We start from the raw sequence: 66,577 nt of genomic DNA, 5'->3' as shown, positions 1-66,577 counted from the left end.
TGGCCCTGGCCATACGAGACCCTACTGAAAGGGGATGAGATGTGTAGGTCAGCATTTTGAAGATTGTAGCAGGGCAAAAAAGGAATCTGAGAGAGGAGGTTGAGGCTGTGGTTTTAGTCCAGGCACAAGAGATGTCAATGACTGGACCAGGATGGGTGGCAGAGCTGTGGAGCTTTGAGGTAGGGACCTGGACATGTTGGGCAACAGGTGCTGTCTGGTTTTGGAGGCGAAGGAGGAACCCTGGGTTTCCGTTAAACTTTCATGTCTGGCTTGATTTGAACCAAGTTCCATTTCTAAAAAACGGTTCGCAAAGCTCCTTGGTGATCGTCGGGGTTCCCACTCTGTCTGGCCTTCCACCAGTGACCATGCCTGAGAGGTCAGTTCCCCTGCCAGCTCAGACTTAAGACCTGGGGACTCCAGGTCTCACTCACCTCCCTCATCTCACCCCAGATTGATGAGATGCCCGAGGCCGCAGTGAAATCAACCGCCAACAAATACCAAGTCTTTTTTTTCGGGACCCACGAGACGTGAGTGAGGGGTCAGCTGGGTGTGGGGGGAGATACCACGGGGGGGGGCCACTTTGGGGAGAGAGAGAGGTGGCGACAGTGCCCCCTCTGCACCGGGCTGTTGCAGCTCAGGGGCAGCGAGGGGCTCGAGAGCACAGTCTCCCATCTCTTACCAGGGCATTCCTGGGCCCCAAAGACCTCTTCCCTTACGAGGAGTCCAAGGAGAAGTTTGGCAAGCCCAACAAGAGGAAAGGGTTCAGCGAGGGGCTGTGGGAGATCGAGAACAACCCTACTGTCAAGGCTTCTGGCTACCAGGTGAGCTGCTATCTGCCCCAAAGACCCTGGAAAGAGGTGTGGCTGCGGTCCCCGGGAGCCAGCCGCAGGTGGTCCTCAGAACACCAGGACTTGGTGTAGGCGCTCATGGGGTGGTGGGTGGGGCTTCCTCAGGGTTTGGGGTCTTGGGGTGTCGTGCTGGTGATCTGGATCACTATCTGACAGCCACCTAGTGGGGGGTGGGTGTGTCAAGAACAGGATGAAGCGGTAAGTGGGGACAGGCCTTTGGTTGGGCCCAGCGTGAGGACAGGACATGGCCTTACTCTTTCCACGAAGGCTTCCAGGAGGAGGTGCTCGTGAGCCGGGCAGGACAAGGCGGGAGGGTGGGGGGCGGGGGTTGGCGGGGAAAGGGTCCCAGCTCCCTATGGGAGAAGTTGACCCGAGGTTTTGCCTCCTGCTCCAGCCCTCCCCCCTCCTGCACAGAGCCCTGCCTGCCCGGCCAGTGGGTTTACCCCGGGGCTAATCCGACAGAGGTGGGTCTCAAATCACTTGTGAGACTGGGCACCTGGGTGGGGGTGGGGGTGAGGTGGGAGAAGGAAGGAGTGAGTGGCTGAGGGGGTGGTCTGGGGAAGGGGCCCGGCCTGGCCGCTGCTGGTGCCACTCAGCAGCCTCTGCTGTCTCTGCCGCAGAAAAAGAGCTGCTCGGAAGAGCCGGAGCCCGAACCCGAGGCCGCAGAGGGCGATGGCGACAAGAAGGGGAACGCGGAGGGCAGCAGTGACGAGGAGGGCAAGCTGGTCATCGACGAGCCGACCAAGGAGAAGAACGAGAAGGGGGCGCTGAAGAGGAGAGCAGGGGACTTGCTGGAGGTAACTGGGCCCCAGGATCCCTGGAGCATGCTCAGGGGGCACCCCCACAGCATCAGGACCCTGCCTCAGGAGTCCCCAGGCTGAGAGGGACATCCAGCCCCTAGCTGAGAAGACGGGATACGGGACTGTGGGTGGCAGCCCAGGAAGGAGCCCCTGAGGAGGAGAGGAGGGGACACAGGTGCGTAGCTGGTGGCCTCTCTCCAGTGTCAGCCCTCCTCTCTGCCCATCCTGCCTAGGACTCCCCTAAACGTCCCAAGGAGGCCGAAGAACCCGAAGGGGAGGAGAAGGAGGCAGCTGCCTTGGAGAGCGAGAGGCCCCTCCCTGGGGAGGTGGAGAAGAATAGCACCCCCTCTGAGCCTGGCTCTGGCCGGGGGCCTCCAGAGGAAGAGGAGGAGGAGGAGGAGGAGGAGGAAGAGGAGGAGGAAGAAACTGCCAAGGTAGATGCAGAGGCCCCGGGCGCCAGAGATCATGAGAGGTGAGTGAGCCCTTTGGCCCCTGGACTGGGAGGGCCCGGCCACCTGCAGAGAAGGAGAAGGGCCTGCAGTGGTCAGCCTCCCACCCGGGAGGCAGGCGGGCTGGGTTCTCCCAGGAGACCCGCACTGGCTGGGGCGAGGCCAGGCAGAGGCCACACCATTAACCCTTCTCCCCTCCAACCCTCCCCCGCAGCCTGTAGCCACCAATGTTTCAAGAGGAGCCCCTGCCCCGTTCCTGCTGCTGTCTGGGTGCTACTGGGGAAACTGGCCATGGCCTGCAAACTGGGAACCCTTTTCCCACCCAACCCATTCTCCTTCTCCATTCACTGTCCCCACTTTAAGTCCAGCCCCCAGAGGTTGACCTGGCCCTCACCTCCAGGTACCCCCACTATCTTGAGGCAGGGCCATGTCTTCTGCTCCCTAGGATGAAATAAGGCCATTGTGTCCCTTCCTGCTTGGAGCTGTTTCCCAGAGCTTCTACTGGGGCCTGGGCCCCTTTTTCCACCTGACACTCCTGTCCTGTCCCCTAGGCATTTTGGACCTCTGGGTTAAGATCAGGGGTGGGAGTGGAAGAGGAGGAGTGTGAACATCGAGGTGGGCCCCCCTCCACCACGGGCCTGGAAGGGGCAATCCCATGAAGGTGGACATCTCTTGAGCTCCTGTCCCCTGCTCCCGCACGCATTTTCCCAGCTGCCTGGATTGAGAGAAAGTGGGACATCTTGTAGGGGAGAGGTCCCGGAAATTCTTGATGATTGACAACACCCATTCTTTTTCTGACCCCAGAAGTTCTGGGGGTTGTAGCTGATTGTCAGAAGACTTTGGGGCTTCCAAGTTGTTTGAGCCAAGAACATGGGCTCTGAAGGGCTGACTTCACCCATTTAGGTGGGAGTATTGAGTATCTGTTCCCCTTTAGATCTCGGGGGTCAGAGATGGGATGCCCTGGGAAGTCCCCTTGCTGCCCTGTTCCCTCTCCCCACAATGCTCAAGGCCAGCCTTCAGTCACATATGTCACCCAGACATAAAGGAAAAGACACATTTTTTAGGAGATGTTTTTAATAAAAGAAAATTACAAAAAAAAAATTAATCCCCCCAACCCTTTGTGTGCTACCCCATCTGGCCCTTTCTTCCCCACCACTGCCCCCATTTCTGAGGTGCACGGGTGGATCCCCTTCTGTTTGGGGCTTGACGACTTTCTTTTTGTTGCTGGGGCTTCGGTGTTTCTTCTGGTGTCCTCTTCCATCCACATACCCCGACTTGGTCCCCTCAGTGTTGCTGCCAGATCCGATTTGTAACCCACTGAGAGGACAGGGGAGTGCCCTTCCCAGCCTCTACGCGTGGTCTCTGCCTCTCCGTCTCTTGTCTCTTCTCTCTGCCCCCTCCCTTGGGCTCTCATGAAAAATTGCTGACGGTAGCTTTGGAAGTTTAGCTCTGAGAACCGTAGACGATTTCAGTTTTAGGAAAATAAAACCCGTTGATTACTACAGTGGAATACGGACTGATTTCTTTGGGGGTGTATTGGTTAACTGAAGAAGGGGAGTGGGGAAGGGAATGCACGTGATTTTCACATCACTTTTAGGGGGTGTCCGCCTCCTACATTACCCAGCCATTAGGAACCCAGAATTCTAAAAAAGTTCATTAAAAAAAGGTGGGGGGCTAGGGGTGTAGCTCAGTGGTACAGCACCCCACAGTTCAATCTCCAGTACAAAAAAAAAAATTCAGTATTGCACCTGAAGACTGTCCTATAATAAAACACAGTATATTATATGTAAAAACACAATAAGGCGGCAGTATCAGCCACAGCCAATATGGTCATGGAAGTGGGCGCTTTGAGCTGGTTGTAGAGATAACTTTGACCCCAAGGGCAGGCCAAAGATAGGCGAAGATAACCTCTCCCTCTGTTAATGCTAGGGTTACTGGTCTTGGGCTACTTGCCACATGACAGACCAGTTGAAAAACAAGGGGTTAAGGCAAGGAATGCAAGTATTTGAGAAGCCATCTGGCCAAGAAAATGGAAGACTCTTGTGCAAAGTCCATCTGGCTGGGAGGCTGGTTTGGGGCAGTTTACAGAGGAGATGGGTGATCCTGACTGGTGGGTGCCTTCCCTTAGGGGGAGGTTTGTGGCCAAATGACTCACATTTGATCCTAATCAGCTAGTCAGGAGATGCTTTCTCAGTTCTGCACATCCAAGAACAAAGATCACTCTCCTTGGGCTATTGTCACTGACTAGTTTGTCCACTGCAAGTTCCTAACACGAAGGACAAGTTAGAGTGGATAGCTTCCCAGGCCCTGTTGCTGATCACCAACTCCAAAGAAAGAAAGCATTTCACCTGACAAGGGTCTAGTCCAGTTCAACATCTGGTCTGGATTCTTAATTTCGTTAGGGATGCCTGCTACCCTTAACTGGTCATATGAGGATAGGAGAGGAGATTGACAGCTGGAATCCTCCCAGTACTTCCCAAATTATGTGGACTCTTTTTGAGTTTCCTACCCTATCTGACATTTTGTGTCCAGGTCAGGTGCTAGCAGTGAAGGGCCCCTGTCTCATTCCTTCCTCCAAAAAAACCTGACACTTTTTGAATCTGTCCTAACCCGCTTCAGCAGAGAAGGGTGTGGACAGAAATGACTGGTCTCGCTTGCGGGGGGTGGGAAACGAAGTTATCCTTTGAACAGGAAGCCACAACCAGCTAGAAAATGGAGCCATCCTCGGGAGAAACTACAATTCCCAGCGGCTCCACACAGAGCACGCGCAGGCGCGCCCCCTCCCTCGCCGCCTTCAACTCCCGGCATGCCCCCTGGTGCTCTGACGCTCTCTGAGCTGCCCAGCCCGGGCGAGCTTCCGGTTCCGCCTTACTTGGCCGCGACGGACTACAGCTCCCAGCCTGTGCGGAGCCGAGAGGCCTTTTTGGGCTTCCGTTCTGCACGGGGACTCCATTTCCCAAAAGCCCGAGAGGCGGGAACGAGCGGGGCTGAGCACCCATGTGCAGAGGTGACCCGCGGAGGCTCTGCAGTGCAATGGAAAGGGAAGTGACCGCCGTCTAGCCCAGAGGGTTGCAATTCCTGGGCTCATCGGGAGGCAGGTGCGGGAAGGGCTTTCCTTTTTCCTGGCTGTGGCATAGTCCCGCTCCCCCGAGGTTTCTTGCCACTGAAAGCTCGGAGCGGGCGGGTGCCGAAGAGGGCTGGGGCCTGATGATTTCTAGGGTCCGGGTCCGCACCGTGGATGAGGCTGGGGGGCGGGGGAGCCGTGACCTGAGAGGCGACCAAACGGTCAGCCCCACGAGCGTGCACTGGGCATCCAGAGCACGCAGTGGACGCTCCGCTGCGGAAGGGGCACCAGCCTCTCTAGACTGTGGAAGGAACCGAAGGGAAAGTTCTGAGGGGCATGCTAGCCGCTCTGGGCTGGGCTGGCTTCCTGGCATCTCCCGGAGCCGCAGAACTAGAATGACTGACTGGGCTTCATCCATAAGTTGCACGTTTCCAGTTCTGCGAACGTTTCAACAAAGTTGACACAGGTGTATTAAAATAGGTTGGAAATTACAATCTAGAGCTTATAGGATATTATGCTAACATAATTATTGCATAGTTATATTCTTCCTGATGTTATTCCTACATATTATGTGATTATATCATATGGCACATTTTAGTTGTTTTTTTTCCTTTTTCTTTTTTTTTTCGGGGGGGGGGGCGCGTACTGGAGATTGAACTCAGGGACACTCCACCACTGAGCCGCATCCCCAGCCCTATTTTGTATTTTATTTAGACACAGGGTCTCACTGAGTTGCTCAGTGCCTCTCCCTTGCTGAGGCTGGCTTTGGATCTCAGTGTGCCACAGAGCCCGGCCACATTTTAGTGTTTATTCGCTTTCCACGTCTGGAATATGGAACAGAATGAGTTAAGGAACTCGGTGCAGCCCTCCATGCAAGTGACTTGGGTCTTATGATTGGCCCTGCTCCCATTAAGCTGTATGAACTAGGGCAAGCTGTTCAGGCTCTCAGGTCCTTGGTTTCCTAGTCTATAGAAGGGACCTATCATACTTGAACCTGACAGTCTTTCTCTGGGCAATGTGAAGACCAAGTATGAGGAATATTGAAATTCCCAGCATTAGGCTTGTCACACAGTACTGGTGTGTCATCATTTATTGAGTCTGAGTAGGAATACTTGGGCCCTTACATTCAACCACTATTAATTTATAATAATATTGGACCTTTTTAAAGATTTTCTTACTGAGATGTACCTTTTTATTTTTCTGCAGTCCTGGGGATTGAACCCAGGGCCCCACATATGCTAGGCAAGCACTCTACCACTGGGCTACGTCCCCAGCCCTCATACTGAGATATATAAAGAAAAAAAATTTTTTTCTCACTATTAATTTAAGCCAGTTGAATTTTTAGAAAATGCAAATGTTATGGAAAGGAACAAAATGGAAATTGACAGCCCTCTTATATAGTTCTTCCCCACAACCAGGACTTTAGTTTATTTCCTTCCCAAAAATATTAATGCCCACACCAGAATATATATTACATAACATGTATACATATATGCATGATATATATGATTAATTTACCCCAAAGGGATAATACTAGTCACATGATCCTACACCTTGCTTTGTTAAAATATTAAAAATAACATAAATGACACCAAGAGCCCTGAAAAGTTTTATGGATGGTGAAACTGACACTCAGAAGGTAAGTTGTCTAGGGTCACACAGCAAAAGAACAGAGCACAGTGTAGAACCCAGATGACAGTAAGGAGTCAAGTGGTCTGACTCCATCGTCCAGGGTTCTTCATGCCATTAGAATGCATTTTATTAGTATTTAGAAAGTAGGTTCATCCTTCTCCACAAAAGAAGATTAACAGACCTTCTTTATCACTTGTCCTTGAATTTAAATGATAGGATTCAGCAAAGCACCTAGCATGGTACCTAGTGTTCAGTAAACTAAAGATAGCTTTATTTATTTGTTTATGCAGTATGGGGATTGAACCTAGGATCTTGAACCTAGAGTGCTAAGCAAGCACTCTGCCACTGAGCTCCACCCCCAGTCCTTTTTTATTTTTATTTTTTTGTTTAGGTGTTGGGGATTGAACTCGGGATGCTTTACCACTGAGCCACAAGCTCAGCTCTTTTTACTTTTTTTGAGATGGGTTTTGCTGAGTTGCTTAGAGCTTACTAAATTGCTGAGTCTGTCCTTGAACTTGGGATCCTCCACCCTCTGTTCCTGGAATTACTGGGATTATAGCACATACAACCATGCCTGGCTAGCTGCTATTATTTTTGCCATTTCTTTTATTAGCCCATTAATTTAGTTCACTGTACAAACTTGGGAGGCTTGTAACACATACTTAATTGGGAAATTTGGGACCTAACAACCTAAGGGTTAGACCCCACTAGCTTGCATGGTACATCAGAGCGTACAGTAGGAACCCCACTGTGGGTCCTTTCCCTTAGAAAAGAAGCCATCTTGGAGAGGAGTAGTTATTTCCTGTCTGAGAATAGACCTGGGAAGTGAGATAGGGACATTTTAGCTCCTGTTTTTCTCTGTTACCTCTTTGTTCATTACTTTATAACTGCCGGCCTTTGGGCCCTATGCCAGTAATTTGTTCCATTACTTATTTTCTTCCTATCCTGTGTTTTATATATTTGACTAATAATTCCCTTGTGTACCTACTATGTGCCAAGCTCTACTTGGATCTGCTGGATTTTGAAGTGAGCTAGATACAAGGGTCTTTGGCCTCAGTTAATTTTTTTTTTTCCTAATTCAAAGTCAGATGTGGGTTTGAATAATGATTTCCCACACTTTAGCTTTGTGGCCACTGGCAACTTATTTAATCTCTCTGTTATTTGAAAAGTGAAGATCATAGTATCAGCTTGTGAGAATTCAATGAGATGAGATCCACCAAGCAGTTGAGTTAGTGTTTTAAAAATGTCCCTTTGCTTCTTTGTCCCCTTTTATCTCTATCCCAGAGCTAACAAGCAAAGTTTCTGAGTCTTCACTGGCGAGGAGAATTCTCAAAGCTCCTAGCTATGCGTCTCTCTGTATTGCTGGCCTTGGCATCCAAGGTCACTCTGCCCCCTCACCACCGCTATGGGATGAGCCGCCCAGGTTCCCTGGCAGACAAGAGGAAGAACCCCCCGGGGACCAGGCGGCGCCCTGTGGTTGTGGAACCCATCTCTGATGAAGACTGGCATCTGTTCTGTGGGGACATGGTGAGAGCCTCAGGCGGACAGAGTGATGGGGAGTCCTGGGCAAGGGTCCCCCTCCCTGAGCCTCTGTCTTCCCACAGGTGCAGATCCTGGAAGGCAAGGATGCGGGGAAGCAGGGCAAGGTGGTTCAAGTCATCCGGCAGCGGAATTGGGTAGTCCTGGAGGGGCTGAACACGGTGAGTACAGAGGAGGGGACGCTTAGGAGGTCTGTCCCATCTGTCCCTCTGCATTAAGAGCAGCCCAGGGTGAGACTGGCAGAGGGAATGGTTGTGAAACTGAACCTTTTATTTTTTATTTATTTATTTATTTTTTAAAGCGAGAGTGAGAGAGGGGAGAGAGAGACTTTTTTTTAATATTTATTTTTTAGTTATTGGTGGATACAACATCTTTGTTTGTATGTGGTGCTGAGGATCGAACCCGGGCCTCACGCATGCCAGGCGAGCGCACTACCGCTTGAGCCACATCCCCAGCCCACCTTTTATTTTTTAGTTGGGGCCAAATGTGCTGAGCAGCTGTGGGCAAGCCCCCGCCCCCTTGCTTCCTGACACAGCCTCCTCTCTCTTGGACAGCATTTCCGCTACATTGGCAGGACAAAGGATTCTCCGGGAACCATGATCCCTAGTGAAGCTCCTTTGCTCCACTCCCAGGTCAAACTTGTGGATCCTGTGGACAGGCAAGCACGTGGGCTCCAGTTAAAGGACTCCTCACCCTCAAGTCCATGAAGGTGTTGACCACAGCTAGGGATGGGCACCCCATTTATCCAGTGGGAATGGTCGGTTAGGTGCTCTAGATGTTGAGGGGTCTGTCACCGAGCCATAGTCCCTGTGGGTAGTCCCAGGAGAAGTAGAGAGACAGGGTGGCAGTCTGTGTTTTCAACATTGACTTCATGTTTGGGTTGGGGTATGGCTGGGAGCCTGGCTCCTAGGTCATGCTCATTTTTTTTCTCCACCAGGAAACCCACTGAGATTGAGTGGAGATTTACGGAGGCAGGAGAGCGAGTACGAGTCTCCACAAGATCAGGAAGAATTATCCCCAAACCTGAATTTCCCAGAGCTGATGGCATTGTCCCTGAAACATGGATTGGTGAGGCTGCATGGGGGTCAGGGAGAGGATGGGGACAGTGGGAATGAGAGGAAAGGATGTTTAGATTTGGCAACCCTCCCACCTCCCGTCTCCTTTCCTTTGACTCAACAGATGGCCCCAAAGACACATCAGTGGAAGATGCTATGGAAAGAACTTATGTGCCTCGTCTGAAGACACTAGAGGAAGAAGTGATGGAGGCAATGGGGATCCAGGAGACCCGGAAACACAAGAAAGTCTATTGGTATTGAGTCTGGGAAGACAGCTTCTCTGGCTTTTTATCTTAGCCTTGAAGGCCAAAGCACTATTTTCAGAGACCAATAAAGTGCCGTTAGTCTTCCTGTGTGCAGCTGCTGTCCGTGCTGGAGTGGCACCCAGCCCATAAGCCATATCCAGGGCCTGCAGGAGGGAGCCTTTGTCTTCCTGTTGACATGGAACCCGGTGAAAGGTAGCCAGCCTGAAGGAAGCCCTCCCAGGACAGGGCTGCATACTCTTAACAAGGGAAGAAAAAGGTTTCCTCAAAGGAGACCTCCGAGCAGCACAAGCTGCTACCCAGACCTCTTGCTGAGGAGGGCACGTGTCTGTTCTCTTCTTTATAAAAATAGAAGAGCTGAGCACCGTGGCGCACACCTGTGATTCTAGTGACTTTGGAGGTTGCAGCAGGATGGTGGCAATTTTTAGGTCAGCTTGAGCAATTCAGTGAGATCCTGTCTCAACAAGAAGGGCTGGGAATGTAGCTCAGTGGCAAAGTGCCCCTGGTTCAATCCCCAGTATCACCCCCCACACCCCAAAAATAGGAATGAAAGTCAAGTCATTGTTTTTAAATGCTTTTCTTTATTGATTCGTTTCAATGCCAGGGATCATTCCCAGGGCCTCCCACATGCTAGGCAAGTGCTCTGCCACTGAGCCACACCCCCAGCCCAGTTTTTAATAAATTAACAATAAAACTTCACACAATATCACGACGGAGAGAGTATGAAACGAAGCTGGTGGACAGCTGGGATCCCAGGGAGGACGCAGGCTGCTGTGTACCCATGGGGTTTCAGAGGGGTCTGCCTCGGGGTATGTCAGCTGTCTTCAGTCTCCAGGGCAGAGAAGGCCTGGCCCAGGGGCATCTTGGTGGCCACCAGAACCAGGTTTCTAGGAGACAGCTCTGGGCTGAAAATGGGCAGGAGCTCAGCATGGAAGCCTAGAAGAAAGGGCTAATCAGAAGTGTCTTGAAACATCCACCCCTTTTCCCCAAGGGGACAAAAGAGACCCTGTTCTTAAGTTCTCAATGATGGAGTGCTTGCTTAAAATCTGTTCCAGGAAGGCACCACCAGAGGCTCACTTGGTAGGGTTTTTTTTTTTAATCGTTTGTGTGTGTGTGTGTGTGTGCGTGTGAGAGACAGAACCCAGGCCTTGTGCATGCATGGTAAGCACTCTATCAACTGAGGGGTATCCCCAGGCCGGAATGTGCATTCTTTAACAAACCCCATACCCCAGCCCACCAGTGATGACCCAGGCCCAGCAGATGTGGGGCCTGGGACTTGAAGAACCAACCCCAGAACTCCAGCTCCTCACCCTGCTCCTGAAGGTACAGCAGCCGGTCCAGCAGAATCAGCGTCTCTACCAGCGGGGCCAGAAGAAGTGCCAGGCTGAAGAAGGCCACCACACGGTTCTCCTGGGCCTGGTGGGCCCGGAGGGTCGCCAGGTTCAGCGGCAGATGGGGATCCAGTCCCACTCGCTGTAGCCCACGCTGCACATATCTGTGAAATCAGCCCCAATCAGCACTCAGTTTGGGTTTAGAAACCTCTACCTCCCACTTGAACTTTGCTACCCTAACATGTATTTTCAAATTTTATTATTATTATTTTGGCAGTACTGGGGAAGACTGAATCCAGGGGTACTTTACCACTGAACTACATCCCTAGTGCTTTTTATTTTTTGAGACATGGTCATGCTAACTTGCCCAAGCCGGCCTTGAACATGCAATCCTCCCGTCTCAGCCTCTTAGTGTGAGTACTGTATCCAGCCTCATTTATTTTACTTTTAAGAGGTGAGGTCTTGGGCTAGGGACATAGCTCAGTTGGTAGAGTGCGTGCCTCGAAAGTTCAAGATCTGAGTTCAATCCCCAGCACCACAATAAACAAACAAATAGGGGAGAGGTCTTGCTATATTGCTCAGGCTGGCTCCAAACTCAGGGACTCAAGAGATCCTCTTGTCTCGCCTCTTGAGTGGCTGGCATTTACCATAGTGCCTGACCTAATACGCATGGGTGTTTTCTTTCTTTCTCTTTTTATGGTACTAGGGATTGAACCCAGAGCCTCATGCATACTAGGCAGGTGCTCTACCACTGAGCTACATCCCAGCCTTAACATACATTTTTAAATGTTTCTCTCGCTGTGAATTCTGCCAATATCAACTGATACAAAAACTTATTTTCAGCCAGTTTTGTCCAAATTAGCCATATTTTAAGCATTTAAAAAACTATAAAAGCTAGGCCCAGTTGTGCACACCTGTAATTCAGGCATTCAGAAGGCTGAGGTAGAAGGATGACAAGTTCAAAACCAGCCTTGACAACTTAGTGAGATGCTATCCTGAAATTTAAAAAAATAAAAGTGGTAAAGCACTCCTGGGTTCTATTTCCAGTACCACAAAGAAAAAAAAAAAAAAAAGGAAAAATACAACTTTTCATTTGGCTGGCGTCTAGCTTGGTAGTGGAGTTTGCCTAGTAAAGTCCTAGGTTCAATTCCCAGTGCTGCAAAAAACAAATTTTATGAACCATACATGGTGGCACACACCTATAATCCCAGCACCTTGGAGGCTGAGGCAGGAGGATCTCAAGTTCAAAACAAGCCTCAGCAACTTAGCGAGGCCATAAGCAACTTTGTGAGGCCCTGTCTCTAAATAAAAAATAAGAAGGGCTGGCTCAGTGGTTGAACACTCCTGGCTTCAATCCCTAGTAACAAACACAAATAAATAAATAAACATAATTTTTTTCCTTTCTTTTGGGTGGTAACGGGGATTGAACCCAGGGGTGCTCTACCACTAAACTATATAGCCCTCCCTTTTGACTTTTCATTTTAAGACAGTTTGCTAAAATTACCTAGGTTAGTCTTGAATTTGTGATCCTCCTGCCTGACCCCCTGAGTAGCTGGGATTATTACAGGAGCGTGCCACTGCTCCCAGCAAATGAACATCGTCTTTCAAAGAAATTTGAAGAAGTCGCCCCAGTCAGAAAACTGGCATCACCTCTCTGGGCAAGAGCTTTTCTTTGGATGTGCTAACAAGTGGGGTCTCGAGGTAGTGATCCCCCACCCCCCACCGCAACCTCACTCTTCAATCTTGAGCTCGTGGACCCTGGGGATCCCCTGCACCCCAGGCCGACGGAGCTCAGGCCGGGCACGTCGGATGACCATCTCCAGTGCTGCTCGGTAGCAGTGGGTTCGGAGGCCAGGGCCAGCTTTCTGTAGCCGCTCGGCATACTCCTCCAGGGCATGGCAGGCCCCCTCCCGGAGCCTGTAGGGCAGTTCATAGCCAGGCAGCCCGGCCACCCACTGACTCAGCGGGTAGCCTCCAGGGTCACTAAGCTTCATGTAGCAGCAGCCCACGGAGGCCAGGGCCACCACCTCTGGGCAACAGCAGAAGTGCCTCAGCAAGGCCACACTCAGATCCCCGCAGGCGTGGAGGCCCGTCAGCAGCAGGCGGGCACTGCCACACTGTGAGCTGTCCAACGGAAGCAGAAGCTCCCCACACAGGGCTGTGGGGTCCACCCACTGGACCACGTGGTAAGGGGAATGGCGAGGGCCTGTTTGGGCCACCTGTGGAGGCAAGACAAGACAAAGACAGGTGGAAAGTTTCTTGTTCCCAGACCACCTCAGGCCACTGGAAGACCTGTCCACTGTCACTTCCTCAGAAGGAATGTGGGAAAGAAGCTGGGCCACAGGGGAGGGCTGGACCATGAATCCAGAGACAAGATAAACTCTTGTGTTTATCACCATTAATTTTATAAATATTTTCATCTGTCAAACTCAGTTTTTCTTTTTTCCTATTATTATTATTTGTCTGTGAGTAGTTGAGTGTGCATGGCGGGCCACACTCAACTACTGAGCTACACACCTTCAGCCTCCCCAGGGTTTTGTTCTGCAGTACTGGAGACTGAACCAAGGGCCCCCCATGCACACTCTGAACTACATTCCCGGCCCTTTTTATTTATTTTTATTTTGAGACAGGATTTAAGTTGCTCAGGCTGGCCTTGAACCTGTGATCCTCCTGCCTCGAGTTCCTGAATTGCCACCATACCTGGCTCTTAACTAATAACGAGTCTAGTATCCGACAGGACTGGGGATGTAGCTCAATGGTGAAGTGCTTGCCTGGCATGAACAAGGCCCTGGGTTTGACCCCCAGCACCACAACCAGTAATAATGCCCGACTGGCCACGTCTGGCTGTTGTGAGAAGAACATATTGGTGTGAAAAGCATTTTGTCATTTTGGGTACTGGGGAATGATTCCAGGGACTCTTCACCACTGAAGAGTGGTGTTTTATTTTGTTGGTACTGGGGATTAAAAATAAGGGTGCTTTACTCCTGAGCTATATCCTTAGCCCTTTTATTTTTTACTTTTTGAGACGATGTCTTGAAGTTGCTTAGAGCCTTGCTAAGTTGCTGAAGCTGGCCCCAAATTTCCAATCCTCCTGCCTCAGTCTCCTGAGTTGCTGAGGTTATAGGCATGTGCTATTGTACTTAGTAGGGAAAGCACTTTGTAACTAAAAAGTGCCTTTGCGATGTGGGGAGGCTTTGGGGAAAGGAAAAAGATAGCAGAAACAGGGACATAACCATGTCAAGCCAAGAAACTTAAAAGTGGGGATTCAATCTCCATGCCCAGTTCCAGCCAAGCAGACCTGCTCCTGCAGCCCAGACTTCAGTAAGGGCTAACCTACCTGTGGGTTCTTCTTCTCCTCTTTTTCTAGAGCCTGAAGGAGTTCCTGGTCCAGGCGCTGGGCTCTCTCCACCAGTCTCTGATTCCCTTCAATGCTCTTCACCTTTAGTCCCAGCCCCAGAGACATGAAGCGGGAGAGGTGGCCCTGAAGGCACGAGGAGGACAAAGGAAGCCCCATTCAGTGCCCTATCCACTGTTATCCTCAGTGGTCTGGACACTGGGATTTCAGGCCCCACAGAAGGCTTAAATTCTGCCCCGCCTGGTGCACCATTTCTCAGCGCCTGCCTCTCTGGGCCTGAGGTCTGACTACCTGCCTTCTAGATGTCCCCATGATTCAAAAAGACAGTGAACCAGGGGTTTATCTCACCTGGCCTGAGCCCACGTCCACAACCTGGGTGCATCCTGTGAGATCACTCAGCTTCTTTACCAACTGAAAGAGGAGGGAACAAAGGTCTCCTGGCCATCGGCTCTTGACTCCCAGAGCAAACACCAGGGAAGAGTGTTTGGGTATGAGGGTACAGGAGTCAAAGATGGAAATGTAAGGTGGATAGAGGGTGCCATGATAGATACAAGAGAGGGAAACCAGTCAAAGATGAGGGTGGTGCCCCTTCCAGGTTGAGGCCATTTTTCTTTCCCTTTAGGTCAGTGACTCAATCTCCCCCACAGAATAAGAGCCTTGGTGAAGCTAAAACCAGACTGAAGATGCAAAAATGGGAATAAGAGTGATTGAGATACAGCTTGTCAATCAATCCAGCAAAACGATGGAGATATGATTACAGTATAACTGCTCAGGAAGAGAACTTCTAGGGCTTCCATGGGAGGAAAGGGGCACACACTTGTAACCCATGGACTTAAGGAGTGCCTGGGTTCCCAGATACCATCTACATTCCAGCCATCTCCTCACCTCTCCCAGTCTCCGAATCTCATGCTGCTTCTTGGGCCTGACGTGTTTCCGGAAGGGGGCTGTCAGTCGGGAGCTCTGGCTGGGGTTCTCCAGGAACTCTGAGGGGGTTTGAAAGCCAGGCGTCCGGGTAAAGGCCAGGGCATAGGCTGTGGACTTCAGGGCCAGCAGGGTGAGTGGCCACACCGACCTGTACCTGAGATATTCCAGCCCAGGCCACCAGTGAATCACCCTATCACATTCCCAGGGCACCAGTTTGTAACCCAAGGACCCAGGAAAAGCTCAAGAGACTCTGAGCAATAGCTTGTTGCAGGACCGAGTGCCTTGGGCTCCCCAGAACAGGACCCCTTTGGCCATACCTGACCACCTCCCCTTCCCCAGGCATCCCCAGTAGCAGTGTGGCCAGCTGTGGTGGGTTCAATCCATCCAGCGCTTCCTGCCATGAGCAAGGGAGTGTGCCCCACAAGTTATCTGTGAAAAATTCCTGTAGGAAGAGGAAAAAAGCAATCAACAGGATACTATCTTCTATCATTCCCACTCTCCCCCACTTTCTCTCCCTGGCGATAACCTGTTGTTGTATGTGCTGAACATTTGTGTATTTTTGCTCATTGATTTATTCACCACAAATTCTAGGGCTAAGTGGGGGTGGTGGCCCAAATCTACAATACCAGCAACTTGGGTGGCTGAGGCAGGAGAATCACAAGTTTGGGGCCAGTCTCAGCAGCTTAGTGAGACCCTGCCTCAAAATTAAATAAAGGGCTGGGGATGTAGCTCAATGGTAGAATATTTTAACCACAAACCTTACTATTATGTACAAATATAATGCACCATTTAAAAATGGAAAAAATAAATAACTTGTTTCATTTTTTAAAAATGGTAGGGCTGGGGATATAGCTCAGCTGGTAGAGTGCTTGCCTCGAATGCGAATGCACAGGCCCAGGGTTCAATCCCCAGCACCACAAAAAAAAAAAAAAAGAAAGAAAGATAGAGTACACTTAGGTTCAATCCTTAGTACCACAATAATTAACTAATTAATTAATTCTGGACTTTGTTTGGGTCATGTACCAAGTTTCTAATCTAAGCTCAGAAAATACAAAAATAAAGCAGAGATAAAATTTTTGCAGAATTTACTGCCTCCTCCCAGCACTGCTGGCCCATATGGCCACTGGCTGCAACCAGCAAATACCTCCTACTCTTTAGAATCAGCTCTTTTGTCAAGCCTGCTCCAGTGCCCTCAACTCCCAGGTGGTTTACCTGGGCATAGTAACACACACCTGTAATCCTAGCAATAGGAGGCTGAGGCAGGAGGATCCCAAGTTCAAGACCAGCCAGCCTCAGCAATTTTGTGAGAACCTCAACAACTTTGAGGGACCCTGTCTCAAAAATAAAAAGGACTGGGAAGGTAGCTTACTGTCAAAGCAGTCCCGGGTGCCCACCCCCTCCCCCCAAAAAGAAAAAAATTTAAAAGGAAAAAAACAAATGACTCAGTTTTTTTTTTTTTTTTTTTCTTTTGGTACTGAGGATTGAACCCAATGGTGTTTTATCAAGGAGCTACATCCAAAGCCCTCCCCACTTTTATCTTGAAACAGGGTCTCACTAAGTTGCTTTAAGGCCTCACTGAGTTGCTGAGGTAGGCCTTGAATTTGCAACCCTCTTGTCTCAGCCTCTCATGAGTATTATAGATGTGAGCCACCTCTGGGGCTTAAGGTAGATGCTATTTTAACCCCCATTTTACAGATATGGAAACTGATACAGCAATTAAATAATTTGCCCAAGTCAAAAAACTAGTAAGTAGCAGAACTGGGACTTGAAACCAGTTTTACTCAAGTCCTTGATCTTAACCAGTCTGCTCTATTATCTTTCTATGGAGGAAAGCATTCCAGACAGATCAATAATTGCAACTGTAAAGGCCCAGATGCCTGCCATATCTGTGGAACAGAAATCAGGCCAATTTGAAGTACAGCAGAGTGAATGTAAGAGAATGAAATCTGATGAGGAATGAAGAGGCAACAGCCAGATCATATACAGTGGGTTTTTTGGTACCGAGTATTGAAACCCAGGGGTGCTTAACCACTGAGCCACTTCCCCAGCCCTTTTTATATTTTATTTGGAGACAGGGTCTCACCAAGTTGCTCAGGACCTTGATACGTTGCTGATACGAGGCTGGCTTTGAGCCTCCAAATCTGCTGAGATTACAGGTGTGCACCACCACACCCAGCTATATACGTGTTTGTAGATAATAAAATTATTTCATCAAAGGACCTAGATAGCAAGAAATGTCATGATACAACTTACATTTGAAAGGCTCCTTCAGTGAAGAGCTGGTTATGGAGAAGCAGAAGTAAATACAGAGAGACATTAGGAAGTAGTTTAGGAGAGAGATGGTGGCTTTCAGTATAATAGCAATGGATATAGAACAAAACAATTAATTTAGAATCTATTCTGAAGGTAGAGAACTTGAAGTATTAGATTGTGGATCAATTAAGAGCTGAATCAAGGATGGTTTCTGGTTTGGGGTCTACACAACTCAATGGATGTGCTGTTTACACATTATCTCATTTGTTCTTCACAATGATCCTTCAGATAGAGATCCACTTTGCATATTAAACTGGGGGTAGGAATAAAAGGAGGAGAAAGAGGAGGAGGGATGGGGGGGGGAGAAGAGCCTAAGGTTAACACAGTAGAGGAGGTAAGATTCTAGTCCTAGTCTATCTGATGCCCAAGTTGAACTATCCACAAAACAAGGAATTTATTCAAGGTTTGAATGAATGAATGAATGAACACATGAGTTCTTGGAACACTTCTTGTATTTCTAGGAGAGTTCAACGCACCTCCAGCCCAGCTCAAACAAATGTCCATGTATTTTATTACCTTGGATTTTGAGAAACTTAGAAAAACAACCTAAGTATTAGAAAAGGGGGGGTAGCCCCAGGTTTTTTGAAATTATTATTATTTGTAAATGGACACAATGCCTTTATTTTTATTTTTTTAAATTTTTTATATGATGCTGAGGTCGAACCCAGTGCCTCACACGTGCTAGGAAAGCGCTCTATCACTAGGCTACAACCCCAGTCCCAAATCACCCCAGTTTTAAGCTTTTCTTGTACAAAAACAAACTCATAGAACTCTCCAAATTCTCTCCCTGTCGTGGGCACTTAGCCAACCACAAGACCAGCAGCACCCCGCCCACAGCCCTGTGGCCTCACGATGATGTAGGCATCCAGGATGGAACGGTAGAGTGCCAGGACACGGGTGAGGTTCACAGCTAGCTGCCTCCTCTCCTCCGGAGAGAGGCCCCGGGCGGAGACACCCGGCATCCCGGGATGCAGCCGGTGGCGCAGCGGGCGAGATTGCGCGGGAAAGTGGACCCAGGGTCAGAACCGCGCTGGCCCAGGACCCGGGCCGGGCTCATCCGCAGGCAGAACGGGAAGAATTTCGAGCCCGGTGTCCGACGCAGCTTCTCCGGGACACCATACTGGAGTTACAAATATGAGGCTCAGCCCCCGACCGCTCGACGTCACAAGTCAAGACGTCCGACTGCGCGGTGTCCGGCTGCGAGGCAAGTGGGGCGGGGTGTCAGCGCCGTGACGCCACAGAGCAGCGCAGCCGCCCTACGTTCGCCAAGTGGGCGGGCGAAACTTAAGTCCCGCCCTTTCCCGTGCAAGGCCCTCCCCTCCCGGAAGTGGGGCCTTGAGTTCCCGGCGCGCTGCAGTTCGGACTAGTAGCGGCTTCTCCTTACCTTCGAGTTGTACCTCCACGGAGCTAGAGGGGCCGGGGAGCGAATCCCGCCCCCGCCCCCACCCACACCATCGCCCCCGCCGCCGCCGCTGCCGCTCCTCACACACTCGGAATCATTGGCTTCGCTACCGGAAGCGGGGGCGCTGCGGGCGCGCGCGCGCCGGCCCCCGACACGTTCCAACCCGCGCGCCTGCCGTCCCGGGGCTCGTCGGCGCGCGCCGACTTCCGCCTCAGGCTCGGGACGCTTCCGGTCCTAGAGGGGCCCATCTTGGAGGTAGGTATATGGGCTTGTGGGGACGGTCCCCACCGGGAGAACCGTCGGAATGTGCTTGCTGAGGTGGGCGACCTCGATTGTTAATTCCCTGCCACCCGGCACCGCTGTCGTGTGGTGTCAAAGGTCTCTGCCTGGGAGGACTTGGGTAAGATGCGCGTGGAGGTTACTTCCTCCCAAGCAGATCCGAGAGAGGGGTGCCTGGATTTGTGTCTCTATTCGTGGGCTCACGACTCAGATGCCACCTGTGCCGTACTCCGGTGTCACACTCCTCACCTGAGCATCTTAGACATTGTCTTTCTGGTCGGATTACAGAGCTTGCCTGTTCTGGCTTCCCGGACCTCAGGCTTCGAACTCGACGGGCCCTTTGGGTCCTTCTTTTTCTTTGGTGCTGGTGATGGAACCCGGGGCCTCCGTCCTGCTAAGCACTGCACTCCACAGCTGAGCCCAGCCCTTTCATTTTACGATGAGACTGAGACCTTAAAAGGTGAATGACACTCCTAAGACCGCGCAGTTGTGAATCGTGGGACTTCCTGGCTCACACCAGTACTCCTTCCATCATTTCATGATACAGTTTCATTTTCCCTCTGATAAGTTGTTTTGATGCCTTCCCTCTCTTAAATCCCACAGAGATTGGTCTTATCTCATTTCTTCCTCTAGGCCTATGGGTGCAGGTACCAGGATCGCTTTCTTTCCCAGGGTTTTCTGCAGACCTGCTCATGTTGGACAATGTGATTCATTAGAAAAAGAGCCCCTCATCCTCTTCCTATCCATGAGCCACTCTTCCTAACTGCTGTCCCATCATCCACTGCCCTCATGTCTGCTATACTCCTGAATCTGGATTTTGGGAGATCTCCACCAAAAAAGGCATTGGAAGGAAATGCCAAGCATCTAAAGTTTGTTAAGAGGCGGCGGCTCTTGGAACAGAGGGGCATTCTCAATAAAAAGAAGCAGACTCCTAGCAGGGTGCCTAAATTACACTCAGAACCTCCAAAGAAAGGGGAAAATGTGAGAGTAGATGGTACTTGCAAGACCCCTCCCCTTTCAAAAAAGAACACAGCTGCATCCAGCAGTGGGTCAGGATTGTCCCTGGACAAGAAAGCTGGAGTGTCTTGGCTGACCCCTGCTCCTTCAAAGAAGGCTAATTCTGTTGCAGCTAAAGTAGATTTGCTGGGGGAATTCCAGAGTGCCCTTCCAAAGATTCAGAGCCACCCAACTTGCTCCCAAAAGAAGACCCCCCAGAGGAAGAACACTCCTCAGAACAATGCCACACAGAATTCCACCAGAGCTCACTCAGAGAGTAAGTGCTCTGGAATATCCCAGAAGTTTCCAGGAAAGATGGTGGCAATTGACTGTGAGATGGTGGGCACAGGACCCAAAGGGCATGTTAGTTCTTTGGCTCGATGTAGCATTGTCAACTATGATGGAGATGTGCTTTATGATGAATACATCCTTCCACCCTGCCACATTGTGGACTACCGGACCAAATGGAGCGGTATCTGCAAGAAGCACATGGTGAATGCTACACCCTTCAAGACCGCTCGGAGCCAGGTGAGAGGCATGGGTCTTGATGATGACAGTGAGGTGGGTGGGTGTAGTCTGAGACATTTTTTCCCCTGGTACTGGGCTGTGAACCCAGTAGGTACTGTACCACTGAACTATATCCCCACCCCTTTTTGTGTTTTGAGACAAGTCCTTGCTGAATTGCCCAGGCTGGCCTTGAACTTGTGGTCCTCCTGGCTCATTCTCCCCAAGTCTAGGATTACAGGTGTGTGCCACTACACCCAGCTGTCCGAAATCTTCAGCAAACACTAAAGGACTGTAGAGGGAGAGAAAAAAGTATCAGATGGTTTAGAAGGCTCATTTTTCCTGGGCACAGTGGTGCACACCCTAATCCCAGCGACTTGGGAGGCTGAGGCAGGAGGATCTCAAGTTCAAAGCCAGCCTCAGCAGCTTAGCAAGCGCTAAGCAACTCAGTGAGACCAATAAAATACAAAATAGGACTGGGCATGTGGCTCAGTGGTCAAGTACCCCTGAGTTCAATCTCTAGTACCCACCGCCCCCCCTCACAAAAAGTGCTTGTTTGGGGAGTAAGAAGGGTTGAAAGGAATATACAACGGATTTCACTAACAAATACCTATTTTAGGTATCAAGTGGGATGGACTGAAGTATGCATAGAGAAGTAACAGCCAGTAATGAAGTGCTTTTTTTTTTTTTTTTAATTTGTAGTGACCCAGGTCCTTGTGCTCGAGAGATAGGAACTCTACCAACTGAGCTGTGCCCCCATCCCAATAGCTAGTAATGAAACTGAGCAGATAGCAGGCATGAGGGTCCAGAGAAGGTGCTATTGGGGAATGCCATATGGAATTGGAATCTAGGATTGAGAGAAGCCAGGTAGAGAGGGCTTCCCAAGGCAAAAAAGCGGCCTGGGAGCTGGGTGCAGTGGCACATGCCTGTAATTTCAGTTATTCTGGAGGCTGAGGATCCCAAGTTTGAGGCCAGCCTGGGTAAGAGTGGTAGATTGCTTGTCTAGCATAAGGAAGCCTTGGGTTCCATCCCCAGTAACGCAAAAAGAAAAAAAATAGCCTGTGGGCTGGGGTTGTGGCTCAATGGTAAAGCACTTGCCTTGCATGTGTGAGGCACTGGGTTTGATCCTCAGCACCACGTAAAAATAAAGACACTGTGTGTTCACTTACAACTAGAAGCATATTTTAAAAATATAACTTGTGTTCAGCACTTCTCTAATAAAAATGAGTCAAGTTTATTCCTTTAAAAAAAAAATATCCTGGGACACTGTATAAAGTGCTGGTAGGGGAGAGCAGACAGCTGTCAGAGCTAGGGCATCGGGTGCACAACTGAGGCAGGCGGCCTGTGGTGAAAGGCATAAGAAACACAGGTCAGTGCACAGGAGTTCTCATGCATTCAGCCAACCCACTCATCTGGCTCTGGGATAAATCTTTTTTTGATGGGCCTATATTTGCAGTGCTGAGAATTGAACCCAATGCTTCACACATGCCAGGCAAGCGCTCTACTACTGAGCCACAACCCCAGCTCCCTGTGGTAAATTTTGAGAGCCAATAGGAAACAAAAAAGGAGATTGAGCTGGGGCCGGTGAAGGAAGAGGAGAGTGAAAGCTGAATCTGCTTAGGAGTCCACCAGAGGGCACCCTGAGTCCATTTTGCAGTTTTAGGTTCCTGCTCTGCTACAATAATTCCTTCAATGCCAGAGGTCCTTGGAGGAGGTTGGTCAGAGGTCAGACGACTGGTTATTAGTCAAAACATGGGAGAAAGAATTAAAGGACATCCTCTTCACAGGGGCACAGTTGAGTAAAGGCTTGGGAGAAACAGAAGGTGGGTCTTAGATTTGTCTCACCTTTAATGAGAGCTTATGTTGAAGGACATGAAAAAAGGTGGTCGTAGACAGGAAGCTGCCATGAGCAACTAAATGCTCAGTTAATTGGGCTGCCTGTGGTTTTCATCATAAAGCACTATCCCTATCCCGTGACCAGGCTGGGATTAACTAAGGTATGCTCACTGAGTGTGGCCTTTTTGATTGGGGTCTTAGAAGGCCCTGCAGGACTATTGCTTTTGTTCTCAGTCTGTTTGGAATGCCATTTGGGGAATGGCCTTCAGAGCCCGCAGGCATTCATTGATTGTCCTCCTTGGTAGTATGTCTTCATGCTTTAAGACCATAAAATGGTGAGAAGTTTCTTGATTCCAAGACTAGTGTAAATAAGGTTTTCTCTGCAGTTTTAGTTTGTAGTGGTTTTGTCTGTTTGGGTGTTAGGAATTGAAGCCAGGGACACTTTGCCACTTAGATACATCCCCATTCTTTGTTATTTTCTTATATTTTGAGACAGAGTCTTGCCTAGGCTGATCTTGAGTTTATGATCCTCCTGCTTCAGCTTCCCAAGTTGTTGGGGTTATAGGGGTGCCTCACTGTGCTCGACAGTTCTTAAGCCTCGACAGTTTCATCACTCCTGCGAGAGTGATGAAAACCAGACCCTTCTCCCCAAAGCAACCATACTCACTTATTTGCCTGTAATTTGAGGGAGGGCTTCTCTAGTCTCCCTAGAGCCCGTCTTTGACTTCGTGGGTCTCATCCATGTGTATTTCAGAAGAAGGAAAATGTGGAGAGAGTATTTCAAGGATGGGGAGGTGGGCTGTTGGTGAAAAGAAACCAGAGGGAGCTGGGCACAGTGGCAAGTGCCTGTTTTCTTAGCATTTTGGGAAAGCTGAGGCAGGAGGATCCCACGTTTGAGCCAACCTGGGCAACTTAGCAAGACCCTATCTCAAAATAAAGAAAAGGGGCTGGGGATGTAACTCAGTGGTAAAGTGCCCCTGGTTCAATCCCAGTGTCACATTGGCGGGGGGGGACAGGGACTGCTGGACATGGTGGCACTCTCCTGTAATCCCAGCACCTCCGAGGCTGAGATGGGGGGATCACGAGTTCAAAGTCAGCCTCAGCAACAGCGAGGTGCTAAGCAACTCAGTGAGACCCTGTCTCTGATAAAATACAAAATTGGGCTGGGGTGTGGCTCAGTGGTCTAGTGCCCCTGAGTTCAATCACTGGTATTCCCCCCCAAAAAAATAAAAATAAAAAAAGAGGAGCCAGTGGCCATGTTGGACTTGCTGGCTGCAGGATTCCAGCTGTGTCTTGTTTCTTCCCACCCCCTCCTTCACTCCTCTTCCAGATCTTGAAGATACTCTTGGGGAAGATAGTGGTAGGGCATGCCATCCACAATGACTTCAAAGCCCTGCAGTACTTTCACCCCAAGTCCCTCACCCGAGACACCTCCCAAATCCCCCTCCTCAACCGGAAGGCCAACTGCCCGGAGAATGCCACCATGTCTCTGAAGCGCCTCACCAAGCAGCTGCTACACCGGGACATACAGGTAACCTCTCCTTCAGCGCCACCCCTTCACACACACCTTGGGTGCACTGCAGGTGCTCATCGCTTCCTCTCTGCAGGCTCTGACCCCACAAGTGCTCAGGCTGTAGGGCTCCAAATGGCTTCTCTAGTGGGGAGAGCTTTGGGGTCAGGGGCCTATTAGTTTCTCTATCTGTGCATCAGATATAGTAATTCCTGTGGATAATAATTCCTCCTTCACAGAATGTTCCAGATAGTACTTTGGAAAAGGAAAAGAAAGTCCAAAGGGGCTGCAGAACCCTAAACAGAAGGAAGAAGCCGGTGGTGGTCTAAAAGAATAAGGAGCATACATGTGTGGGCCCATCTGCTTGGGAGGCTAAGGCAGGGGGAAGTTCGAGGCCAGCCTTGGCAGTTTAGTGAGATCCCGTCTCAAAAAAAATAAAAAGTTCTGGAGGTGTGGCTGAGTGGTAGCGCACCCCTGGGCTCAATCCCCAGGACCAAGAAAATCAAAGATAAAAAAACATGAAGCCCATGTAAGGACTGTCACATGCTGCACGTGCTTAGCATTCGAGGAGGGGTCTCCCAGGAGGCAGCTGTGGGCGGGTCACATGGAGAGCAGTTGGGGGACTGGGAAGGGGGGAGAGTCTCAGAAGGCCTGTCTTTCATCTGGTCCTTCTCTGTAGAACTCAGAATGATACACGCTGCCACAGAAGTGACTGAGGTGATGGTAGCAAGAACCTCCTGGGAGGACGGGGACATGGCTCAGTTGGTAGAGCGCTTGCCTTGGGTGCACAAGGCGCTGGGTTCAATCCCCAGCACCACAAAAGGGGGGAAAAAAAGAATTTCCTGGGAGTTCAAGCCCTGAGATTAGATAAAGAGTAAGGACCCAGAGTTGTGTCTTCGCAGCCAGCCTGCTGGAGGAAAAACAGCATGGAGCGGCCGCCAGGGGGCAGGATCACCAGGAAGAACACCATTTTTGTGGCCTCATGCTCTTCTCTTCCTCCTGTTCAGGTCGGGAAGGGCCATTCCTCTGTGGAAGACGCCCAGGCCACCATGGAGCTGTACAAGCTGGTTGAAGTTGAGTGGGAACAACACCTGGCCCAGGATGTCTCGAAAAACTAGCAGCTGTGGGGAGACAGGCCGCACCCAGGAGAACCAGGGCAGCAGGTCCATGCCTGCCTCCGCTCATTTCACACCTGTGGAAGCTGGACTTGCTGGGGAGACACTCTCCTCCCCAGACCTAATATCCACTGAAATCTCACCTCAGCTCTGTGTCCTGTATCTGGTTAAGTGTCCCATGGAAGCAGGAGACCTTCACGTCAGATTCCAGCCCTGGATTGCTTATATGGTGCTAACCACGGGTCCCAGGGTGCTTTGTGCCAGTCAGGCTTTTTGGTTTCCAGGGCAGGGCATACTGGGAAATGTAGTTTCCCACATTGCCTTATCACTAGGGTGGCCATAAGTCTCTTGTTTTTTAGAGACAGGTTGGGGTTGGGGGATCGTCCAGGTTAACCTCAAATTCCTGGGCCCCAGCAATCCTCCTTACCTCGGCTTCCTGAGTCGCTGGGACTGGAGGCCTGTGCTCCCATGCCCAGCATTTTTTATTCTCAATTAATGAACAGCGTCCTTTCACTTTCAAAAGTGTCCTGATTGGATACAGAATGGTTGGTCACATTGTGGATCTCAGACCCTGCTTTTGCTGCAGAGTCTGCGTCCAGCCTGCTAGGGTGCCACGTACCAACTTTGAGAAGAGCCACTATTACTGAGGTTTTGTTCTTAAGGCTAGAAGACAGTGAGGTAAGAGTGTAGCTTAGAAATCAACTTTCCTGATTTAGAAAGGCAGTTTCTTACCTAGAATAGTAGAGGATTTATTTAATTTAGGTTCTTCTTAGAAGGTTGAAAATGAGTTAACCGGGTTTTAATGTTTTTGTTTTCTGTTTTTAGTCTTTTACCTTTGCTAAACCAAGCGTCTAAAACTCAGATGATCTCTTTGATAAATTTTTATAATGGAAAACAGTTGTGTGGTTATTTCTCCCCCGACCCCTTTTGTGGTGCTGGCAATTGACCCAGCCTCATGTGCGCTGGGCAGACACTCTACCACTGGGCTATGTCCCCAGCTGGCAGGGTTTGTAGTTTGTTTTTGACTTCACATTAAATAGCATTGTCATAGGGACTGTGGCATTGTATAGCTCTGTGAGGGTCCCGGGGTCCTTGTGGGTGACACTAACTGAGGCCTCTGTCTACTGGAAGTCATGGAGAAGCACTGACCAAGCGTTGGTATGTAACCCAAGTCACACACATGATGCCTTGTCCTGGTCCCAACCACACATCAACCAGCACACCCAAAATGACACCCGAACCATGAAAATATCCTGACATGGACGATGCATGACCAGGACAGGAAGGCAGAGAATGATTCAGTGGGCATGAGGGAGGGACAGAGTGGGGGAGGAAGGATGCTTGGTGACGCCAGCCTGGTCCTGCTGCCAGCTCTTCCTGGTGGTACACACCCTCATCTTGGGAAGGTGAGTCACGGGTCTGACCTTGTGTCCGGGATTACTGTCTGCATTCTGTCTTGAGAGAATGCAATACTCCAAATGGACAACCAGGACTTGTGCTCTCTTGAGAAGCTGGTCTGATGCCAGGGGCCAGAGGCAGCCAGAACTCCCAGCGGAAAGGAAATTGCTGCAGCCAAACCAGCCCCAAGACAGCCTGGTCCTTGTGTGCTGCACTATAGTGTTCACTCGCGCAGGTGCAAGGTGGTTCCTGTGAGGCCTGACTTGTAATGTCCTAGCTTCATGGAGAGGTGCCAGGGCCCCCACACACACACACACACACAGCTCTAAGCGGGAATTATCCAGGAAGGTCACAGCAAAACCTAGAAGCGCATGTGATCAGCAAACTGGGAAAGTCTTTAACATGAGTCTTCAGAATTCTTATTAGCTAAAACAAAACTGACTTTGTGTCATGGTAGTTACTGACTTTTCTGCCCCACCCGCCACCCACCCAGTGTGTAGAAAGGCACCTGGTTTCTCTTGAGTACCCTGTTGGAAAAAGTTCAGTCTGCTTGTGCTCACCAAGAACCTGGAAGATGGAGGGCCTCACAGAATTTAATAGGTCACCCTCAGCAAACTTTCTAATCAGAGTCCAGGTTACCTCGAGAGGGTGCCTGGGACCGTCTATATTTTAGTTACTTTCCTTTTCTGTCACTGCCCAGGGTCCTGACTTCATCTAAGCCCCATTGTGGATTGCTGTCTGAATCTCAACAAGTCCTGTCTGCCTTATGCTGTCACTTCTGACAGAATATGCAGGACAAATCCAAGCTCTCAGGATGCTTACTTTGCATGACATAGGAGGTTTTCTTTTTTCTTTTTGTTTTTTTGCAATACTGGGATTGAACTCAGCAGTGTTTTACCACTGACCTACATCCCCAGCACTTTTTGTTTTTTATTTTGGCACAGGGTCTTGCAAAGTTGCCAAGGCTGCCTTCAACTTGCAAACCTCCAGCTCAGCTTTCTAAGTAGCTAGGATGACAGGCTGGGATGACTGGTGTGTGCCACCACTCCTGGCCCATATAAGGTTCAAAGAGCCTTTGTTGCAAATGAGATAGGAAAAGAGAGAGTGAGAGTCACATCCTACCAAACATATTTGCTAAACTCCATTTGGCAAAATGGTTCTTGAAAGGGTAAAGGGGACAAGTATTTTGGGATGGCCCTACTGAATCCTCTACCTGAAGAACCTCTGATCTATCGGCAGAGGCTCCAAGTAGGACTCATTTGATTCCAAGTTTAACAGATGATTAGAGCTGACAATGGGAAAGATCAACAGTACTGTAATTATGATCTTGCCTCAAGGCACATTAGTCCAAGTTCAAATTCAGAGACAATTGTGTGAATGCGATGTGCCAGGTTATATATGAATGCCTCCATCTATAGTGCGTAGTACAATATCATCTTGTAGTCCACAAAGCATTTTTAATTTACCTTATACTGTAGTTCAAGTCCACCAGCTGGGCACGGTGGCACACTCCTATAATCCCAGTGGCTCAGGAGGCTGAGGCAGGAGGATCATGAGTTCACAGCCAGACTTAGCAACTTAGTGAGGCCCTAAGCAACTCAGTGAGACCCTGTCTAAAGGGGAAAAAAAGGGCTGAGGATGTGGCTCAGCTTAGTAGTTTGTCCCTGGGTTCAATCCCTCTTACGCGGTACCAAAAAAAAAAGTCCAGCACACAGCTTAACAGGAGAGTGTGTTGCATTGATACTGGGCTCCAAGTGTGATTTTGCAATTTAATAAGTTTGTTTTGGGGAGGGGGGTGTGGTATTGTGGGTTGAACCCAGGGGCACTCTACCATTGGGCTACATCCCCAATCCTTTCTTTTTCTTTCTGAGGATTTTTAGAATTTTATTTTATGGACAAAGAGCTAGCATGTTCTCTTTCATTGAGTAGCTATCCTGGTCCTTTCGGAGACAGGGCCTTGTTAAGTTACCTGGGCTGGCCTTGAACTTGCGATCCTCCTGCCTCAGACTCATGAGTTGCCGGATTACAGGCGTGGGCCATGGTAATGGCAGCTGCACTGGTGTTTGTGGTATTGTCCTTCTGCTCTCTCATCACTTAGCTGCAGGCACTTCCTGGTGTTGTCTGTCTTTCTCTCTTTTTTTTTTTTTTTTTTTTTTGATACCAGGGATTGAACTCAGGGGCACTTGACACTGAGCCACACCCCCAGACCTATTTTATATTTTATTGGGAGACAGGGTCTCACTGAGTTGCTTAGTTGCTTAGTGCCTCACCATTGTTGAGGCTGGCTTTGAACTTGTGATCCTCCTGCCTCAGCCTCCCAAGTTGCTGGGATTACAGGCATGTGCCATTTGCCCGTCTTCTTTATTTTTCTTTATGCCTTCCAATCTTATTAGGGTTGCCACCAACTCTATGCTTTCTTTGAAGGGATGTATATGGGGACTGAAGCTCAGTGGCTGGGCACTTGCAGAGTATGCAGGAGGCTCTGAGTTCAAGCCCTAGCACCACACACACAAAAAAAGATAATGCCCAGGATTTTGAGAGAGGTGGGGGAGGGTGAGAGAAAGAAGGTATTTTTAAGAATCTGGCATAGAAAGACAAGCACACCTTAATCCTCTTTCAGCTCAACCAAATTCCATTCTGAAATGTTTAAGAACAATGTTTTGGAATCCAACAGACCAGGACAGCACATGGGAAGCTTGTGCACAGCAGAGGACACTGAATAAGTGCCACTCTCCCAGGCCAGTGCCTATGACCAACCTTGCCCTGACCTGTCAGAGCACCTGCAGCTTTAGCAACGTACATCCTCCGGCACCCCAGGCCACAGCAGCTCCTCAAAAGCCAGGCCCTTCACTCCCTTCTACGCTGTGGAATCCTGCTTGGTCGCTTCTTTGGAAAGATTCCATGAGAAGGATCCAAATCATAACCGAAGGAGGAAGGAGGCAATGACTGCCTGTGCCCTGGGAACTAGGAGGGAAGGGAGCCCACACCCAGGACCCACAGGAGGCTGAGGCAGACAATCCAGCCTGGCAGCCCAAGACACGGCCTGGGCTGGCAGAGTGGGTATTTCTTGGGAAAGTTTTCTGAAGTGGGGGAGGGTGGACTGGGGAAAGGGCTTGCTCTTGGACTAGGTGCATGTACATGTACACACACACACACACACACACACACACACACACTCCAAGGCAGGGGCTTCCTCCATCCAGTTCCCTGGGGCTCCTAGGAACCTAGCACCTGGAGGGTCCAGCAGTGTACGAGGAGACTTAACCCACAACAAGTGTCCAAAATCAACCAGAAAGATTGCTCCCACGGAGTGTCCTGTCCCCAGCATGGCTCTGACCGTAGGCCAGTTAGTGCTGGCTCTAGGGGAGACTGACTAACAAATATTCTGGATCATCTGGAAACGTGGTGCTAGTCCCTGAGCTCTGGGATTTGGGAGGTGTGAGACCATGGCGGTGAGGCCTATAGCTGTGAAAGGCAGGTATTGCTGGCTCCCTTGATCGCTCAGGAGCAAGTCCCTGCCCATCCCAAGTTCCAAAGCTCAGAATACATTGCTTGCCCCAGGATGGGGGGGAGTCGCGGTGGTGGAGGGGGTTTCATCAGGGTGGGCACCTACAGCCTGGCTAACTGAAACCCACAGGCCTCCGCTCGAGTCCTCCTCCGGGAACCTGGGCAGGCAGGGCCCTGGTGGATGGGATGGGGCAGGAGTCCTGGGTAGGGGGAGGCAGGGGATTATTCCGTCTTTTCTTTGACAGCTGACATTTTCCAGAGCTGGCGCCTGCAGGGAAAGGAAATCGGAGCTTCCCACCTCACACATCTTTTTCCCATTTTGTTTGAGCTGCCCAGAGAAAGCCATTAGGTCTAGGTCAGTCTGGGGCCTCCCCCGCCTGCCGTCCATCTCTAGCTCTGCTAGGAGGAGGGGTGGGGTGGGGGTCATGGGAAGGACAAGGGCCCACCCTGGCTGAGGCCAGACTCTGAACTCCTGTAGCCCTTCTCATCCCTCCTGTTGAAGATGGCAGGGTCTGGGCAGGGGGTGGGAATCAGGGCCCCTGGGGGCCTCCCTGGGGACCCTCCCTCATCCAAGCCTTTTATACCGCAGACTGCCTCTGGGGAGTCTTGCCCTCTGGCCTAGGTCTGCTCTGCAACAGGCAGGGCCTGGGGTTAGGGAAACTGACTTTATTATCAATCCTGGGAACCCATTCTCCTTCCAGAGCCACCAGCCGGTCAGGTTGGGGAATAAGCTACTGGGTTTCATTGTCTGCAGACAATGGCTGCTTTTGGGGGTTTGAGAGAAGCAAGAAATAGGAACCCCAAGGAGCCCTGGAGAAGAGCTCTGCCCAAGCTGGCTGAGCTCCTTCCAGGGGCTGACCTGTCAGCCCTTCTACCCTGTCCCCAGGGACAGTGAGTCCGATGTCCTTTTTCTGTGCCCCGTTCAGAATTTCAAAGCCCAGAGCCTGGCCCCTCTTAGTCCTCCTCCTGGAAGGACTGGCCCTGCTCCCCTCCTGCTTCTCTTTCCTCTTCAATTCCAGGATCTGGATATCTGGCCCTGTGCCCACCAGCCTGCGGCCCCCTCCCCCACCCCTTCTTCCTCCAAAAACTCCAGATCATCTCAGCGCTGCACAGGATGGAGAGGCAGATCCCCAGTCTCCCTCCACTTCCCATCCTCAGGGGATGGCAGCGTCTTGGGCAGGGATGGCAGCCGGCTGCAGTCTGCGCATCTTTTCCACGGTGGCCGCTTTCCCAGGTGCCATGCAAACTCTGGCATCCCGTCTGCCAAACTTGTCCCTCCTGCCCCGGGCTGCCAGGGGTTAAGGGGCAGAGGTTGGGAGTGGCACAGGGGTCTGGCCCTAGAAACTGGATCTTAAAGCCAAGCAGAGTTTAACGGCAGGTCACAGTCTTCATCCAGGGGACTGAGTCTCAGTCCGGACATGTCCTCAGCCAGTGCAGTGCGTCCCCACCTCCTCCCTCGGCTCAGCCAGCCCAGCCCAGCCCTGAGGAGAGCGTTGGCAGCTGGGGCTGGGAAAGAGTCACTGAGCCAAGAGCAACAGAGGCTCCGCCTGGGTGCTGGCTGCGCGGACCCTCTCCTCCTGCCTGCGGCCCCTCCTTCGCACAGTCGGCCATGCCCATGGCCGAGACCCTCCTGGGCCGCACTTGCTTCCCTTTGCCAGGCTCCAGGCTGGCCCTGGAGGTCACCGTCATCCCGTCTTTGGGTGGACTTTCTCTTTCTGGGTCCCTCAGGATTCTCTGCCCTTACCCTCCCTAGTCCGCAGGATCTCCTGTGCTCAAGTGTTTCTAGGAAATGAGTTGCCTTCTAGGTCTCTGACCCTGTCCCCTGACCCTTCACTTCCTGTCACTAGAGCCTTTTTTGGTCTAACTCCCATCCAATCTGCTTCAATGGCAATTTCTGCGGGGTGGAGGTGGGATGCAAATCAAAATTTGAAAAGAGCTGGGTTCCTGAACCCAGAGACAGGTAAGAATGTGGCACAGGGCCTGGTGACCCACGCCTATAATTCCAGTGACACGGGGAGGATGAGGCAGGAGGATTACAAGTTTCGGCAACTTAGTGAGACCCTGTCTCAAAATAAAAAAATAAAAAGGGATGGGGATGTAGCTCAGTGACAGAGGCCCCGGATTCAGGATTCAATCCCCTGTGTACAAAGGACAAGAGCAGACCAGGCAGCAGAATGCGGCAGTCTGTGCTCTGCGGCAGGGAAGCCTCAGGTCTCAGGGGCCAGGAGACAGCAACCATCTCGTCCCAGTGGCTCGAGGGCCTCCCTGTCTTCTGTAAAGTCCTGGTTTCTTGGCAGCCCACTTGGCTGAGTGGCAAGCCCCAGGTGTCCAGCCCCACCTGGGTTTAATTTCTACCTGAGTCTCAGCCAGCAAACCCTCTGACCCAGCAGATGCAGTAACACTGCTGGGGTGAGGCTCTCTGCATGTGCTGACTTTGGCCAGACAATCTCCCCGGTCCTGGTTGGGGGTGTGGGTGGGGGCTTCAGGACTCGCCCACTCTTGCCATCTGCAGTCAACCCTTCCCTTCCCAGTGCTGAACTGGGTGGTCCCTCTCCCCACACCTAGACTCAAGGGAGTGATGAGCGGGATGGGGGTGTCTCCTCTTAGAAGCTCTGTACCCCTCAATCTTGTACACGTTTTACCCCACTCACACACCCCTCACCCAGCCCATCGCCACTCTGGCTGGCTAGTGCAAAACCGGCAAAACTCTCCTCCCAGGCACTTTACAACGGAACAAAGCTCCCCAATGGCCCTTGTTAACCCTCCCAAGTGTCTGTCTCCTTGCCTCTCCACTCCCATCCCGCCTCGGCTACCCCTACCCGGCTTTTCTCATCAACTTTGAACCCTTCCCCCCACTAGAGTCTCCACATTCCTGGGGGAGCCCCAAGAGGGGCATGACCGAGGCTCCTAGAAGGGGGGAAGAGTCGCCTGGGGCAGGTCTGCAGCAGATTTGGTCGCAATTAAAAGGCCAGGACACGGGGAAATTCCTTCTCCTTATTGATCCCAGCGGGAAATTAAAGCCAGTTGTTTGTGACTGGCTGATGCTGGCCCTGTCCTCCCCACTGCCAGGTTCCAAGCCCCTGCCCCTTGCCCCTGGGCTCTCCCATCCATCTCTGTTAGTCCCCTCTCCCGGGCCGGCCCCCCACCCCTTTCTTCTCCCACTCCTCCCTGTCCCCCAATCCCCTTCCCCAGCATCTCCCCTAAACACCTTCCTGTGCCCCCTGTTCCCCTGGGGTAATAGGGCTGCTAGAGGCTGAGACCTCCAGCTCCAACTCATTAGCACCCTGCGCTGGACCTTCTACCCTCCTCCCTCAGCAGGGTTGGGGTGCTGGGGCTGGAGCTCAGGCCGGGAGCTGCCAAACCGCAAACACTCACATCTGGAAAGAATTCCCCTCCCAGCCCGACTTCTCTTTGTCTCACTTCTGTCTCTTTGGAAATCCTGGCCAGTTGGCTGGTTGTGGGGGAGAGGGGAAGTGAAGGGAGGGGAAGGGAGTGGGCCCAGGCCTCCCTGCCCCCACCCCAGGGAGCCCCTTCTCGGACTCCAACCTCCCCAGCCAAGCCTTCGAGCCTGTGCTCCCCTGTTCGAGCCTTAAGGGACCAGAGGACATACCTCCTAGGGTTAGGCATCCTTGGGTGAGGTTTTATGTTTCTTTGTTTTGCTACAGTGGAGATGAACCTGGGGCCCCAACATGCTGGGCAAGGGCTCTACCACTGAACTACACCGCCCCCCCCCAGCCCGGGGCTGAGCTTTCAATATCCTTAGTCACAAAGCTAGGGGGTGGGGGTCGCTGCCCAGGCTCTTCTGCAGGAGGGAGCCCATTAGAAGACTAGACTCTTGCAGCTGGGGGCTTCAGGGGCTAGAGTGGACCAGAGTGGACATAATGACCTTGGGAGAGACGGGAGAGGAGACGGGAGGAGTGAGGGGAAAGGAGGGGCAGCAGGAGTCTGTTTTTGACAAGTTCCCTCCTCCACTCGGTCCTCATCCCTTTGGCTAGGAGCCGGATTCCACTGTCAGAACCTAATCCCCCTCCCTCCCTTTACCTACAGCGACGCTGAACCCGGAGGGTGGGGGAGGAACTCGGTTGTGCCTGCAACCCCAGGCCCTAAGCCCTCCCCAGGGGCCCCCTTCCTTCCACCACCTCTGTTTTGTCTGTCTTTCCAGAAGCCCAGACACCCACCTCACCTCGAAATCAGCTCTCCCACACAAAACCTGGACCTCTAAAACCAGGCCTAATAGGAAGAGACAGGCTTCTCCCAGTCTGCCGGGTGATCCGCTACTGCGGGGGCGGGGGGGGGGCAGCTAGAAGTCCTTTTGGCACCGTAACCTCCATCCCTCTGCTGCCTTAGTTCAACACACCCATTAGTGAGATTTCCCTCTGTCGCAGAAGCCCGATCCCCAGAACACCGAAAGGCCTCTCCTCTGGTTTCATTCCTCCCACCTCTTCCCCAGCCCCGCACAGCCCCCCTGGTCCCTAGACTGTTCCTGCGTCCTAAGGGTGAGGGCTGCGAGATCTGCCAGCCTTCCTGCTCCACCCTTGGCCACGCTGGCAAGGAGGGGCCAGGCAGGGACATAGGGCTGGGACCGTTTGTGGGGGTATTCGTCCCGCCTTGGAAAGAGCTGAAGAGCGAGCCCTGGAAAATGGGGTGTGGGGGCAGTGGGTGCAAGCAGCTGGGCAGGAGCGCTGCAGGGCCCTTGGGCGCTGGAGGAGGGGACGTTCTTCCCGCTCCAGGCTCTGCACCGGTCCGGCTCAGCTCCTCTGCGGTTTCCCGCCCCAGGTCTCCGAGGCAGCTCGGTTTCTCGGTCCTGCGGCGCTCTCCAGGGGTCTCGCCACTACCCCTCGGGTCTCCGCGGGAAGCTGTGCCCCACACCCCACCTTTGATCTCCCACTTCAAAGTCGTTCGCCAAGGGGCCGACGCTCCTTCCGCCAGATTTACAGCTCAGAACGGTGACACCTGAGACCCTACTCCGCCCCCTCCCTGGGCACCCAGGCTTTTTCTCCAACCTAGGTGGTACTCTGCACCTCTCTCTGGGCTCCCCCTCCGTGGCCCCTCTCGGGCAGGGGGAGCGCAACCGCAGAGAAAGCGCCTTAATAAAGAGCTCGTGTCAGTGATTGGTGGTGACCTCTGCCCTCCCCAGCCTCGCTCCCCCCGGTCCCGCTTAACCCCTGGATGTCCGTCCAGTGCCTTAAGAGCAGTGAACCTCCTTTCGCCCACTTCGAGGGTCCCCAGGCACTACCCCAAACCAAGGCCGAATCTTGGGGTGGGGAGACCTTGCAACCCCCTCCGGGCCTGGTCGCGTCGTTCCAGCAGGGGGCGCCGTTGCTTCGCTCAGATGCCTGACCCCGGAACCCCCGGCTGTACCGACCTCCAGGGCTCCCCAGGCCTCTGGAGCTCGAAACTATCCCGAATGAATCAGTTCGGGCTCCACTGGAGGCCAAGTTCGGTTGCCCGTTTCCTTCCCCATTTCTAGCTTGAAAACTGGGGCTCATTCTAGTGGGGTCGTCGTGTGTCAGGCATGGGGACCAGTACGGAAGAGGCGAGAGTCCGGGTCTGAGTCAAGCTGGGGACCGGTGCGAAACAGGCGAGACGTGACCCTTCGGTTGTTCTGCAGCAAGCGAGATCCGAGCATCTGGCGACCCCTCCTCCGCCCGAGATGGCGTTGCAAACGCTCGCCTTCCATTCCCCGCGCCATCCTCCTCCTGGCTGAGGAGGCTAGCTCGGCCTCCAGAAAACTCACCCACCGGGCTGGAAGGAGACAGGGTGGGAGGGTGGAACGCGACTGGAGGTTGGCAGCGGGGGCTCAGGGCCCCCCAGGTGGGCGGAGGGCGGAGCGGGGGCGGGGCCACCTAATTCCTGGGCAGGGGCGGGTCCCGCGCGGGGTATAAAAGCTGCCCGCGCGGGAGCCCAGGCCAGCTTTGGGGCTGCCCTCGGACGTGCCTCGGTGATTGAGTCTCACCTTCCGGCGAAGGCGGCGGCGACGTCTATTTCGATTAAAAGCGACTCAGCGTCCAGGGCTCTCCTCGAGGGAACCCCCGCCCGCACCACCACCATGCCCAACTTCTCCGGCAACTGGAAGATCATCCGTTCGGAAAACTTCGAGGATTTGCTCAAAGCGCTGGGTAAGGAGGTCTCTGAGCACCCGGGAGAGGCCAGGGGGTCGCTGGAGTCCTCGGAGGTGGAGAGGTAGGGACGGGAAAGAAAAGGAACCGAGTCGCCTGGGCGCCTGCATCCGGAGAAAGGGGCCTGGGAGAAAGGGGCATCGGGTCGCCTGGGCCCCGGGGCACTGGGCCCGGCCACCTAAATCCTGCTTTCTCCGGCGGGGCGCCCACCCGTGCCAGCTCCAGCGGTGACTCAACCTGTGAATCCAGGAGAAACCAGAAACACGAGGTTGGTCGCGGGAGGGGGTTAGCCAAGCCGGCTCCTTGACCCATTCATTGACCGGGACACCTGGCTCTGGGAGGGAGACTGGGTCCTTGGAGACCTTCCAGCCTCCTTCCCCAAGGCCCCGCCAGTAACCCAATCCTCGGGACAGGTTCTCTACCCTCCGCGCCGGCCCGGCCACCTGGTGATCCGCTGCCCCAGCGCCCCCTCCCCCTCCCCCTTTTGCGCTTTCCGCGGTCCTCAACACCCCACCCCGCCCCCATCTGTGAGACAAACATTTTCCTACAGCAAGCAGTCCAGAGTCCTAAAATCGCTCTGGATAATTATCACTTTCTTGGATTTCAACAAATGGCTTCGTGTGAAACCCCAATCTCCCATTTCCGAAAATCTGGTTCCCGCCTCCCCGACTGCAGCCCAGCCGGCTGTGGTGGTCACAGGTGGGGAAAGCCGAGTGCACCCAGAGGGGCCTGCCAATTTTCCAGACCACCTTCTGCCTATCGTCCGGGGTGGGACTGGGCCACAGAGTCTGGGGAAGGGGACAGAGTCAGGGCTTGATTCCTGGGAGCTATATCTAGGAAGAGCTGGAGTTTAATTAAGGGCCTCTGCAAGTAGGAAGAGAGCCAGGAGCTCTGGAGCCCGAGGGTAGGAGTGCCTTCCGCTGCTGGACCCAATAGAGACCCTGGTTGGGCTGAGGTGGGGGAGAGGGCACCCCCTGAAGAGCCAGAGGCTGTGGGAATGAGTCTGGACCTCAGGATTGCTGTGAGGAGAGCAGGGATTTCCATCTTCCTTGCTGTTACATTTGACTGCTATCTAACTGCAATATATATATATATATTTTTCAGTGTTAGGAATTGAACCCAGGATGGCTTGAACCCAGTGTTAGGAATTCAACCCACAGAGTTTCATCTCAGCCTGGTTTTAATTAATATGTGTATGTGTGTATAAATCTATACACACACACACACACACACACACACACACACACACACACAAATTTATTTATTTATTTGAGAGAGGGTCTGATAAGTTGCACAGACCAGCCTTGAACTTTCAGTCCTCCTGCCTCGGCCTCCCAAATTGCTGGGATTACAGGCGTGCACCGCCTTGCCCAGCTTCACCTCAATACTTATATTCCTATCAGTCTTCTTGCTCTGCCCTTGATAAGATTGAAGACCAGAGCATAGGAGTTCTCCCTTTGCAAACGTAGATGCCCCTCCCTCCCCTGGCTGCTCTGGATTCTGGCCCCTCTCTCCCTAGTGGCTGGAGGTGGAGTCCCCAGCTGGAGAATGAGATCCAGAACCCCGTCCTGCTGTCTCTTCAGTCTGTTTGTTCTCCCCACAGGGTCTCTCAGAGCCACGTGCCCTCCTCAGACCTCCATAGGGGGCAGATTGAAAACAGACCCGTTAGAAAAACACTGTCCTGAGTCAGCCAAGGTCGCCTGGGCCAGGCCCAGCTCCATGACCACCAGGGACTGGCTGGAGGGCTGCTTCCTCTGAACCCAGCCCTGCCCCTGCAGGCCCCCATGTCCCTTCCCATCCCCGTGTCCATTTCCTGGTGAGGGATGCTCAGGTATTTGGGGAATGTGTGTCCAGACCATCCAGTATGATGGCCAAGGCCTGCACAGCTGATTCTGTTACTCTAGCAGTAAAGATAGCAGTGAGATGGCAGGTGGACTTCCTAGGTAGCAGCAGATAGCAAAGTAACTTCTTTGTCTAAGAAGATGGGGTGGGGTGTGTCTCCAATACAAAGTCAACTGGACCTGGAAATGTGCCAAAAGTGGGGCTCTGGGGATCCTGAGGCGCTTCCTCCCTCCCTCTCCTTCTGTTTGGAATAGGATGAATCTGCTTTGATGCTGGGGAAAGAGCATTTGCTTCTCCAGGACCCAGATCTGGAGGAGGGCGGGAGGAGGATGGAGGAGTCCACCCGGCCAGGTGCAGTGGGGTGGGGTGTGAGGCTTGGACCTGGGCCTGTCCTGGCAGAGGTCCTCCCTCGGCTTGACTTCTTGTTGAAGGGCGCTCTCTCCTGTCTCCCCACTGCTCTTCGTAACTGGGGAGCAGAGAAGAGAGAAAGCATATGGGGGCCCAAAGTCCACAGAGGCTGAGCGAGAAGGCCTGATCCCAGGGTAGCATGGAGGATGGGGGGGGGCAGGGGTCACAGCAGGATGGAGGTCCCTTTTCTCATTTCTCAGGCGAGAAGGGAGCTCTCCTGAGGGCCAGACGGCATGGGGACCTTCCAGAAAGGCCCAGGAACAGGGAGGCTAATGCAGGGAACTTTGAGCCCAAGATCTGACTTTCTTGGTGGGGGAGGGGAGCCTTTCTTTCATCAGAAAACGTAATACAAACAGTAACAATAGTTATCACTTCCTGAAGAAGGGTTTTTATTTTTATTTTTTATTTATTTATTTACTTATTTTGATATTTGGTGCTGGGGATTGAACCCAGGGCCACTCTACCACTGAGCTATATCCCCTGCACTTTTTTATTTTTATTTTTATTTTTTTGGTACTCAGCGGTACTCTACCACTGAGCTATTATCCCCAGTTCTTTTTATTTTTTATTTTGAGAAACAGGGTCTAGTGAGTTGCCCAGGTTGGCTGTGAACTTGCAATCCTTCTGCCTCATCTTCCTGAGTAGCTGGAATCACAAGCATGTGCCAATGCACCCATCTTCATTTCTTAAAAACTTAAAGTGTGCCTGACACTACGTATACTAGATCCTAAACATGTTTTTTTTTTTTTTTTTTTTGGTACCAGGGATTGAACCAAGGGACACTTAACCACTGAGCCACATCCCCAGCCCTTTTTGTGTCTTATTTTGAAACAGTTTCTCCCTAAGTTGCTGAGGCTGCCTTTGAACTTGCGATCCTCCTGCCTCAGCCTCCCAAGCTGCTGGGATTACAGGCGTGCACCACCACGCCTGGCTCCATATGCAGCAAATTCTACTTGAGAACTTGCAAGGAGGATAATTTCCAATTTCCAATTAAGGAATCTAAAGTTCAGAGAGGTTAAACCAAGGGTTACCTAGCCTAAGAGGGGGGACTGTGCCAGGAGAAAAGTCACAGCCAAATAGATCTTACTTCAGAGCCTCTGACTCCCCAGGCTAGTAGCAGGCCATTCTGTAGAGAGAGAGCTCCTCCATCTCGCCCTCTGCTGAGAGTCCCTGCTTTTATTTATTTATTTTTTTTTTGCAGGGGGAGAGCAGAAATTGGACCAAAAAAAAAGACCTATTTAGCTCCAGCTAGGGTGGGTAGTTAGGGCAAAAAGGGAGGTTGTCCCCTAGTTCCTGGGTCTGTCCTGCACTTGGACCTGGTCGGGGTAGGGGCAGGGCACACCCAGTGACTGAGGAGCCACCGCTACAGGAGGTCTCCAGCCAGGGTCAGTGAGAGGCCAGATGAGGTGAGCAGCCTGCAGCAGGAGGCTTGCGGGTGGGAGCCCAGACAAGCTGTCCCTGAAGATTCTGGGGCACAGAGCTGGGAAGCCCCAGTCGGGCCTGCTGACTCAACAAGGTGTGGCCACAGCTAGAACAGGACTCTGGGGCAGGGCACACTTCCCTGCCCTTCCTCCCTAAACCTATCATCTTTCACCCCCAGCATCTCCTGCAAGCTGCCTCCCCAGGTCAAGCCCCAGGTCGCTGCTCCAGCTGTCTGGGGGTGTGTGTGTGTGTGTGTGTGTGTGACAGTTGTCCCCTTCCCTCTCCTGCAGGGGTGAACGTGATGCTGAGGAAGATTGCGGTGGCCGCAGCATCCAAGCCGGCAGTGGAGATCAAACAGGACGGAGACACTTTCTACATCAAAACCTCAACCACCGTGCGCACCACGGAGATCAACTTCAAGATCGGGGAGGAGTTTGAGGAGCAGACTGTGGATGGGAGACCCTGTAAGGTGAGTGCCAGGCAGGGTCCTCCAGCCTGTGGCGTCTCTTGCCCTGTCCCTCCACGTGGCACTGTTCCAGATTTCCCAGATTCTGAGTCACTTGGTCACCTGTTCCTTGCAGAGCCTGGTAAAATGGGAGACCGAAAACAAAATGGTCTGTGAGCAGAGACTTCTGAAGGGAGAGGGCCCCAAGACCTCCTGGACCAGAGAACTGACCAATGACGGGGAGCTGATCCTGGTAAGTCCCCTCCTCCCAACTAAGAAAACCCAGTGCCACCTTTCCGAGATTCTCTGGGAAGCTCTAGAAAGAAAGGACACACAGGGTTGGTCCCCTGCCCTCCAGATGGGGCTGCTTGGATGAGCCTAAGCTGCCCCTGTCGCACACAGCGTGCCTTAGAAATGGGGCTCCTTACGGGGCTCAGTGGCACCCCTCTGTAATCCCAGCAGCTCTGGAGGCTGAGGCAGGAGGATGGCAAGTTCACAGCCAGCCTCAGCAACTTAATGAGGTGCTAAGCAACTCAGCAAGACCCTGTCTCTAAATAAAATATAAAAAAGGGCTGGGGGTGAGGCTCAGTGGGTAAGCAGCCCTGGGTTCAATCCCTGGTACAGAAAAAGAAATGGTGTCCCTTTTGTGCAGAGCACAAGATGTGCATTGAGAGGCCCTGGCAGTCTCCGGGGGCTCTCCCTGGGTGGGGAGGAGAATGAGACCCTGCTGCACTGCCTTCTCCCTCAAGTGATGCAGGGCCTTCTGGTCCTGGGTGGGGGGTGGGGGGAAGCAACTCCAGACCCCAGGGCGAGCAGCGTACCCTCCCCTCGTCCTCCCCTTGCCAAACCCCAAGCTCCTCCCGGGCTAACGACCTCTCCGGTTCTTTCAGACCATGACAGCGGATGACGTGGTGTGCACCAGGGTCTACGTTCGAGAGTGAGCGGCCCAGACCCGCCCTCCCCCAAGCCACCTCTGCTTCCCGGTCCCCCACCTCCGGGCACTGCCTCCCCCCATGCTCTCCTAGGCTAGCTCTCCCTCACCCAGGTCACCTCTGAGGTGGCTGGGATGCCTCTTGCAGGGTCTTGCTTTCTTGGACCCCTTGACCCCTCCTCTATGCCAACAAAGAGGGAGGGATTGCGAGAGCCCAGGTCACCCCTTCCGGCCCCACCGCCCCTCCCCAGATCTGCAGCCCCAGCCCCCACCCAGTCCCCAGCAGTTTCTTTTCCTATGAGGGGACCTGAGGGTCTAAGTGACAAGGCCTGGCCCTCTGGCCTCCACTTTTTGTTCCTGTAGCCAGTAGGGTTTAGAATATTTATTTGTGAATTTTATTAAAAGCTTGAAAAAAATAATTGCCTCTGGCTCATGCAGCAGGGGTCAGTGAGTGTCCCGGACTCCTCCCCCAGATCCATGTTTCAGTCGCTCAGGTTGGGACCCAACTTCTCATGTTTTCCACGGTGGTGACACAGTTCCGTCTCCCCAGTTGTCCCTTTTCTCTTCCGGTCTCAAGCTATGGGCCTGGCCTTGGTCTCCCACTCGGTTCCAGATAAGCTCATCCACACCCACAAGCTGGCCCTGCTCCTGCTAGGTCTCTGGGCAAGAGGCCGTCACCCTGCCACTCGGCCCTCTTCAAGACAAGCCCATTTCTGCGACTGTCCCTCCTTGCCTTAAAATCTGCATGTAAGCCAGGTGTGGTGGCCCACACATGCAATCCCTGCTACCAGGGAGGCTGAAGCAGGAGGATCACCAGTGTGAGGCCAGCCCGGGCAACTTAGCAAGACCCTGTCTCCAAATGAAATAGAAAAATGGACTGGGGATGAAGCTCAGTGGTGGAGCGCACTTGGGTTCAACCCCCAATACTGGAAAAAAAAAAAAAAATCGAGTAGACAAATAAGAATTAAAACACAGGTTAGCTGGGCACTGTGGCACACACCTGTGGTCCCAGTGGTTTGGGAGGCTGAGGCAGGAGGATTGCGAATTCAAAGCCAGCCTCAGCAACTTAGTGAGGTCCTAAGCAATTCAGTGAGACCCTGTCTCTAAATAAAATACAAAATAGGGCTGGGGATGTGACTCAGTGGTGGAGTGGCCCTAAGTTCAATCCCTGGTTCCCCCACCCCAGAAAAAGGCAGTTTAGCTGGACATGGTGGAATAAGCTTTGTAGTTCCAGCTACTCTGGAGGCTGAGGCAGGAGGTTCACTTGAGCCCATGAGTTTGGGGGCAGCCTGGGCAACATAGCAAGACCTGTCTCAAAAAAAAAGACCAGACATGGCAGGCATGCGTTCACATACCTGTGATCCCAGCGACTCAGGAGGCTGAGGCAGGAGGGTCACAAGTTTGAGGGCAGCCTCAGCAACTTACGGGGCTCTAAGCAATTTAGCAAGACCCTGTCCCAAAATAAAAAGGGATAGGGATGTGGCTTAGTGGTCAAGTGCCCCTGGGTTCCATCCCCAGTACCCAAACAAAGAGTAAGGGGCTGTGACTTGGCCCCATGTCAGAGCACGCGGCCCTGGTTCCATCCCCAGCACCCCCAAGAAAATAAATAATGAAGTCCACCTCTTTAGGTCCAGAATAAAGTCCAGCCTGGTAAAGAGGCCTTGGAGACGTGGCCTCCACCTCCTGCATTCATTCCTTCAAAAAAGTTCTCTGCCTCCTGGACGCCTTGGCACTCAGTGTCTCCAGAGCTTAGCTCCCTGCATGATGGCCCTGAGCGGGGGCCAGAGCCACAGTGGGCCTGCTTCATGGCCTCCGTGTCAGCCAAGAGTCTCCTCTCCTGCCACACCAGGGGGCCCGGGGGCTAGGGCCGCCTGCTTCTGCCCCTGGAAGGTCACGCTGTAGAGGGTGGAGGGCCAGGGAGTGGGGACACCACCCAGAGCTCTTGAGGAGGCTTGGGGGGATGTGGGGCTCTCTCATTTATTCATCCCGTTTGTTTCCTGAGAGCCCCCTCAAAGCCAGGCACCCTGCTAGGTCCTGGGAGCCGGGACTTGAATAAAAAGACAGGCTCTCTGGCTTCATGGGGCTCCTCGGGGAAAATGGGCCTTTGGTAGGAGAGATGAAGATTCTGATAGTAAGTGGCCAGATGAATGCATGATTGAACATGTGGTCAGTGTCCTGCAGAGGACGAAGGGGGTGGGGAGAGAGAAGCACGGAGCAGCTGTCATTTAGACTGGGGGTGAGCAGAGATGCCAGCAGAGAAGGTACTGGAAGGACTCGGGGAATGAAGAGCAGAGGGGCCACAGGGTACCGGCCCAAGGCAGAGCAGCACTTAGGGTCCAACCAGTGTCCCTTGGCAGGAGTTCTGGGAGGCTGGAGTGGTGGGCGGAGCTGGACCATGCAGAACCTGAAGGCCACGCTGTGTTTGATTGATTGATTGGTACCAGGGATTGAACCCAGGGTCGTCTAGCCACTGAGCCACATCCCCAGCCTTTCTTATGTTTTGTTTAGAGACAGGGTCTTGCTGAGTTACCTAGGGCCTTGCTGGGTTGCTGAGGCTGGCTTTGAACCTGCAAACCTCAGCCTCCTGAGCCACTGGGATTACAGGTGTGCGACACTGCACCCCGCAAGTGTTTCTGATTTAATTCCAAGTGCAGTGGGAAGCCAACGAAGGGTTTTAAAAAGTGGATGGTGCCAAGTGCCAGGCATGTGCCTGTAATCCCAGTCACTGGGGAGGCTGAGGCAGGAGGATCGCAAACTGAACCCAGCCTCAGCAAGACCCTGTCTCAAAAAAAGGGGGGGGAGGCTTGGTGTACAGCTCAGGGGTAGAGCACCCCTGGGTTCATCCCCACTGTCCCCCGCAATGGCCTTGGGGCTTCCGGCTTTGGTTGCTGAGAGGGTCTTCTGTGTGCCCGTTTTTCTGTTTGGTCTAGAACCCGACTCCTCTGCATGAGCCCTCCCCTGCTCCTTTGCGCATGTCCTCCCCCCACCTCAGTCATCCCTGACTCCCACCTGACCCACCCGGGCCCCATGGACCCCAGCCTGCCCTTCCCACCTTACGGTACACCCACCCCAGTTCCCTGCAGCCCAGGTCCCAGGCTCAGTCCCTCTGGCTTTTGTCCAAAGCACCAACTCTTCCTTCTCCGCCGACTTTGTCTCTTTCTGGAACTGAGTTGTTAAGCAGGCAGAGGAGGGACACTTGCTGAGAAAGGCCAAGAGCCTCTTTCTTTCTCCCAGGCGGTCCCTGCCTCTGCTGGGCTCTGTCCTCTGTCCTCTGCCGCAGGCAGCCTGGGATGACGGGGGCCTGGAGATTAGATCAGGGAGGGGCACCTTGCCCTGCTGGCCCGCCTGCCTCCACCTTGAGAAAGTCCCTCCAGCTTCCCCGCCCGCCTGCAAGGCCCTCCTGGGCTCCTCTTCCGTTACCTAAGTCCTGGGAGCCCGGGACTAAGTCATCGTCCTTACTCTGCACAGCATCCGGGAGAAGATTCCAGAACCCCATCTCCTACCTGCACCCCACAAACTGCAAGATCTCGGGAGCAGCCCCTCCTGTTCTCTTTGTTTGTTTGTTACCAGGGATTGAACCAGGGGCGCTTAACCCCTGAGCCACATCCCCAGCCCTTTTTTATATTCTATTTATAGACAGGGTCTCACTGAGTTGCTGAGGCTGGCTTTGAACTTGTGATCCTCCTGCCTCAGCCTCCCAAACCGCTGGGATCGCAGGAGCCTGCCACCGCGCCTGCCCCCTTCTCTTCTTTGAAGCACAAAGTTCCCAGAGAAGAGTGATTGGGCCTGGCCACTGGCCCTCGTCTTCTAAGGTCTGCCGCTGGGGAGGCCCAGGAAAGTGGAGGCAGAGTCCAGGGAAGGCCACCTGGTGGACTGTCCCCCAAGGCTGGGAGTCTGACGCATACAGCAGGGATACTGCTAGGCTGCGGGAGTCTATGGTGACATCTTGGGGAAACCGAGGCACAGACAAACCCTCTTCTCCCACCCCTCGAAGAAACCAGAATAAGTAGCTTGGGGGTGGCAGACGTGGGAGTGGAGGGGTCCATGATGTCGAAACCCAGAGATCCCTGACGCAGCTGAGAGCAGAGAGGACCTGGGGCAGACTGTGAGTCCCTGAGGTCCCTGGCACAGAGAGCCACTCCAGGCCCATCATGTGGCCCAGAAAGCCATCTTAGGAGCCTGCAAGGGACAGAAGATAGGGCGGTCCTCTAGAGACTGAGGGACAAGAGAGGATGAGAAACACGGAGACACAACAAGAAACACTGAGAACGCTAGGTGTGGGGACCCACGCCAGCAATCCCAGCACCGGGAGGCTGAAGCGGGAGGATTCCAAGCGGGAGGCCAGCCTCGGTGACTTAGCGAGGCCCTGTCTCAAAGTGGAACATCCAAAGGGCTGGGATTCAGCTCGTGGTTAAGCACCCCTGGGGTCAATCCCCGGAGACAGGCTGGGGAGGTGGCTCAAGGGGTAGCGCGCTCGCCTGGCAGGCGCGGGGCGCTGGGTTCGATCCTCAGCACCACATACCAACAAAGATGTTGTGTCCACTGAAAACTGAAAAAAATAAAAATAAAAATAAAAAGCAAGAGAGAAAGCTGGGCAGGGAGGAGGTGCCCAGGGGAGGCCCCAGAGGCGGGGTTGGAGGAGAGGGGACGCGCAGGCCAGGCCCCTGACCCCAGGTCCCTCACAAAGAGCTGCCGAGCACTGTGGCCGGACAAGATGGATGGGCCTGGGGTGCGGGCCTTTGTGGCGGGGGATGAAAGGGAACTGGCTTTGGAGAGCCCTCGAGGGTCCCCTGCCCCTGGTTGGTCCCCTGCCCCTCCCGTGGTGACCTCGGGAGCCCGCCGTGTTGGGGGGGTGGGGAGCCAGGAGCTGAGTCCAACCAGGTGTTTCTCCCGGCTGGGCCACTCTACCTGGGCGAGATGGGCGGAGGGACACTGGGGGACCTGGGCTGGGGGATCCTCCAAGTGGACACAGGAAAGTCCGTCCATCAGTCCTGGGCAGAAAAGGGGCCCATGCAAGGCTGAGGGAGGCCCCTGCAGAGGGGGTTGAGAATGTTCCAGTAACTGCCTGGGGTCCCCTGGCCAGGTCTTGGGCCGGACACTGTCCTCCTGACCCTGGGGCTTCCTCTTGTCCTGTCCCCCTTGGCGCTGCCAGTCGGGAAACCAGTTCTGTCCCTGCCCTGGATAAGGATCTCTGGGCTGGGCGCTTCCCAGGCAGGGACAGCGCTCTGCCCTCAGCCCACGCAGACCGCCTCACCTCCTGCCAGTCCCTCTCACTGCCCAGCACCCCTTCCTGGGCCCTGCTGTCTGGCTATGGTCTCTCCTGCTTCAGGGTGAGTCCTGTGGAACTTTCTAGAAGGATGGACCTTAGGAACCCCGTCCCCTCTTCTCTAGCTCAGCTCCTTGGAAGTGCTTCCTATTGCTAACTGCCTGCCCTCCCCCATCGCAGGAAAGTGCTCCTCCGAATAGCCTCCTGGGGGTCCCTCCCTCCTGGGTCCTTCCCTCCCGGGGTCCCTCCCTCCTGGGGTCCCTCCCTCCTGGGGGTCCCTCCCTCCTGGGGGTCCCTCTCTGGGCGACCCAGAAGCCCCAGCTCTTCTCCCACCCCTCCCCCATTTCCCATCAGCATTGGCCTGAGTCACCTCTGTCCCCACCCCTGCTCCCCATGGCTGTCCTCAGCTGCCCCCACCCCTGGGCCTTGCCCAGCCACCAGCACCAAAGGGCGTCCAGTGAGATAAGGCTGACCCCACTTAACCCCGGCCCCCAGTCTCCTGGTGAGTGATCACTCATTTCTGGTGACATTCTTGCTCCTTCCCATCCATTGAAGGGGCAGCCCCACGTTCTTTCCAGGGAAGGGACTTTAAAAGGTCACCTCCATCAGCAGATGCCTGCCTGACCTCTGTGCTTGCCCTGCACCCTGAAACCTCAGGCCAGGGCTCCTTGGTCCCGTCGCAGCCCTGACATGGGGACAGCCGACCTCTCCCAACCTCCCCAGGGACCTGGGACTCACAGAGGGACTGGGGAGGTGGACAGCAGAGGGGAGGGCAATTCCAGGGGTGGCCTTGGAACAGTCTGACTGGCCCCCTGGTGACCCAAACTAGTTGCAGTCTGACAGTGGCACAGTCCTGGGCAGAGAGCCCCCCTGTTCCCCAAGGCCCCTCCTTTGTGTGAGAGGAAACCGAATTAGAAGAGGACCACAGAGAGCCATGGGCAGCTTGGGACAGGGGTCACCCAGGTGTTAGGGACATCCTTGGTCACATAGGAGGGACAGGCCCCTGCACAGCCTCTTTCTGTCCAGCCAGGGGAGAGTTCTTGAGGTGGGGTGTAGAAAGCAATGTCAGTCTTTCCCATCGTCTGACCCTCAGCTCTCAGCCTGGAGTGGACAAGCCCCTGCCCTGTGAGGCCCGGATGGGTGGCCGGACCCTGCAGGCCCAGATGGAGGATCCTAAAGGGACACCAGTCTGGACTCAGTCTATAGCTCTTGGGGAGCAAGTGCCACCCCTCCCTGGCTCATCCTGGGGCAGGAAGGACCCGGGATATTCCTGAGAGGTCCAACTCAGTCCCCCCAAACCATCTCAGCCACCTGGGAACATGCCTGATGACATAAGAAGCCCCAGGAGCTGGGCGCAGTGGCTCAGTGACTCTGGAGGAGGATTTAAGTTTGAGGCCAGCCTCAGCAACTTAGAGAGGCCATGTCTTAAAATAAAATAAAATAAAAAGGGCTGGAGATGCAGCTCAGTGGTAGAGCACCCCTGGCTTCAATTCCCAGGACCAAAAAAAAAAAAAAGACGATCTCCAAGAGAAGGCAGGCTCCCCCTTATTGGGTCACACATGGACACTGGTGCATTACAGATTTTGATGTCCACTTGGGGTACCCGGTCTTTGGCACATTGGATGCATTTTATTCCCCTTTACAAACATTTACTGAAGCTGGGTGTGGTGGTGCACGCCTGTAATCCCAGCAGCTAGGGAGGCTGAGGCAGGAGGATCATGAGTTCAAAGCCCAGCTCAGCAACTTAGCAAGACCTTATTTTTTGGGGGGTGGGGTACTGGGGATAGAACTCGGGGGCACTCAACCACTGAACCACATCCCCAGCCCTACTTTGAATTTTATTTAGAGACAGGGTCTCACTGAGTTGCTTAGCACCTTGTTGTTGCGGAGGCTGGCTTTGAACTTGAGATCCTCCTGCCTCAGCCCCCTGAGCAGCTGGGATTACAGGTGTGTGTGCGGCACCTCACTTGACTGAGACCCTATTTAAATAAAGTATAGAAAGGGGCTGGAGAGGGGCTGGGACTGTGGCTCAGTGGTAGAGGGCCCTCCCAGCATGCACGAGGCCCTGGGTTTGACCCTCAGCACCACATAAATGTAAAATAAAGAACATTGTGTCCACCTACAACTAAAAAATAAATATATAAAAAAAAAGTGGAGCTGGGGATATTGCTCAGTGGTAAAGCACCTTGGGTTCGGAATAATAATAATAATAATAATAATAATAATAATAATAAATGTACTGAGCACCAGCTGGGAGCCAGACCTCATGGTGAGCAAGGCCAGCGTCCCCCCTCTGAGCTCTGTCCTCCCGGGTGGTGTATTGAGGAAATGTTTCCTGAGCTCCTACTACTAAGCTCCAAGCACCCTTACCCTTCCTTGCAGAGCCAGGAGGGACCCTCACCCCCCACAGCCCTCTCTTGCACTACCAGGCTCTGCCACACACAGACAGGCCCCTCTGCAGCTAATGTTTGCCTGACTCTGGGCCAGCCCCTTCCTCACAGCTAGGAGTAGAGGCTAAATCTTTCAGTGAAATTTTCCTGCAATTGTCCTTCTGTCACCAAATCGTCTAACTCAGAAATCAGCCGAGGATCTGTAGAAACACAGAGGCAAAAATATGAGGTCATCATGTCCAACACCCTGTTTCAGGCAAGAACATGTTACCACCCAGCCAAGGCCCAGGGCTCACCAAGGAGAGAGTCCACCTCCGCAGCCCTCTTTGGCTCACTCCTTTCCAAAATTTGCTTCTATTCCTCTGGGAAGTCCTTCCTAAAAGCTGACTTAAGTGCCTCCTGCTGTAGCTTCAGCTCCTCACGGGGATAAAACCCAGAAGACAGGCTCTTTTCCTCCAGGGCTCAGGGACTGGGAAGTGTGGGGCAGGGGCTAGTGCTGGCCCTTAGGTACAGAGACTTTTCTACCTCTTTCACTACCTTCTCCTTCCTCATTCTTTCCCTTTTCCTACTCTCTCCTTAGTCCCCCACTCAACGCACAATTCCTGGCGGGAAGCCAGCATTGTTCCTGCCTGGCCCTCCTCTCCCCTCCTCCCCCGCTCCCTGCCCGCCTGCAGCCAGCCCGTGGGCACCAGCCTGCCCAGTCCTCGGCATGCAGCAGCCGCAGCTGGGGGCAGGGCAGGACCTGGGACCTTTCTAGCTCTGTCCTCTGATGCCTCATCCCTCTGCCCTCCTCGTCCCCAGCGATGGCCCCCACCGTGACCTGGCAGGCTGAGGAGCTTGGGTTACTCGGGCCCCCAGTTATTTTTAATGCAATGGCTCAGGGGATAAATATACCTCCCTTTCCCCCAGCTGCCCTGGATGGACCAACGGCCCCTCCGACCCCCTCGTCTCCGGCCATTCACTCACCCTTACCACCCTCCGCCTCCTCTTCTCTCCCAGTCGGTCCCCCGAGCCTGCGCGTCGCAGCAGGAAGGCAGCGCGCCCAGTCCCGTAAATACGGTAGGAAGGAGCCTCTGTGTTCTGGCGCCATCTGGCGGCCCTTTGAGACATGACACCTAGCAGAGGGCCTGGAGGGGGCCTGGCCGGGGCCTGGCCCTCTCAGGGTCCAGGGCTGCACAGGACTTCAGAGTGCTCTTGGATGGAGATGGGGACAACATTCCCTCCTGCAGCCCGCTCTGCTTCCTGCGCCCCGGCCTGAGTCCCCTGTCCTACTTGGCTAGGGGAGTGGCTGGTGGTCAAGCCAACTCCCTCTTCCTCCTCTGTTTCTGTTACATCTGTTTTCGGTTACATCTCCCGATGCAGGGCAATCCTTCCTTAGAGTTAACCCCAGGCCTTTGCTTGGGCTTACAGAACCCTCAGGCCAGGAAAGATAAAAGGAGGACTGTGGGCTGGGCATGGTGACTCAAACCTGGAATCCCAGCTCTTGGGAGGCTGAGGCAGGAGGATCACAAGTTCGAGGCCAGCCTGGGTAATTTAGCAAAACCCTGTCTCAGAATAACATACTAAGAAGGGCTGGAAGTGTATCATGGCAGAGCGCCCCAGGTTCACTCTCCAGTACCTCCAAGAGAAGGAGGGCGGGAGGGAGGGAGTGTGGGGAGGACCAGGGGTCACTGCTCCTTTCTAGAGTCCTGGGGTTTTTCTGGATTCTAAAAGGAATCTCCAGACCCTGTCTGGACCTGAGCTCTCCAGGAACGGGTCCTTTCTCCCTCTGGCGGCAGCTCACGCCAACCCAGAAACAAGTATTGTGCCGGCCCCTTGTCTGGGCTGAAACCTGTCCCTGTGGCCCTGACCTCTCAGGGCTGCTTCAGCCTCCTGGACACGTGAAAAAAAAAAAAAAAAAAAAAAAAAAGTCTGAGCCTTTTGTTGAACTGTGGGTCAAACCCAGGGATGCTCTTCCACAGAGTCACGTCCTCAACCTTTTTATTTTTTACCTTTCTTTTTTGGGTACCAGGATTGAACCCAAGAGCACTTAACCACCAAGCCACATCCCCAACCCTATTGGTTGATTGATTGACTGATTGAGACAGAGCCTCACTAAATTGCTAAGAGCCTCCCTTAGTTGCTGAGGCTGGCCTTGAACTGGTGATCCTCTTGCCTCGGCCTCCCAAGTCACTGGGATTACATGTGGGCACCACCATTCTCAGCTTTATTTTTTATTTTGAGACAGGGTCTACCTAAATCGCAAACTCTCTTGTCTCAGCCTTTGGGTTACAGAGGAGACACCACGCCCAGCTGTTAACTTTTTTTTTTTTTTTGAGGTAATAGCGACCTCTGGTGGCCATGCCCTATGGCCAACCTCTGCAGGATGGAACCAAGCTGGGCGAGGAATTGGGGGCGGATTGCTTCTCTCCAGGTTGCCTATCAAAACCACAGGCCCAGAAGCTTAGGGTTAGAAGGGAACACCTCCAGTGCTGTGTTCTCACCCTCTCTTTCTGTGTCACCTTGTGCATGTCCAAGGTCGCCCTTATCCACGCGAATCTTTTTATTTTTTGGTACTGGGGATTGAACTCCCTAAGGGCGCTTATCCACAGAGCCACCTCCCCAGCCCCTTTTAAATATTTTACTTAAAGAGAGGTTCTCGATGAGTTGCTTAGTGCTTCACTGAGTAGGTGAGGCTGGCTTTGAACTTGAGATCCTCCTGCCTCAGCCTCTCGAGCGAGCCGCAGGGATTGCAGGCGAGTGCGACTTCCTCCTGCTCCTCTAATTTTCTCCACTCTAACTGTGCTTCATCCTTGGGACTCCAAACCCAGCCTGAGCCCAGCCCCGCACATCTGGTAGAGCTGCTGTCTTCCTCAGCCACTGTCCCCTCCCGCCTCCGGAACCATTCTCACATTCCTACCCTCTTTTCCCAGTGTATTCTCTCTAAAGAAGAGGGGGACAGGAAAAGGCCATATTCCTAAATGCCCCTTTTCTGCTACCCAAAACCCACCAAGTTAAGGGAAACCAAGTCAAAACCCACCAAGTTAAAGGCTGGAAAGTCCAATATGTATTCTCTCTCTCTCTCTCTCTTTTTTTTTTTTTTTTTTTTGCTTCTTTTGATACCAGGGATGGAACCCAGGGGCACTTAACCACCGAGCCACATCCTCAGCCCTCATCCCCTTTAAAAAAATCCCTGATTAATGAAGTTTATTTATTTATTTAGGTGCTGGGAATCGAGCCCAAGGATTCACGCAGGCCAGGCGCGGGCTTTACCACCGAGCCTCATCCCCAACCATTTTGATGTTTGAGATGGAGTCTCAGTGACTTGCTTAGGGTTTCACTAAATTTCTGAGGCTGGCTTTGAACTCAAGATCCTCCTGCCCCAGCCTCCCAAGTCACTGGGATTATAGGCGTGTGCCACCGCGCTCAGCAAAAGTCCAGACACAGGGGCTGGGGCTGGGGCTCAGTGGCAGAGCACTTGCCTCGCATGTGTGAGGCCCTGGGTTCGAGCCTCAGCACCACATATAAGTAAATAGAATAAAGATACTGTGAAGTCCAGGTACAGCTTATCCTGAAGGTCTCTGCTTCTCTTAAGCCAGTTAATGTTGTCTGCAAAAACACTTTCCTGCTTGAACCCCGGGACAGCTCTACCAAGAATGCTGTCAAATAAAAAAAAGCTGAGCGAGCTAATGCTGATGATGTCCTTGCAGCTGGACACAGGAAACCCCACTGGGGAAGGGATTCATGTCACTTGTCCATCTTGCCATCACTCAACAAGACGCTGCGCAGGACAGAGGCGCTGCTTGGTGAAGCACCTTGAGGGATGGAGATGCCTGAACTCCTCTTGGGGCGGCCACTGATCTCTAGGAATCTTTCCCCAATATATCATTTGTGTCCCATGCTGTCTCTGGGCACTTTCTTTAGCCTCTCAGCAACCTACTCTACACTGACCCACACCCCCAGCCCTTTTTATTTTGATTTTGAGACCGGGTTTCACTAGGTTCCTTACAGCCTCACTAAGTTGCTGAGGCTGGCCTCAAACCTTCAATCCTCCTGCCTCAGCCTCCTGAGCCGCTGGAATTTCAGACATGCGCCACCACTCTCTCCCAGAGATCTTTCTATGATGCCATTCTGACCAGGTTATCCTGCGATTCAGGTTCAAACCCTTCCCGGTCTCCTTCCTCAAGGACAAAGGCCAAGATCTTCCCTTAACCATGGCTGAGCCTCCTTGGTTGCCTCTCTACTTGGACAATACTTTACGGCTCCTTAGAGATGGGGTGCCACATTAGTCGTCTTTGATTACTTTCCAACGTTTATTGGGTGCTTACAGTGTACCTGCAAGCCAATAGGTGCCCAATAAATATTATTTGAAGGAATAGGACTCAGGGGTATGAATTGATCAGTCCAAGATCCCACAGTGAGACAGGTCTCTTTGTTCAATGCTTCTCCCACCCAATATGGTGTCCCTCCACCTCTACCCCCAGGAGGGAGAAGGGGAGGGCATTCTTCCTGCGTAGACAGGAAAACCAGTCCCCTCGGTTGGGAAAGGGGAAAATGGAGGAGAAGGACACTTCTGTGTCTTGGCACCCTCTCCAAGCCCACCTGGGCACCTGGAGGAACGAAGGGTGGGGAAGGGCCCAGCCTCTCCCACTCCCCAGGATTACAGGTACAGGGCCTCTGGAAGCTGGGGCTGTCCCTAGCCCCTGATCTCCATGTGAAAAGACAGTGACCAGCTGAGTGAGGGGGTGCACACCTGTAATCCCAGCAGCTCCAGAGGCTGAGGCAGGAGGATCTCGAGTGCCAAGCCAGTCTCAGCAACTGAGTGAGGCCCTGAGCAATTTAGTGAGACCGTGTCTCTAAATAATATTAAAAATGGGGTGGGGGCTGGGGTTGTGGCTCAGTGGTAGAGCGCTCACCTAGCATGCATGAGGCACTGGGTTTGATCCTCAGCACCAGGTAAAAAATAAAAAAATAAAGATATTGTGACCACCTAAAACTAAAAAATAAATATTAAAAAAAAAAAGGCTGGGGATGTGGCTCAGTGGTTGAGCACCCCTGGGTTCAATCCCTGGTATTAAAAAAAAAAAAAAAAAAAAGACTTAAGCTGACCTTATTCCTTTGCCACACGTGTCCAGCCCCGTCCATCCAGCTGGGGAGTGGAGAGGAAGGGAGAAGAGATAAAGGAGGGCAAAGTCAGGGACGAGAACCGAGTGATTTCCTGGCCCCAGCCCCGGCCCTGCATTAGGAGGCAAAAGGTGGGTACAGAGAAAGAAACAAAATAGAAAGGAACTTTGCTCTGCGGTACTGGAGTGGAACCCAGGAGTGTCCTGCCTCTGAGCTACATCCCCAGCCCTTTTAAATTTTTATTTTGAAGCAGGATCTCACTGGGCTCCAACTTACAATCCTCCTGCACCATACTCCTAGGTTGCTGCGAATGGCTTTCATCTTCATCAAAGCAGAACCGTCCCTTTGGGTAGGTACAAAGAACTCCCCAGACCTGGTCTCCTTTGATTCCCAGAACCAACTTATGGGGGTGAAGAGGTTCTAATCTCTTTTACAAATAGGTAACCAGGATCACTTAGAGAAGTTGCATGACTTGTCCAGAGCTGTTCAGCTAGAAAGTGCAAAAGTCACAGCCACTGCTCTTTGCATGTGACGCAGAACCAAACTCCCCTCCTCACATCAACCCACTGCGTGTTTCCAGGGCTGCTGCAGAGTTCTGCAATCTCTTTGGTGCTGACACATAGTAGATGCTCAATGAAAACTGGTAAAACTAAACAGCATCGACAGGAGTAGAAATTCCTCCTCCAAAGACCCCCCTGTGTCCCATGATCCCTGAGATTCCTCCTCCAGCGCTTTCATACCCCAGGCTTGGAGCAGCCTGTAATCCCAGCAACGCGGGAGGCTGAGGCAGGAGAATCACAAGTTTGAGGTCAGCTTGGGTTACTTAGCAAGATCCTGTCTCAAAGACCAAAAAGGGCTGGGAATGTAGCTCAGTGGTAGGGAGCCCCCGGCTTCAATAGCCACTAAAGCAAAATAAATACCCCAAATCCTTTGAGTCCCTCACCACCCAACTCAGAGACTGCCTCCCCCCCCCCCCCCCCAGAAGGCCTTCCCGGCAATTCTTAGTGAGTTCTCTGCTTCCTGAGCTGTAGGATCTTCAAAAGGATGCTTCAAAGACCAAGTCAGATAATGGAACCCAAATGGAGCATCCCCAAGCCCCGATTAACCCTGGGCTGCTCACCCAGAGGAAAAACAGGCGGTTTCTCCCTCGGCTTCTCTTCTGGATCCGACTTTTAAACCACCAGGGGGCGCCCTCTGTCCCCAAGTTCCTGACACTCGACAGGCGCCGTCCCCGGAGAGCTGGAGAACTCCCTAACCATGTCCATGAATGTCAGCGGTTGTCTAAGAGAGTTGCAGGAAGGATGGAAGCGAAACGGGTCAGTGGTCTTGAGCCTAGGACGTCCCTTCCCCTGGTCTCGTTAGACCGGGGCCAGGGTCCTGGTGGGCGCACCCCACGGGCGCGCTCCTCGGGTATCCGACGTCGATTCTGTTTTCCCGACGGTGCTCTCCAGCCGTGGCGGTCCTGCCTCCTGCACAAGGTGCCATCTACAAAACACACACGGCCCCTCCGTCTTTTCCGCGGCCCGTGATCATGAGGAAACTGAGTCTTGGGGGCCTGAGTGATGGGTGTGCTGGGTGACAGACGGCGCCCCTGCCGCAGCCTCAGTTCCGTGCATCGTGTCCCATGAAGGGGGTTCTGACCTTTGCTCACAGCCTCCTCCCGAAGAAAGCCACCGGATGGGGTTCCCAGGGCCTGGCTCCACTCCCCAGCCCCCCGGGGACACCCAGGAGCAGGGCGATCTTGGGCTGAGCCCTAAAGGGTTAAGCCCGGGTCCCGCCCCTTTCCCGCCCGGCTGGCGGGAGTATGAATAGCCTCGCTCCCTCTCCCGGACTCCCAGTCGCTCGCGCTGCTCCCGCCCCGCCCCGCCCCGCCTGGTCATTGTCCCCTCAAGTCTCTTTCTTCCTAAAAGCTCCGAGAGCCTCTCCCTTCTCCCTGGTGCCCCACGTCCCAAGAGTGGTTCCGACGAGCAGGATGGAGGGCTGCCTGGGGGAGGAATCTTTCCAGATGTGGGAGCTCAACCGACGCCTGGAGGCCTACCTGGCCCGGGTCAAGGCGCTGGAGGAGCAGAACGAGCTGCTCAGCGCGGAGCTCGGGGGTCTCCGGGCACAGTCCGGGGACACATCTTGGCGGGCCCGAGCCGACGACGAGCTGGCGGCCCTGCGGGCCCTGGTGGACCAGCGCTGGCGGGAGAAGCACGCGGCCGAGGTGGAGCGCGACAACCTGGCCGAAGAGCTGGAGGGCGTGGCGAGCCGGTGCCAGCAGCTGCGGCTGGCGCGGGAGCGGGCCTCCGAGGAGGCAGCCCGCAGCCGCCGAGCGGTCGAGGCCGAGCAGTGCGCCCGAGGCTGGCTGAGCGCACAGGCGGCGGAGCTGGAGCGCGAGCTGGACGCCCTGCGCGCCGCGCACGACGAGGAACGCGCCAGCCTGAACGCTCAGGCTGCCTGTGCCCCCCGGGTCCCCGCTCGACCCCGCGGTCCCCCAGCGCCGGCCCCGGAGGTGGAGGAGCTGGCCCGGCGGCTGGGCGACGCGTGGCGCGGGGCAGTGCGCGGCTACCAGGAGCGCGTGGCGCACATGGAGACGTCCCTGGGCCAGGCCCGCGAGCGGCTGGGCAGAGCCGTGCAGGGCGCTCGGGAGGGTCGCCTGGAGCTGCAGCAGCTCCAGACCGAGCGCAGCGGCCTCCAGGAGCGCAGGGAGGCGCTGGAACAGAGGCTGGAGGGCCGCTGGCAGGAGCGGCTGCGGGCCACTGAAAAGTTCCAGGTGAGGTTGTGACCTGGTCCCTTCTGGAGAAGGCAACAGGCAGGGGTGGCCTTCGATGCAGGCAGGAGACACCACTCAGAAAACCCGCATCGGGTGCCAGGGGCCCTCGACCCTCACAGCCCGTCTGGGGTGGGTGGGAAGGATGGGGATGTAGAGGCCTTCAGAGCCTGAAAGGGCAGGCAGGCAGGCCCAGGACGCCCTGCAGCCCTCCCTAGGCTGCTGTCACTCCGAAGATGCTGGGCGCTTTATCCCCCAGCTCCAGGTCTCTAGCCTGGCCTCTCAGAGCCGCTACCTGGCAGGAGGAGCCAGGGCTCCAGACCCTCTCCCATGTCATGGCTTCTCAGCTCCTTGGAGCACATTCCAGAGGCCTGGGACAGCTGCTTCCTCAGGAACAGCACAGATGGGACCAACAGCTGAGAAAACAGCCTCTTGTCTGGGCCAGACCGAGGTCTGACCACGGCCACCTCCCCACTCCTCTTCTGAAAGATTCCAGAACGTGTAGGAAGTGGAGGGGCGGGGCCTGGGGTGAGGAGCGAGACGTGATGGGACCGGGCTGTTGGGCTCCCAGGCTGCAGGCTCCAGGCTCTTGATTAATCGTTTTTCCTTCTGCTTCCACTTTCCCCGCTTTCCTCCTCTGTAACCCATCTCCTCTCCTCCCCACCTCCCCCTTCCTGTGGGAGCTGAATTCTCAACAACATGTGCTCCCAGTTAATCAGCATCCTCCCGATGAGCCAGGCATGGGAGAGGCTGAGAGGGGCCCTGTGCTTGTTTGGGGGGCCCAGTGGGGATTCCCTGGCAGGAGGGTTGGGAGAAAGTGGGGGAGGCTCTGCTCTAGGAGGAATCAGGGAGTAGGAGATCTGGGTAGTTAGCAGGGGGGACCCGGCCGCCCCACTGACTGCCCCCCCGCCTTGCTCTGCAGCTGGCCGTGGAGGCCCTGGAGCAGGAGAAGCAGGGTCTCCAGAGCCAGATCGCCCAGGTCCTGGAGGGTCGACAGCAGCTGGCACACCTCAAGATGTCCCTCAGCCTGGAGGTGGCCACCTACAGGTAAGGATTGTCCCCACCCCGCCCAGGCACACAGACATACACACCCATCCAGGGCAGTCACTCTGTGGCTGGAAGGGCCCAGGGGTAGGTGGTGGCCGCTCTGCTCTTACTGGGTTTTGTGACCCTGAACTGGTCATCTCCATACCAGGACATCTCCCATCTGAGCCCACCTGCGCTCCCTTGGGCTCAGGACCAGAGAAGTTTCCTGAGCCCAAGAAGTCCTGGAAGGAGGGGTGAAGATGCTGAGAGGGACAGCCTCAGCAGAGGGGCTGGACACTTGTGGGCCATCTGCATCCAGGCTCTTCCCCCAAGGGGCTGAAACCCATCATCTGAGTGTGTGTGTGTGTGTGTGTGTGTGTGTGTGTGGTTGCACCAGGGGGAAATGTCTTCAGGCAGCCTCAGAGAGGAGACCTTTCAGCCAGTCAAAGTGGTGCGTGCCTGTAATCCCAGGGAGGCTGAGGCAGGAGGATCACAAGTTCAAAGCCAGTCTCAGCAACTGAGGCTCTAAGCAACTCAGTGAGACTCTGTCACTAATAAAATACAAAACAGGGCTGGGGATGTGGCTCAGTGGTTAAGCACCCCTGGGTTCAATTCTTGGTACCAAAAGAAAAAAGAAAGGACTCGTTGCCTGTGTGGGTTGTCATATTGACTTGTCACCTGACCAGGATCACAGCCTTGACTATAGGTAAGAGCTGAACTGGGTGACATCTGTCTGAGGAACCTTTTAGCCTGAAGATCAGGGGTCTGACTCTCTGTAGCCCAAGGGCATCTGCCCCTCTGTTGCCGGGAGAGGCTGAGCAAGGCTACTCTGCCTGGGGCAGAGCCTACATCTCTTCTGCAAGCTCTCTGCTGCCTGAGGATCCAGTGACATCCACAGGGAGGGAGTTCAGGGCTGGATGAGCTTTTAGGATAGAGCTCACCTCCCCAAGAGTCCACTGGCAGAAAGGGCAAGGGGCTCTGAGACAGACCCAGGAAGGGAAGGGAGCCAGGGCCCAGAATAGGAAGGGTGGGGAAGAGAGGGACCCCACGTGCACAGAGCATAGAGCACAGAGCGCCCATGCTGCCTTGGGAAGAACAGAGGTGAGACCACAGTGGATCCGACAGCCGCAGGGTCATGGAGAAGAGGAGAGAGTGAATGTTCAGAATAACTTGTTTGAGCCAGCGCATGGCACGCGCCTGTAATCTCAGTGGCTCTGGAGGTGAGGCTGGAGGATCAGGAGTTCAAAGCCAGCCTCAGCAACTTAGCAAGGCCCTAAGCAATTCAGTGAGGCCCTGTCTCTAAACAAAATATCAAAAGAGGGCTGGGGGTGTGGCTGGGTTTAGTGCTCCTGGGTTCAATCCCTGGTACAAAAAAAGTAATAATAATAATTTATACGATTGATTGGTCCTCCCTTCCCCAGTCAGCCCAATGCGGCACTGAGGCAGAGGCATGGGCAGAATGACCTCCATTCCCTGATGGGGCTTGGGATCCAGAGCCCTTAGCCCAAGATGAGTGCTTGACCCCCATACCACTGAGGGGAAGGGTCTGGGCTCCCCTGAGGAATGCAACCGCTGGTTTTTGAGGCATGAAAAGGATTTGCAGAGAAGGAGCTGAATTCATTTGCTTTTGTCTGTTGCCAGCTCTGGGGGACCCCCAGGGGAGGAGGAGAGAGCCCATCCCATGGGAACAGACTGAGAATTCCCACTTCCCCTGAGAAGCCCCCCTTCTCAGACCCTCCAGATGGCCGTGTGGACAAAGGCAGGAATTAGCATGAGAATTGGCCCCCCAACCCGGGGATGAGGTCATGGGCTGGGATGGGAGGGGGAGCCCGAGGGAGCAGGAGGGAGGGGAGACGGTTAAGCCACCAGTGATGTTCTGGTGGCCCTGCTTCTGACTGTGTGGGAATCTACTTGCGCATCTTTGAGGTCCCCAGAGTGCCCCAAATATGTGTGTGACTCTGTGTGACCAAGTGTGTGATGTCTGTGACTGTGGTTTCACCCTGTGTGTGGCTTTTGTGTGACAGTGGTTAAAGCGAAGGGGGAGCCTGCAGTGGGGGGAGCCCTCAGCTCAAAGCTCAGCCCTGAGCCAGCCGCCTGCCTCCTGAGGACCGAAGGCTGACCCAGCTTCTCCTCCCTCTCCCCAGGACCCTCCTGGAGGCTGAGAACTCCCGGCTACAGACACCTGGTGGCAGTTCCAAAGCTTCCCTCAGCTTCCCCGGTAAGAGAAGGGGCCAGGTTCCCCCTGAAACCCTAACTTCTTGGCTTTTCTTACCCAGGCAGATTTTTCTAAGTCTTAAACTCCTTGGCTCCCAAAGCGCTGGACACACTCTCAGCCTAGCCTGTCGTCCCATGCACTGTTGCCAGACTGGTGGCTGCCTGGTGGCTCCCCAGAGGACCAGTACATACTGACACTGTTTCTTCCTCCTCTACCTTTCCAGACCCCAAGGCAGAGCTGCATTTCCCTGGGACCCCAGAGGGCCGGCGTCTGGGACCTCTGCTTCCTGTTCTTAGCCCAACTGCCCTCCCATCTCCCTTGCCCAATGCCCTTGAGACACCTGTACCAGCCTTTTTAAAGAGCCAGGAGTTCCTCCAGGCCCGTACCCCCGCCTTGGCCAGCACCCCCATCCCACCCACACCTCAGGCTTCCTGTCCTGCTACAGATGTAGCGGCCAGAGCCCAAGATGCTCCTGTCTCCTTGGTCCAGCCACAGGGTGAGAGCCAACAGGCTCCAGAGCTTGTGTGGGCTGAAGCCAAGGGGGCTGTCCCTGCCAGCATCCTCCCAGGACCACAGGAGCCAGGGGGCAAGCAGCCAGAGGCCAGTCCAAGCCAGTCACCTGAGAATCAGTCCTCTTTGGCCCCACCCCTTGGCCTTGATCACCCCAGTTTAGGGGCTAAAGATGGAGAATCCAGTGGATCTATAGCATCCAGCAGATTCCAGGAAGAAAGTGAAGGGCAAGTATGGGGGCTAGTAGAGAAAGAAGCAGCCATAGAGGTCCACGTAGTGAGAAACTTGCAGCAGAAAACATGGCCAGAAGAAGGAGACTTGGACATGAAAGAAATTCAGGATCGGGATCCTTTGGAAAAAGAAACCCTGAAGACTGGGGGAATTGAGATTCCAGAGCCACAAATGTCCTTGGAAAACCAGAGTCATGAGGCACTAGAGAAGGAAGAGCAAGAATCTCTGAGGTCTTTAGAGGAAGAGAACTTAGAAACACGAAAAGATCTAGAAAACAAAAATCCAGAGCTACTGAAATCTTTAGAAGAAAAAGACATGCAGTTGGAGAGACCTCTAGAAAAGCAGGCTCCTGAACTACCCAGACTTATAGGAAAAGAGGACTCACAAACATTGCAATCCTTAGAAAAGGAGAACCAAGAACTAATGATGTCTCTTGAAGGTAATCTAGAGACAGTTTTATTTGCAGGAAAAGAATATCAAGAATCAGTGAAGTCTCCAGAAGAGGAAAAATTAGAATCATTGGGAGCTCTCAAAGAGGAGAACCAACAGCCTCTGGGATCTGAAGAACCAGAGGACCAGGGATCATGGGCATCTCTACCAAAAGAGAATCAGGAGTTCCTGGGGGCTCTTGAAAATGAGAACCAGGAGACATTTAGACCTCCAGGAAAAGAGAACCAGGAACCACCAAAGGCTCTAGAGGAAGAGGATCAGAAGGTTGTGATGCCTCTAGAAAAAGAGAACCAGGAGCCACTGAGGTATCTAGAAGAAGAAGATGGGAAGACTGTGAGGCCTCTAGAAAAAGAGATCCAGGAGCCACTGTGGTCTCTAGAGGAAGAGGACCAGAAGGTTGTGATACCTCTTGAAAAAGAAACTCAACAGCCCCAAAGTTCTCTAGAAAAGGACCAGGGGAGTATAATGCCTCCAGAAAAAGAGAATCAGGAGTGTTCCTCTCAGGAAGAGGACCAAGAGACATTGAGACACTTAGAGAGAGAGACTCAACAGCCACCGGCAGCTCTAGGGGAAGAAGAACAGACGACATGGAGATCTCTAGAAAAGGTGGATCCAGAGGCACTGAAGTCTCTTGGAAAAGACCAAGAGATAGTTAGGTCCCTTGAAAAAGAGAACCAAGAGTTATCCAAGTCACCGAAAGAAGAAAGTGGAGAGGCAGTGGGGTCCTTGGAAACAAAAAATCTAGAACCATTTGAGTCTGCAGAAGAAGAGAACCTGGAAATATTGAAATGTCAAGAAACTCAGGAGCCACTCTGGTCTCTGGAAGAAACGAATAAGGAGACAATGAAACCTGTAGAAAAGGAAATTCAAGAACCACTGGCGTCTGTGGAAGAGAACCAAGAGACACCGAGACCCCTAGAAAAGGAGACTCAAGAACCACTGAGATCTCTGGGTGAGTGGGACCTGGAGAATTCGGGATTCCCAAAAGAGGCAGAGAAGGAAAGTCCAAGGGAAGAGGAAGAGAGACTGGAGAAGGGAGAGACTCAAGAGTCACTGAAGTCCCTGGGAGAGGGAGGGCAGGAGCTGCCTTGGTCCACAAATCAGCAGAGGTGGGGGGACAGGGCTGTGGGGGACCAAGCCCTGAGCCAGGAAGCCCCCCCTGGGAGGCTTGGAGTGGGAAGTGAGGACGAGGCAGAGCCGGACCTGAGGGAGCAGGATGGGAAAGAGGAGGTGGCGCAGCAAGGAGCGCCACAGCCCGATGCCACAGGAGACCCAGGGAGCCCTGGGCCCGGGGAGCAGAGTGTCCCAGGTGAGGGAGCCCGTGGGAAGGGAGACACCGAGGGCCTCCAGGACGTGGACGCTGCCGGGCCACCAGAGCAGGCGGGAGCCCCAGGCCTGGGAGCTTCCCCAGGAAAGCCAGAGGGGACAGAGCCCCCCAGGGCAGATGAGGGTGAGGCCTCAGAGGGTGACCTGGAGGTGGCCTTGGGATCAGAGACAGCCAGAGGAGAGGCTGCTGTAGGAGCCAAGCTGGGACCCGAGCAGGAGGTGATGGGATTGGAGGACCCAGGGCACCAGGCTGGACAGGAGGTGATGTGGCCACCCCTGGGGGAAGAAGGTTCGGGGGCAGAGAGAGCTCAACTCTTAGAAGCACCTGGAAAGGACCTAGAGGAGGCAGATGTCCTGGGGGCAGCTCTCTCCAAACTGCCTGGGACAAGCAGAGACCCCCTGGAGCCCCCCAAGGACTCAGAGGGGTCAGAGTCAGAGGTCCCCTGGGGAGCAGAGGAGGTGTCCCCTGCTGAGACCTCAGGAAGTGGGACCTTTCAGCCCCAGGTTCAGGGCTCAGAGGAAACGGAGGATGTTCCACCAGCGCTGGGGGCCCCCAGCCCCAGGCCCCCTGAACCCTGGTTGCCCATCCCAGTCCTGGAAGATGCCTCTGGGCCTCAGCCCCGGGATAAGGGGGACCTGGGGGTTGACTGGGGGTTGGAAGGGGGGGCTGAAGCCCTGAGAAAGGTGGAGGGTGAGCAGGAGGAATTAGGTCCTGGAGACATCTCTGAAGACCCCCAAGAGGAGGGAGAGGAAAGCAGAGAAGAGAGCGAGGCGGATGAGTTAGGGGAAACCCTTCCGGACTCCACTCCCCTGGGCCTCTACTTCCAATCCCCTGCCTCCCCCAGATGGGACATGGCAGGAGAACAGAGGCCCTCCCCGCTAGGGGAAGCCAGGAAGGAGGGCTGGGATCCCACTGCCCCGGTCTCCAAGGGCCCCGGGGCCCAACCCTCAGAGGAGGAGGAGGAGGAGGAGGAGGAGGAGGAGGAGGAGGAAGGGCAGGGCCAGGACTCTGACCTGTCAGAGGAGTTTGAGGATCTGGTGACTGAGGCTTCCCTTCTTCCTGGAGGCCCCCGGGAGCTGGCAGAACCTCTGGGCCAGGTGCCCCAGATGCTGAAGCCTGAGGTCTGGGACGGGGATGGGGAGTCGGATGGGTTTGCAGATGAGGAGGAGGGTGGGGAGGAGGGAGAGGAGGAAGAGGAGGGGAGGGGGCCGGGGGCTCCTCGGTGGGGGCCAGGGGCCTCTGTTAGCAGCCTCCAGACTCTGAGTAGCTCTCAGAGAGGGGACCTGGAGCCTGAGACCGTGGGAGTCAGTGTCCCCTGGGATGATGGCTCTAAGGCCTCTGTGACCGCCCCGGAGACTGGGTCCCAGGACAGTGCTGAGCCTTGGGGCTCCGAGGAGGAGTCTGACTCTGCTCCTTTGGAGAGGGAGGACCCAGTCTCTGGGCCCTTACAGACTCCCCGAGGGGAGGAAGACCCGGGCCCCCGGGCGGGGGACGCCCTCAGTGTCAACGGTCAAGACCACAGCTTGGAGGAGGAGCCAGAAGACGGGAATGGAAGGGCGATGAATGGGCTGGAGCAGTCCCAGGGCACCGGGCAGGGGATGCCTGAGGCCCCTGGTGGGGACAGAGAGATCCCCTTACAGGAAGAGGAGGGGGTTGCCCTGAAGACCCCTCGGGCCGGGGCTCCTGTCCACCTGGGCCCTGGCCAGTTCCTGAAGTTCGCCCCAAGGGAAGGGGAGGGGGACTCCTGGTCCTCAGGGGAAGACTAGAAGTGTGGCACTCAGGACTTGGCGCTGGGCGATTGGCCCCGAGTCCCCTCCCAGCTGAGAGGGACGAGATGCCCGGCTGGCTAAGGTGAAATGGGGTGTGCCAGGGGAGCCTGTCCCCAGAACAAAGCCTTGGGGCGTAAACACTTCAGACCCTGTGGGAACTCCAGCGCTCTCTCCCAAGGGAGGGGACAGTGGTGGCCTCCACTGGGCCTCCCCAGCCCTGCACCACCGCCACCGCTGCAGCAGCCTCGCCCTCCTGGGAGGTCTGCCCTGTGGCTCATGGAGTGTGCCCGTGTCCCGACCCCTCATCCGGGCCCTACTGTCACCCTGCCCGGCTCACCCCTGCTTGAATAAAGTCATGCCTCCACCTACAGAGTCTGCTCCTCCTTCCCACACTCAGGGGGTCCTCAGGGCGGGCAGGAGAGCAGAAAGAGTGGGGAGATTTGGGGAAGGAAGCAGGAGAAGCCAGCGTGGGGGAGGGGCTGCCTCCTGGGAGGCCTGGGGGGGGACACTAGGCAAACAGACCCACAGACTGGGGCAGCGGGCAGCAGCCCTGGAGAAGGCCACTCAGGGTGACCTCAGTGTCTGCAGAGGCTGGCCCTCGTCATCTCTGCCTGCAGCGCTGATTACAATGATTAGGTCTTGGGCCACCCCACCCCTGCGTGTCCTCCCCATCAGCCTCTCAGTGCCGCCAGCATAATAAGCCCCCTTGTCCCCAAACCCAAACAGTTGTCTGGCCTGTGATAACCGGCTGAGTCGGAATGGGGCGAGGGGGGGACGTCTGGTCTGCGTTAGCCTGGCTGTGTTAGCCTGGCTGTGTGGCCTCGGCTCAGGGCTTTCTGCATCTCAGATTCAGCCGTGCAGGGGGGAGTCGCACCCCGTGACTCCATGGCTTTGGTGGCCTCCTGGGGCAGGGAGAAGCCTCTTAGATTTTTTGGAGGGGGTGGGGACTGGGAATTGAACCCAGGGGTGCTTAACCACTGAGCCACACCTCCTTTGAGACCGGGTCTCTCTGAGTTGCTGAGGGCCTTGCTAAGTGGCTGAAGCTGGCTCTGAACTCACAATCCTCCTGCCTCAGCCTCCCGAGTGGCTGAGGATCACAGGCCTGAGCCACTGGAGCCAGCTTTAGATCTTCAGCTTAGATCTTCAGCAGGACTTTCCTCATAGGCTAAGCAGGAGAAGGGAAAGTGGGGAGGAGGGGGAGTAGACCAAAGCCATCAGGGTCGGAGCGAGGGAGGGAGTGGGATAGTTGGTCTTTGTTAACAGTGGGCGAGAGCCACACCAAGCCTCTGCTGGTCCCCCGGCCCCCCACTTCCCAGTTCTTTGGGTCCTGGTACAGGCCAGGGAGGGCCCTGGAGTTCCTGGATTAGGCGGAGCCCGAGGCCTTGAAGTCAGGATACCTAAATAGACCAGCTCTGTGCTCAGTGCTGGGGGGAAGGAGGACCGGGCGACCCCTCTGAATACCCCAGGTGGGGTGGCAGAGGCTGCCAGCCAAGGTTCCAGCCTGGGAGTGGGCTCTTCCGCTCCTCGGGCCCAGAGCTGAGGGCTGGGGAAAGAGCATGGAGTCAGCGCCCTGCTAGCCCTGACTCGGGTCCTCTGGCCCAGGAGGGGCGGCGGGAGGTCCCTGGCAGCCTGGTGGTCTGCCTCTGTCTCCTCCAGACCGACTTGGGCACCAGGCCCACTTCCCACTCTCCTGCCCTGGAGGCCCAGGACTGCGCCCCCCCTGGCAACACAAGCCTCCTGGCTCCTTCCTGTGCCCTGCTAACAAGGCCCTATCGGATCCCACCAGGCGGCCAGACATTGGCAGGAGGCAACGAGGCCCATCCCTGCCCCTCTAATGGGACAGGCGCACCCTGTGCTTGATCTTGCCAGGCCCGTGGGCACCCCTGCTTGGGCGAGTGCCCAGGACAAAGGCCCAGCCAAGCGGCCCTTCCCTGTGCCTGGGAGCACATCCCGCCCCGCTCCTTAAGTACCAGGGTCCCCTGCAGAGTTACCCAGACTTTCCACTGCTGCTAATAATCCCAAACAGGGTTAGGGATGTAAGTTAGACAGAGGAAGGACTTTTCTAAAGGGCATCTGTAAGGTCACGTTGGAAGTCAGAGTGTGTCAATGCAGCAAGAGAAATGAGGCTTGGACAGTTTCAGGGACATAGGTTGTGATAATGGGAGTGATTGCCATTTTTAAGGTTTTTACTTGTTTATTGATGGTGCTGGGGATTGAACCCAGGGCCCTGTGCATGCGAGGCAGGCATTCT

General features: G+C 54.0%; 6 protein-coding genes and 1 non-coding gene across 13 annotated transcripts in view; 5 read left to right on the top strand and 2 right to left on the bottom strand.

Annotated features, from left to right (window-relative positions):
* Hdgf (heparin binding growth factor) overlaps window positions 1-3,599 on the top strand; it is a 9,986-nt gene extending 6,387 nt beyond the window's left edge. Inside the window, exons 2-6 of the mRNA XM_076862257.1 lie at window positions 451-527; window positions 683-821; window positions 1,469-1,645; window positions 1,882-2,120; window positions 2,312-3,599. Coding sequence (XP_076718372.1) covers window positions 451-527; window positions 683-821; window positions 1,469-1,645; window positions 1,882-2,120; window positions 2,312-2,318 — 639 coding nt within the window. The 3' untranslated portion in view covers window positions 2,319-3,599. The remainder of the gene's footprint in view (window positions 1-450; window positions 528-682; window positions 822-1,468; window positions 1,646-1,881; window positions 2,121-2,311) is intronic.
* A 1,427-nt stretch (window positions 3,600-5,026) lies between these two features.
* Mrpl24 (mitochondrial ribosomal protein L24) lies at window positions 5,027-9,738 on the top strand. Its single transcript, XM_076862256.1, has 6 exons — window positions 5,027-5,195; window positions 8,078-8,320; window positions 8,398-8,493; window positions 8,887-8,990; window positions 9,270-9,400; window positions 9,512-9,738. Exons 2-6 carry the CDS (start codon window positions 8,138-8,140, stop codon window positions 9,646-9,648), a joined length of 651 nt encoding a protein of 216 aa, XP_076718371.1. The 5' UTR covers window positions 5,027-5,195; window positions 8,078-8,137; the 3' UTR covers window positions 9,649-9,738.
* Window positions 9,739-10,211: 473 nt separating this feature from the next.
* Mettl25b (methyltransferase like 25B) lies at window positions 10,212-19,150 on the bottom strand. Of its 4 annotated transcripts, XM_076862247.1 has the most exons (9): window positions 18,958-19,150; window positions 18,425-18,770; window positions 15,578-15,702; window positions 15,222-15,414; window positions 14,685-14,747; window positions 14,319-14,462; window positions 12,716-13,200; window positions 10,961-11,145; window positions 10,212-10,586 (listed from the first exon to the last, which is right to left on the bottom strand). In XM_076862247.1, the coding sequence occupies exons 2-9, from the start codon at window positions 18,533-18,535 to the stop codon at window positions 10,465-10,467; spliced, it is 1,428 nt and encodes a 475-aa protein (XP_076718362.1). In that variant the 5' UTR covers window positions 18,536-18,770; window positions 18,958-19,150; the 3' UTR covers window positions 10,212-10,464. The 4 variants fall into 4 exon arrangements, with proteins under 4 accessions (XP_076718362.1, XP_076718363.1, XP_076718364.1 ...); XM_076862248.1 differs by lacking the exon at window positions 18,958-19,150 and having other exon boundaries at window positions 18,425-18,786; XM_076862249.1 differs by lacking the exons at window positions 18,425-18,770; window positions 18,958-19,150 and adding an exon at window positions 17,514-17,532.
* Trnat-agu (transfer RNA threonine (anticodon AGU)) lies at window positions 11,676-11,747 on the bottom strand. Its single transcript has one exon. It is a non-coding gene; the product is annotated as a tRNA-Thr (tRNA).
* On the top strand, window positions 18,895-26,110 carry Isg20l2 (interferon stimulated exonuclease gene 20 like 2). Of its 4 annotated transcripts, none has more exons than XM_076862254.1 (4): window positions 19,167-19,230; window positions 19,888-20,778; window positions 23,921-24,121; window positions 25,108-26,110. In XM_076862254.1, exons 2-4 carry the CDS (start codon window positions 20,044-20,046, stop codon window positions 25,216-25,218), a joined length of 1,047 nt encoding a protein of 348 aa, XP_076718369.1. In that variant the 5' UTR covers window positions 19,167-19,230; window positions 19,888-20,043; the 3' UTR covers window positions 25,219-26,110. The 4 variants fall into 4 exon arrangements, with proteins under 4 accessions (XP_076718370.1, XP_076718367.1, XP_076718369.1 ...); XM_076862253.1 differs by having other exon boundaries at window positions 19,185-19,230; window positions 19,543-20,778; XM_076862252.1 differs by having other exon boundaries at window positions 18,896-20,778.
* A 9,941-nt stretch (window positions 26,111-36,051) lies between these two features.
* On the top strand, window positions 36,052-41,617 carry Crabp2 (cellular retinoic acid binding protein 2). Its single transcript, XM_076862226.1, has 4 exons — window positions 36,052-36,239; window positions 40,202-40,380; window positions 40,493-40,609; window positions 41,247-41,617. The coding sequence occupies exons 1-4, from the start codon at window positions 36,170-36,172 to the stop codon at window positions 41,295-41,297; spliced, it is 417 nt and encodes a 138-aa protein (XP_076718341.1). The 5' UTR covers window positions 36,052-36,169; the 3' UTR covers window positions 41,298-41,617.
* A 14,286-nt stretch (window positions 41,618-55,903) lies between these two features.
* Nes (nestin) lies at window positions 55,904-64,694 on the top strand. Its single transcript, XM_076862246.1, has 4 exons — window positions 55,904-56,801; window positions 57,721-57,845; window positions 59,969-60,042; window positions 60,263-64,694. Exons 1-4 carry the CDS (start codon window positions 56,019-56,021, stop codon window positions 64,321-64,323), a joined length of 5,043 nt encoding a protein of 1,680 aa, XP_076718361.1. The 5' UTR covers window positions 55,904-56,018; the 3' UTR covers window positions 64,324-64,694.
* The last annotated feature ends 1,883 nt before the right edge of the window (window positions 64,695-66,577 follow it).

The sequence above is a fragment of the Callospermophilus lateralis genome, chromosome 7 (assembly GCF_048772815.1).
Source record: "Callospermophilus lateralis isolate mCalLat2 chromosome 7, mCalLat2.hap1, whole genome shotgun sequence".
Classification (NCBI taxonomy): Eukaryota; Metazoa; Chordata; class Mammalia; order Rodentia; family Sciuridae; genus Callospermophilus; species Callospermophilus lateralis.
Note: the sequence above shows the minus strand (reverse complement) of the source record. Positions and strands in the feature narration are given on the sequence as shown.

Coding starts and splice junctions, on each gene's coding strand:
- Mrpl24 (XM_076862256.1), top strand. CDS start 8,138: ATGCGTCTCTCTGTATTGCTGGCCTTGGCATCCAAGGTCACTCTGCCC. Junction 8,321..8,397: donor ATCTGTTCTGTGGGGACATG/GTGAGAGCCTCA, acceptor GTCTTCCCACAG/GTGCAGATCCTGGAAGGCAA. Junction 8,494..8,886: donor TCCTGGAGGGGCTGAACACG/GTGAGTACAGAG, acceptor TCTCTTGGACAG/CATTTCCGCTACATTGGCAG.
- Mettl25b (XM_076862247.1), bottom strand. CDS start 18,535: ATGCCGGGTGTCTCCGCCCGGGGCCTCTCTCCGGAGGAGAGGAGGCAG. Junction 13,201..14,318: donor AGGAGAAGAAGAACCCACAG/GTAGGTTAGCCC, acceptor TTGCCTCCACAG/GTGGCCCAAACAGGCCCTCG. Junction 11,146..12,715: donor CACGAGCTCAAGATTGAAGA/GTGAGGTTGCGG, acceptor CTGATTTCACAG/ATATGTGCAGCGTGGGCTAC.
- Isg20l2 (XM_076862252.1), top strand. CDS start 20,044: ATGTCTGCTATACTCCTGAATCTGGATTTTGGGAGATCTCCACCAAAA. Junction 20,779..23,920: donor TCAAGACCGCTCGGAGCCAG/GTGAGAGGCATG, acceptor CTCCTCTTCCAG/ATCTTGAAGATACTCTTGGG. Junction 24,122..25,107: donor TGCTACACCGGGACATACAG/GTAACCTCTCCT, acceptor CCTCCTGTTCAG/GTCGGGAAGGGCCATTCCTC.
- Crabp2 (XM_076862226.1), top strand. CDS start 36,170: ATGCCCAACTTCTCCGGCAACTGGAAGATCATCCGTTCGGAAAACTTC. Junction 36,240..40,201: donor GGATTTGCTCAAAGCGCTGG/GTAAGGAGGTCT, acceptor CCTCTCCTGCAG/GGGTGAACGTGATGCTGAGG. Junction 40,610..41,246: donor ATGACGGGGAGCTGATCCTG/GTAAGTCCCCTC, acceptor CGGTTCTTTCAG/ACCATGACAGCGGATGACGT.
- Nes (XM_076862246.1), top strand. CDS start 56,019: ATGGAGGGCTGCCTGGGGGAGGAATCTTTCCAGATGTGGGAGCTCAAC. Junction 56,802..57,720: donor GGGCCACTGAAAAGTTCCAG/GTGAGGTTGTGA, acceptor CTTGCTCTGCAG/CTGGCCGTGGAGGCCCTGGA. Junction 60,043..60,262: donor AGCTTCCCTCAGCTTCCCCG/GTAAGAGAAGGG, acceptor CTACCTTTCCAG/ACCCCAAGGCAGAGCTGCAT.